Below are 62,588 nucleotides of genomic sequence, written 5' to 3' on the forward strand. Positions count from 1 at the left end.
GAGTGTGAGCAAGAAAATTCTCAATATCGATCAATAAGCGTCGTAATCCTATTAAGAATTGTTTCATAAGTATGCCAAGGATGATAACCAGTAAGCAGTAGATCATGAGTCATTAAAGAGTCAGTCTCACAAATAACTTTCTTGAAACCCAACTCCCAAGCTAGGTGTAAGCCATTGAAAATTGCCACCAGCTCTGCATGCATAAAATTGTTTTAACTTAACTAATAGTATCAATTTAAAAGATATATAATTACATTAAATATTTGAATATTTGAAAGGGAAACTTTAATATTTTATAAGTAATTCTACTTGAACATGTAACTGTCTTTAATGAAACATACTTATGGTTACTAAAAATTTCTGTAATACAGACCATGGGAGATTAATTTGGAACTCCATTATTTTCTCACCGCCCTTTGCATATAGACTAAGCCAAACTTATGACTCCAATAAGCATTCATGGGAAGAATGCACGGACTCCTTTGTACGTGAGTGTGTCGCACTTTGTTTAAAGGAGAACATTTAAGTAATATTTGATTTATAAATTAAATATTTATATTTGAAATATTAAAATATAAAGAAATGATTTGATATTAAAATCTTACGAATGCCATTTATTGACAGAAACTTATGATATTCCAATTATTTAGTTGACTAACAGTTTGTGACTAATGGTTATATATCCAATTTTACTTTGTAAAGTCACTACCTAAGTGATTATTTTATATACTTATTACATTTTGTAATGTTTTAATGTAAGAAGTGTTTGACTTCATTAAATCTTCTTCTCGCAGAGGGTTTGCAAAAGATTATTATCATATTTGTCCAAAAGTCTGTGCAAAAGATTACATTCCAACAACAGTGAACAATTTAGTATCTGGAGTCGGCCATTTGTTGTTATCATGAATCATCAATCATTTACAACAATGAAGCACCCGACATGAAATGAGCCATGATTCGGCACCAAAACATGGGGAACACGTCTAGCCAAAGGAACAACAATAAACTACTAAAGTTCCATTTGGTTCAAAAGAAAGAAAGTAAGAAAAGAGTTTTTTTTGTATTGAAGAGAAAATAGAAAGAAAGAAATTATTTTGAAGTTGTAGCTAGAGTAAATATATATATATATATATATATATATATATATATATATATATTGCCATCCATATTTTTTTTTCTCTCTATTTCTTTTCTCTTATCAAAATCCAAACACACCATAAATGACAACCCCACCACCATCACCTTGTTTTCCCCGTCAAGATTATAGAGTACACGTGTTCCCAGGTTGAAAAAATATGCAGGAGACCAAAACAAAAGGATAGAAATTCAGTTACTGCTCTGGACAGTGCCATGCAAGCGTATGGCCAATATATCAATTGGGCTATAAGCTCTTTAGTTGTCCGAAATTGTTCAGCAAGGACTCAATATGCTTCACTTCTTTTGGGATTGATGCTGTTAGGACCTGTGTTGTTTAGCAATAGCTCAATATTAGTCACTGATTCACTGTGGAAGAACAAAACTAATTAGATGTTATTCTTAGTTGCTCCTAACGTTATTTTTTAGTTAAAATTGGAGTTTTACCATGATAACCTACACCCACCTTTAGTGCATGAGTTATTGTCTTATTGAGGTAAAACTCTAAAGGAAAGGCACCACAATCACCTACGGAATAAGCACCTAAATTACTGTTCTCCAATGAAAACATAACGTGCAATATGTTTTAGCTACCGTTTTCTATATTTTAAGACAAAACTGATAACTAATGTGGTAAGGTACTATTTATGGAATAAAAATGGAAAGCTTTTATTACTATAGTATGAATTTACTCCGACCATGATTTTCAAAAAAAAAAAAATACTACTGTTTATTAGTTCCGTAACCAAAGTTCCAAGACCCTTGTAAAGTATTCGGTGCAAAACCAACCGGTCGTCGGTACCAGTATTACTGGATTCAATTTCTTTAAGTAACGATTCAACTTTTGTAGATGAAAAAAAATATGATTGAAAACAAAAACCCATAAAAAATAATCAGTTAGATTTTCCAACAGAAATTAGTTATCAACAAAATCAGTAGATACTCCGTAGAACTATGGTAATGAAAAATAAGTGTAGAAAATTAAATTCACATGTTTTTATTAAAAAATATCACCGCAAACACTCAAGAAACTGAAAGTCTGAAACTACTAGTATATCTTTTATCGCTCGATTGTTTTGCTTCTGCTGGCTGGTTTCTTTTGATACTCGTAGAAGCAATAGTTGTATTGAATATATTAACTTAAAACCAGTGCATCCAAGTTTTAAAATATGCTAAGGATTTAATTCTGATTAAATACACGATTAATGGTGGGAATTAATCTGGTACTTTTATTAGTTTCTAACGTGCCAATACCCTGATATTTATTGGTTACTGGTGAGACAATGATAGATCACACAACTAACAAAGAACACATTTAATGATACTGTACAAGAAGACTGAGTGTTACTAAGAAATTCTAGAACTTTATGGATTTCAAAGATTAATTGTGACTTGTGAGAAGAGAAGCAACAATCAATAAAATACTTAGTGACAACTCATCAAGGGTACTATTATCCCAAAAAAACCGTACCATAACAGCGTGTATCACTCAATCATGCATTGTGAGTCTGTGACATCATTAAGAGTTTGGCTTTGACAACTATTTAACAATCAAAATCTAGATTAAATGGAAAAGTATAGCTGATGGTAAAGAATCATCCTGTTTTTGCCAGCTAGCAAGTTTCATATGTGCAAGTGCTTACTTTTTTTAAAGGATAAAGTATTTTACTTGAAAGTTAGATTGCTATTTTTAGTTTTTCATGGTAATCAGCAGTCACCTCTAGCTGTTACAAATTGGCAAACTAGTTGCAACTGAAATATTTTTAAAGAAATTACCTCATAACCAGTTTCTGTGATGAGAACCTCATCCTCAATCCGTATCCCAATGCCTCGGTACCTGCAATTGAACATCTTCCAAGATTTATTATATTGCACATGAAACAGGAACATTTAATGCCAGGATTGAAGACAACATAAATGCTCACATGAAATATATGGTGGACAAAGATTGAGATTATTTAAATGATGTAATGTAAGTTATGGACAGTGAATAACTAAAAAGACGTAACAAGTAGAATACAGATGAGAAAGAAATAAAATCCATATTATGTTAGCCCAAATGTACAACTGATACCGATTAACTTAAGCAAGATTCTGAATTTGCGTATGAAAAATTTGAGCTCCAAAAATGGACACACGTCTCTTAAGGATTAAATAATTAAGAAACTATACATTTGTAGAATTTTGGGTCCCATTGGGTTTAATGGAATGATTTTAATAGGAATGCAGATGAGAATGGAATAGTCATTTCCATTAGCATGTGTATATGATTATATGACTATTCCATTCTAGTTCTATTACACTTGAGACAAATCAAATAGGAGTATAATAAAACATTTTTATGACAAGGGATGGAACCGGTGTGGTGGCAGTTGAGGGGTTGATGAAGGTAGGACCATGATGGAGCAGCACTGGTAGAACATGATTTTTATTTTTTAGCATTTTTAGAAATCTTGATGGAACAAAATACAGTTCCTATTTTGGAGGGAATGGCTATTCCCTCTTTCTGATGGTATAAGAACACCCTAGGCAATGATTAGTCTCATTCCAAATTTCCAAATAAGAGCTCAGTGAATCAAGAAGATTATGAACAAGCAGGGTAAGCGGTGCTAAGACATCCTTGGAAATTATAATCAATCAGGGAGACCCAACTCAGGCTTTAATATACTAGTATATGCAACCAGATTCTTGGAAGGAAAAATGAAAGGTAAAATTCTTGGAGCTAGTCAAAGGAAACAAAGTCCCGTGACTTTGCATTCTTTAGTAGATTTAGCTGGTAAGCCACGAAAATCGCATAAGAGGATCAAGCAATGGGAATCATCAAATTGTAATAATCAATTTGTTAAAAAACAAGCTCTTTAATTAACCTCAATAAGTACCTCTCTGGAACATTAAAAGAAGATGGGATGTACACTCCTGGTTCAATAGTTATTACCTGCACACAGCCACACAAATTAACTGTGAGTACCTATACCTTTCAAGGTAACAGTTCTGAAAACTGAAAAATGTGAGCTGGCATTGACGCACTGCAGATACGAGAAAATTTTGCAATATAAGGTAATATTTGATTAATTATTAAACTAAAATGAAAAGAAAGTGATGAAAGTACTGGACCAGTACTTCAAGGAATAAACATGCCTTTAAATCTTGAATAGGCAGTTAGGCACCAATAACAATTAACAGGCTTAGGTGCAAACTAATATTTACAAAACACTCATCGGGTACAACTGTCCAAGTACACTTGACAATTTCATTTAATTAAAAGAGATACTTTAATGTGATTTTGAAATCAACGGATATGACTGAATCTGTGAAAAGGTAGACAACAGAGTGTATTACAAAGCAGAATGTCAATGTTGAGAAGAAGAGTGTACTGTTATATAGCATGTGTAGTAATTATGGAGAAAATAATTACCTAATTACCATAACTAGTGATATCTAACAATATCCAATAATTGCAGTCAAGAGGGTCTAGCTCAGTTGGTTGAGCAAAGGTGTGTGAGTTGTTGTAAACTCCCTAACACCGTCTTTGATTCCCATGGATAAAAAACAATCCAATAATTGCCTAATTAACATGATTAAAGATATCTAACAATATCCAATAATTTCCTAATTAACATAATTAAAGATGTCTAACAATATTTATTCACATAAGGCAAGTGATTATTAAATATTACCTGTCAGTGGTAGAAATTATCTCAAATTTATAGAAAGTAGATGGGAAAAATGAAATTGTTGCTTGGTCAGGGAAACAACTTACAACACCTGGCTTCAGAGGACAGTCAAAGCTGACCGTTGAACAATCATGAATGTCCATCCCTAGATAGTGACCTGGACCAAGAAAATATGATCAGATATATGTATATGCAGTCTCTCTTGGCTATCACAATTTTTTGTTTTCAAACTTCAAACTAGCTTATGAAATCTACAAAACAAAATTATTTCTCTGATGGCCAAGTATTGCATGCTTCGTCAGCAAGCAAATTTCAGCACAAGGCTACCTATAGAAGTTGGGTTCAGCTTATGGTAAGAACTGCTTCCAACATCTCTCAAAATCCCGAGCTCTTTGAGTCCTTTCTGCAGCATTTCAACCTATGAAACCGGATCATTTCACATTACACTTTGTATAACTTCAGCTTGTTGAATAAAGAGTTTCAAAAGTGTAAAAGGAAAAAAGCAAGATGACAATCAACAAATAAAAATGGGTCTTTCGAGAATATACTTGAGCCACTAGCACACATTAATTGCTGTTACTGGTTATGAGATAGTGTTCATCATGCATAGGGCAAATCAAATATTGAAAGTACTATTTTGGTGAGAAGAAAAAATTTGAACATTAACTAAGCTAACTATCAAAGTTATAGGTTCAACTCCACTTGAAATCTTGAGACAGAATTAACAGTCAGGTAATATATACATTGTATGCAACTGAATTATAGGACAGTTTCAACAAGCCTACAACAGAAACCAGAGATAATTAAACTCCCTCTGCTCTCCTTTATGTATCTCTCCAACGGATCATAGAATAAAATAGGAAGTAATCAAATGACAGTGCTGAGAAGATATACAAATGAGTTTCACATAAAAGGGATATTAAAGGAAACCTATGCTTTACTACCCACATAGCATGAGCCAGCATCCAACTTTGAGGCAAACCAAAATCTAGTATTACTGGAATAGAAGCAATCGCAAATGTTCAATCAAAATAAATTCAAAATATGCAGATGGGCATCCTATATAATTACCAAATATATATATATATATATATAGAGAGAGAGAGAGAGAGTTAATTATTTCCTACATAATTTCATAGATCTAATCAATTACTTGTGAAAGTACTGCTTATTCCTAAGCAGATCATTCAGAATGTTTAAATATTAGAATAACTAAGGTTACTTTTTCCCTCTCAATCCCATCATGTACTGGAAAAGAAAAGAGAAACAGAGCACAAACGCAGCTTTTGATAATATTGTAATAATGACTAATAAACTGTGTCAATCACCAACTCTTCTTAAATATTAAGCTGATAGGTGAAGGCTCATAATGACATTATTATATCTACAACACAACCCCTCATGTTGAAAGGTGGACAATCACAGGCCCACCCAAATTTGTGATGATATTCAATTTTTATTTAGAATCATGAGGGCGGCAAGGATTAAACTCATGACAACTTAGTCATAGAGGCTTTAACACCACGTCAATCACCAACTCTCCTAAAAGCTTGAGATATTAGGTGGGTTTTATGAATGACAATGACCTTATTACATCAATACATCTCTGGAAAATTGAGAAGAGACAAGAAAAAAGGGATACCGAATGGTTGTGTATTTGCCGAATACTGGCACCGGGCTTACAAAGTTCCACACAATGCTTATTTGTTTCCAGTATAAGCGCATAAAGCTCCTCCTGAAATATAAAAGAAACCATGCCATTCATATAAAAAGTGGTAAGAATAAAGAGCAAAGCATTATGTAGATTAAAAAGTTAAAAAAAAACAAAGCAATATGGGGATTTAGCAGTTTTATTTTATGTTGATAGAGGTCATTTGCCTAACAGTAATTGATAGAGGTGTAACTGTAGAATTGAACAAATTCAAATATCATAACTACCAACACTTCCCATTATTTGTTGAGAAAGAGATCTCATAACCCCCTTTCCTCCAAAAAAAAAAAAGAAATAAGGAAAATAAGGAGTTGTGTTGGTTTGAGAAAATGTTTTCAGTTTTCATTTTCTGTTTTCACTTTTAATTACAACAATGTCACATTATTTTCATTATATCTTCTATTTTTAAAGGTTTGTATAGGAAGCAGTGCAAACAAATGTTCTCTATTTCCTTCACAGACCTTTGACAACAGAAAACAAATGAAAACAAAGTAGCATTTTTTCAATTAAAATTGAAACAAGAAATAAAAATAGAAAACAGTTTCTCAAAGTAAAAATGGCCCAAGATTTCACGTCATGAAGTTTAATGTTGCAAAGTCTCATCCTTGAGTAGAAAACTTAGAAAGCACTATATCATAGCCAAAATAACTCATGACAAGAAATGAAGAAACAAGAGTAAAGTTATTTTACACATCATAGAAACTTAATCCAGAAGAAGTGCTTTGTGTATGAGAGAAGTTACACGTCCACAAACAAGAATCCATAAAATTATATGCCCATCATGGAGTGAGGTTTGCAATAGAAAACTGAAACCATGCAGTTTGCTTGTTTAGATTGCTATTCATTGATCAATAAATTGGATATGCGACAGGAAAAATCAAGAAAGAAATATAGACATAAGTTTACTGCTTATGATGAAATGAAAATAAACCTTTATTAAGCTCTCTGCAATACATAGATAGAATTTCTAAAAGGACTTCAATCATGCTAACCTGGGCAGAAGAAAAGCTACCACAAGGTGGCCAGGTACGAGTAAGATCACTGACATAACCATGTAACTCACATCCAACATCCATCAAAACAAGATCACCATGTTTAATCTGCCAAACATTTGTAACCATTAGAAATATGAAATTAAAGATACTAGGAAATGGCATTTAGTAAATGAATTTACTCTCTGATCATTCCTAGAATAATGTATAACACTTCCATTAGGCCCGCCACCAACCACAGGATTGAACCTGATACAGAGAAAAAGAAAAGAAAAATCATATCATCAATTATGGAAGAAAGTGCTGCTTAAACTTGAATTTGTTTTCTATTAAAGAACTTCTCTATTTTTGTTGTGGGAGCTTCGTAAATTATCAACAACAATACACAAAGTATTCAGACATTAAAAAATTGCTTAAAAGGTCAAATTATTCAATAAAGAAATACATACCCCATCCGCTGAGCACCTCTAATTTTGCATTCATACTCAACCTTTGCCGCTAGCATACCTTCAAAAGGGAATGTCTTTGAATGCAACATTGCCAACAAAAGAGCCTGTTCAAGACCACAAAATGTTCAAATCATCAACTGGTCATCATTTTGCAACTAGGACCAACTAATGGTACAGTTACCAAATGTGCATCTAACAGCCTCATTGAGAATTTGGAATATTTAGTTACCAAATAGTTGGCCATGCAATAAAGATGAAAGTACCTGACAAGCAATTGATGCAGATTCCTTCATCAGCTTGAGCTCTGCTGGTGACTTTATCCATCGCAGTTGATGGGTATAAACAGCTAGATTCTTTACATTGTTACAGTAAGCTAGCTTTTTGAAGGCTTCCAGTTCCATATATTCAGGAGTTGCAGTCTCGACATTGTGGAACAATTTTGATGATCCCCTTATCATATCTGGAAGGATCTGAATCAGTAATTAAAAATGTTATATTAAAAATCATTATAAAGAACAGAAGTACCAAGGAGGTGAAAATAGACTTTTTAGACTGCAAAGCTTGGATAACAATGGCTTCAAGCCTCCAGAAGGCTTACCAGTGGAAATATTTCAGGTGAGGACAAAATAGTTGACTATATAATTTCTATAAAAGTAAAAGCTTTTCATAGTCAATACCAGTGATTCACCTCTTGCAATTTTTTCATTGGATATGCCCTGTCAGCCTTGAATGTATCTAATGCTGCATCAACTTCTGCTATCTGCCCTTGCCAAATCACATCCTACACAAATTTAAGGTTTTAAAATTATGTTAGCTCGAAATTGGTTACTTCTTTATCCCATAACTCAAAAAGTCAAGATAAATCACACACACAATGACCAACAGATAGTTGAATCTAACATGAAAAAAATTGAAATGTTACACAGATTTATATTGATAATCAGATCAGATATTTACTAAACAAAGAATTTTTTTATACGTATGCCATCTGATCATAGATTGTCATATATGGTAAGATTGTTGAATTTTGTAATAACTACTTCAAAAGTCATACACAGGGTGATTTCTAATTGGTTAGCCATGTAAAAATCTTTACTCTGGAAATGCATAAAAATTAAACTTGTGAACGATTTATGCTACTTAACATAATAAAAGTTGAATTTACATCATCAATGCATATTGCATAACATAATTCTATTTTCAGAAGATATTATATCAGACGCACATTAGGCTTAGCTTCTGGCATGAACATGCATAAACCACAGTCATGTCCTAAAATAGCCACACCACCAGGTTGTTGGCAGCCTGTGATATACAAGTAATCGGCATCTTGTCGAAATGTATAAGGCACAACATCTGTCATCATCTTTACTGGGGCAGCAGCAATGATTGCCAAACTCTTCTCCGGGAGAAGATCCAACAACTTTTTTCTTCTTAGGATATATTCCTCAGTAGATATACCCGGTGTGAGCTCCCCATCTTTTAGTAGCTACAATGTAACACGACCAAAAAAAAAGAAGCGAATTAATCTTAAACAAACAAGTAGTTTAGCTAAATGCTCTATACTTCTATAGCACATAGTGCCAAGCAAGGAAGCTCAAACACTTCAAAATAGTTGTCGTACCTGTGCCAAACACATAATAGACACTTCAAATACTTCTAGTTACATTTCACAATTTTTTCTACTTTTGTTTTTAAACTTTTATATAAACACAAATGGAAAACTATAATAAACCTGCGGATGAGACGCAGAGGTTGGTTGTCCAATATCAACAACCACCTTGTCAGTGCAATAGGAACGAAAACCTACAACCTGCGAGCGAAACATGCAAATGCCAAGGAGTCAGAATCACCCAAATGAATCATTTGAAAATTCCCTAGATTTAGCCAAGCAAATAAGAATATAAAAAAAAAAAAAAATGAGACCACCGATTATATAGCTTCCGCTGAGAAACCAATTCAAAGGTCGGGCGTATGAATGGTTAAAATATTTGCAGTGGAAGCGTAAATTGCAGAGTGAGAACAATTGAATTGCCCAACCGAAAAGCAAGAGATAGAAGCAATTAATAAAATGATTAACTGGATTTGAAGAAACAAAACTAAATTTGCATGATTGAATTGGAGCCACAGTGGCAGCAGAAAATCATTTAGAACATACTAAGAAGACATGTAGTTTGAGTTCCTATGAATACGAGGTGAGAGGTAGCAGAAAGCGATGAAGGAATACATACTTGTCGGTGTGAAATTATCCTGGTTAGTTTTCTTACGGCACCCTGCATCTTCGTTGGAGCTCCTTTGTGTTGTGTGTTCAACAATAACCACCAGACCAGAGGTTTAAAGGGGTTTAAGAGTGACTGAGAAGTGAGAAGCCTCACAAGTTGCAGTCACTTGATTTGTGTCTCGTACTCGTAACCGTCGTCGTTTTTGTCCAACTTATGTTCCGTCTATAAATAAATTTGTGTCTCGTACCACAGGAATGCTCTCTTTCCATTAACCTTTCATAATTTATACTGCCTTTTTAAATGCTAAAAGATATATGCGCTAGGAAATATTTAAACACAAACATTTATTTGATGTTAAAAAATATAAATAAACAATTTGCAAAGTTGCAACAAAGTATTACTTTAAATATGTTAAATATTAAAATAAAGAAAAATCGTTTCAATGTTGTTTACTAATGATAATTACTAAAGGTCAAAGCAAATACAAAATTAAACTTTAATTGATTTTCACATGCTTTTGGAGGTTAAGGTAAAATGGTATTTGAATCCTACACCTCCCAAAGGAAGTTGAATGGACAAAAATGTCACTCCCTCTTTCTTTTGTCTTCTTCCCCTAGTAATGCACATCAACCCTTCACCCTGCACTACACCACCCACCACCCACCACCCTTTGTCCTGCCTTGTGCCACCCTCTGCCTCGTCCTCCAACATCCTCTAATAATGTCATCACACGCCATCTACCATCATACCACACCACATCTAGATTAGCAAATCTAAAGCTTCTTACATCAACTATTTTGGAAAGGATTTTTTTTTATTATGAAATAGTTATTCTAGAATACATATACACTTTCGAAATAATTATTTCGAAATAAAAAAATATTTTCAAAAAAATTATTCTAAATTATTCTAGAATAATTTTGTATCACCTTATTTCAGAATAAGCATTTTGGAACACTTATGTTTATTCGGAGATGTATTCCAAAAAGAAAATTCCCCCTAAAGAACTATTTTTTTCCACACATAAAATGAGAGGTGCATGATAAAGTTGGAAGGACAAGATTCAAATTCTTAAACATCCACTTAAGAGTCATCCGTGATAATAAGACTAGGCTAGATTGTTGCTTCCTACACTCCCACTATTTCCATTTATAACCCTTACAATTTACAAGTAGACAGATACTACCAATATCTGCAGGAATTTAAAATTTTAAAATAAATTTTAAACATATAAAAAATGACATTTTAATATTGATAATGTATGAATCCTCTTCCTTTCAATCATGTAAAACATTCCCCTACTAATCAGTCTCTCAACACGACATAACATGTCCTTTTGTTAGTTTTAACGAGGCAATTGCATAACTTTAGAGCATTGTACAATTTTTTTGGTGTGGTACATAGAAGACAAGATATCAAGCAACGATGAAAATTTGAATGGTATCAAAAACTTGAGATCTTTGTTGTTTGATCTCCTACAGAAAACGCCCAAGGAAATCCTTGATCTCATCTATGTAAGGGGACCGGGTAGGAATTATATGACCACAATCATGCTCAACGATCGCAGAACAATCACTATCATATAGAGAAGCAAGTTCCTTGCTAGCTTGGTTAGCTATCTGTCTGTCTTTACCATGTTCATTACCAAAAATATGAAGAGAAGGGCACTTGATAGGGCCACACTCCATCTCCTTCATCCGGAGGGCAAAGCCAGAGCACAGGACTACAAATTTAAAGTCCATTTCACCTTTCAGCTTTTCTTGTTGTGCAGAGATCAAGGCAGTCATTGCTGCTCCCTGTGAAAATCCCAAGATTCCATCAAATGGTCCTTCTTGGGAAAACACATTCTTCAAGTGTGATACCGAAATATCATATCCATTAGTTTGCTGCTGGTATTGAAGTGGATCAAATGGACCATCTGCTACCTTCCAGTCAGCAGCACTACTTCCATCAAAGTTGGGTGCCACAAACCATGCAAACTTCTTCTTGCAATTATCCAAAGGTGGAGGAGGACTAGGTGGCGATGACGATGCACAATTCACATTGAGCTCAGGCATGGGGGTTTGGTAAATGAATGGCAATTCATGAGGTGCGTCGATAAAAACAAATTCAGTCATTTTCTTGAGTTTCTTGGCTAGTGATGCTGTTCTGCCTTTGAAACTGGATGCATTCTGTCGGAACCCATGCAAGCACAATATTCTCAGTTTTCTTGAGGTCCTTGGATCTGAACATTAACCATCGGAATGTTATAAATTGCCCTTTTGGTAAATTATAGAGGGCATTTTAAATTGCATGTGCTTCAAATTTCAGGAGACTTGAATTTTTCAGTAGTCAGTACAATGTACCAATTGTAAAATCAACCATTAGTTAACTTAAAATTTGACAAAACACATGTGAAAGCAAGGTGTATGGAGCAATATGGATCACAGACCTTACCATCTCCCCTAGGCACTTGAGGCAAACACATAGTAGTATCTGAAGAAAAATTCTGGAATTCAACACCTGGCAATGATGTTTTTGATTCACCATTTTCAATTAATTGTGTTGACCTAACGGCCTTTCCCTGTTTCTGACATAGCTCACAAACGTACTGTGTAGATTCATTCTGGTGCACCACAAAAATATCAGAAGCAAGAAAAGAGAACAAAGAACCCCAGCAAACAAATAGAAAAAAGATTGGAGTCAGGAAATTAAAGATGATGGAGAAGGGATAAATTTTCTGGAGTACCAATTCAGAGATGTAGTTAATCCAAGTTATAGGGCCCATGGCTTTAGGACAAATGTTATTCAAATGCGAGCATGCTTGAAACCCTATTTTGAGGCCTATGGACTACAGTAATAGTAGGGGGCTTACACAATCAGCTCATGAACCTCATTTGAGAAAAATCCAACTATTTTCCCAATAACAAACTTAAATTCTGGATCAGAAGCAAGTCACATTATTAGTATTACCCAGAACTGGTTACAAGTAAGTCAGCTCAAAAAAAGCAACACTCAAGTTAAGCTCAGTTAGTAAGCAAAAATAATCAGAACCAAACTCTTCTTTAGAAGTTCATGGGCACTTCACAAACTAGCATATATAACACAGTTCTTAGTTTAGTTCTCCAAAACAGCAGCATGCTTGAGACTGCTAGATCCAGTATACAATATCAGATTCAGGAGATATTAACGACTTCTTTTTCTTTCCATTTACTTTGTCTGCTTTCTAACTCCTTCAAAATGATAAACTTCAGACATGCAAACAGAAAATGTTGGCATAAAGATAATAGATAATATATACATTATCAGATCATACCTGGCAACTACCACAAACCAAAACAAGCATTCGGCAGTAAGCACACCGGCAGCGAGAAGAGTAATCATCAAATGAACATTGACAAATAAGACAGGTCCCAATAACATTAGCATCTGAACTTCCAACTGATATCCTACAGTTAGAGGGAATGAGATAAGGATTCTTTTCATCCACTGTTGCAAAACTACCTTTTCAAAATCAATGTAATACCAATATTCCAATCAAAACAAGATAGTAAGATACTCATACAAATTCTTGCCTAAAAGTGATGTGAGAATTAAGAGACATACCGGTGATCAAAAACAAAATTTTTTCCTTTGAAAAACCCACCATCTGGGAATTGCTCCAAATACCGTTGTATGCCACCAAATAACTGCAATTAATACAAAATTACAAGAAATAATGATCATCAGCTCTAAGGCTTTCTTGATCATGTTTCATAACAAATTATTATAGAAGGATACACTACCACAAGACTCCCATATCCACAGTCAATATTCCATTGCACACTGATAAAAAGGAACTTATGACTTAGGAGGCTCTTTTATAAGGTGATAAGCTGTAACAATATGAACACCTTATGAACATAATACATGATCATTGCATATTGATCCAAAATCCTTTTTGTTTCCAAAAAGGGGGTGAGTAGGGAAAAGGGAAATTCAGATTTTACCTGAAACACATTCTCAAACCCAGCACCTTTTGACCTAATATATGCCGATGCCATTTCACACCTGATTCCACCAGTACAATACCTGTAACCAACAAGTGAAATTCCACAGTGTAAGTAATTAGCAATTACAAGTTACTGAAAAGTATAGAATGATCATGACATGGAAAATGCTACCCCGAAATCACTGATCGGATATCTACCAGATCATAATTCATAATTAGAATCACCCACAAATGTCATAAAAGGAAAACTTACATGAGTATATTTTTTCCTTTCAACCGCTCCCCATTGTCATCTATCCAAGAGGACAAATCACTAAACTGCCTAACTTGTGGATCCAAAGTTTCAACATTTGGCACATCAAACTTGCCAATTCTTGTTTCATACAGATTCCTTGCATCAAGTAAAACAAGGCCTTTTTCGGGACTCTCACTGTCTACAAAACAACATGATCACACAAACGATGAATAGAATAATCAGGTTTCAATACTAACCACCAAAACATAACCGAATGTTCTAGACAGTGAAAATAAAAGTGAGAAATAAACATGTTAACAGAGTAACACAGAACTAAGATAAATAAAAAATAACAAGATATATACATGAATGGATAATAACGTTACAGCAACTACTGGTATTGTGGAGGGAAGAGAGATGCTTTCCGGCATTTGAGATATTCGGTGACTTTAACAGTGGATGGGAACTGAGAGTAACAAGTTCGTGGACGATTCGAATAGAGAGGGAAGTGAAACCACATTCCTGGGCTACTTTGTCGTTTAATGGATGATGACAAGTGGCGAGCTTGAAATCAGTGTGGTGAAACAAGGTGCTGTAGGCTTTGAGGGCTTGGATGTGATTCCCGAGAGAGGATAAGTTGCCGCCAACCTGTGTGAAGAGCAATGAGTTGGGAATGAAAGGGATAAAGGAGGAAATGAGAGGAACACTTACGGTGACATTGACGCCGTGAGAAGAAAGGCGAACACGACCGAGGAGGCTGAGGGAGGAGCAGTTGGAGTGGTAGAAGGTGAGGAGGTCGTCGAGGTTGGGAATTTCGGCGTACTTGTAATAGAGGAGCACGCCGTACTTGTCTTCGGACATAGTAGGGTTTAGGGTTTATGCACGCCGGTGCTGTCACTGCGGTTGCGCGATTCAACAGCGTGGTTTGGGTTGGGGCTGGGCTAGGTCCGGTTGCCCCGTATCCTTTTTGTTTTTTTTTTCTTTATCATTAAATTAATCACATACTCATAGGCCTATATGTTGGATATTTGATCGTTTACGTTCTTAAACATGTGATAGTTTAATCTTAAATATTAACAACAACAAAATTATTCAGTATCTGAATGGCTGGCTAAAAAGTATGGATGATTAAGTCTGTGAGATTATTTTAATTTTTATTATTAAATTAAAATATTAAATGATCAATTTATTATTAAATTATGCATTCAATAACTGAATTTTCATTTTTTCAAAAACTAAATTCTCATTAATCCATTATGTTGATATATTTAATAATTAATTTTAAATTTTTAGACTTTTGATTTTGAAGAGGAGCATATTTGGATTGAGGTATCTTCATCAAATTCGTTGTCTCCTAGTATTAGAAGATGTATAATCTTTCCTGATCTTTTCAGTTGCGTTAAATATGTTTTTAATGTCTTAAATTTGGGATATTTGTTTTTAGTGCTTCAAATTTTAAGTTGTTATTTTTAATTCTCGAAATTTGTATAATATATTTTTTTAGTTCTTTTTCACCAGTTGAGTCAAATGGGTAATAAGATATTTGTAATTTTGTGATAATTTTTTTATCGTTTGAAATTGATTTTTTTTATTGTAAAAGTTAAAATACGATTTTTGACTGTATAACACTGTTAGGATAAAGTTAATAAAAAGGCAAAAACACTAAAAGGGGACAATTTTATAAATTATTTATCAAAAAGGGACTCTTTTAAAATTATTTCTGGGGGTCTGTTTTTTTATTACAAAGCGCTCCCCAGACAAGCGCGCACGAGGGAGCAGCAGGGTAGCGCCCCTGACGCGGGCGCGTCTGGTAGCGCCCTGCCACTGGGCGTCCCTGCTCCAGGCTCGACCCCAAGCGCCTAGGGACCAGGCGCGTCCCTCCCCCACCCCCTCCAGCCCGATAAAGGGCGATCCCCCCACCCCACCCCCTCCTGGTCCCCCCCTCACCCCACTCCCTCCTTCTCCCTCAACCTCTCCTCTGTCCCCAGGCTTGTCCCCCCCCCCCCTCCCTCTCCCAACACTTCATTTTTGTTTCCCTTCTCCCAGCAAGCAAGGTATGTTATTTTTTTAATTGTTTCAAATTTATTTATTTTTTATAAATTGTTATATTTTATTATTTAGATATTTTTTTTTGCAGATAGTCATCTTGTGTACAAGAAAATTGTATTAACTCACAACTCAACAAGTTTATTTTCTTTATCTTTATATATTTTTGTTGTTAGTTTAATTTGTTTATTATTTTAGTTATTTTTTATTAATTATATAACAAATTGTTTATTTTTGTTACGGTTGTTTAATTTTTAGATATAAATTTAATTAAGATTCATAATAAATATTACTGTAATATTGTTATTAGGCGTATTTAAAAAAGAAAGGCATATTTTATATATATATATATATATATATTTCTGAAATTGGTGAAATTGAGGAAAAAAATATATATATTTTCTGAAAGTTGAGAAAAAAAATCGTCAATGTGAAGAAATTATTTTATATTATATATATATGTTTATTGAAATTACTGAGATTGACAAACAATAAATATATATATATATATATATATATATATATATATATATATATATATATATATATATATTCTGAAAATGAAGAAAAAAAATTCCTCAATGTGTAGAAATTATTTTTTATTATATATACATATATATATATATGTATATATATATATATATGTATATATATATATATGTTTTTTGAAATTGTTGAAATGGAGAAAAAAATATATATATTTTCTGAAAATTAAGTAAAAAATTTCCTCAATGTGAAGAAAATTTAAATTACGTGTTTGTTTCTAAAATTTAAATTACGTGTTCATTTCTAAAATTTAAATTACGTGTTCGTTTCTAAAATTTAAATTACGCGTACGTACTTGATTTTATTTATTATTTATGATATGTGTGACTATTAATTTTTTTTTCTTTCTATACAGGAGTTTTCATATGGCTAGTTCGTCATCTTCTCATCATTATGACGTGGCATCTGGACCATTAGAGGATGATTTATTGTGGATGCAAAAAAATCATGTATCCCAACATATTTAGAATGGTGCTAATGATAGGACATTAAAAATCCGACGAGTCACACCACTGTACAATCATAGAGAAGCACCACCCGAAGAAATTATTCCTCTATTACAAATTTTGGGTTTGTACCCGATAATGAAATTGGCGCAGTTGAAAGTGAATGGAGCATTGGTGAATGCTTTTATTGAAAGGTGGAGGCCAGAAACGCATACATTTCATTTGAAGTGTGGAGAGGCAACTATTACACTTCAAGATGTTTCTGTGCTACTTGGTATTCCTGTGGATGGAAGACCATTAATTGGAAATACAAATATTGACTGGTTTGAGTTGTTTCATGAATTATTGGGTGTCATGCCTGACGATGCTGCAATTGATGGGAACTCAATTAAATTGAGTTGGTTGTCTTCTCATTTTGCAAATATTCATGATTTTACAGGCAACCAAGAAGGCCTTGAAAGATTTGCTTGTGCTTGGATCTTACGATTCATAGGAGGGGTAATGTTTGTTGACAAAAGCAGCAAACGAGTGCATTTGAAATATTTGCAGTTTCTGAGAGACTTTAGAGAGTGCAGCAGTTATGCATGGGGAGCTGCTGTTTTGGGTAACCTTTATAGAGAGATGTGCATCGCAACCGACTATAATACTAAATCAATAGGCGGTTTCACTCTCTTGATTCAATTATGGGCATGGGAACGATGTCCAACGTTAGCCCCCTCAGTTATTCCTCCACAACAACAAAACGCGCCACTTGATTACAGGTATACTTTCCTTTACTATTTTGAATTCATTATTAATAAACATGTTTGGTTGATGTTAATCATTATTCTATGTAACATTTTATTTTGTTATTTAATTTTTTGTGAAGATGGTTGGGAGGTGAATTGCATCATATAGGCAATGACAATTTAATTGAGTTTCGTCGTAAATTAGATGTCATGAAACGCGACGAGGTAACAATTTTGATGTTTGTTTATTAAATGATGTTGTATTTCTTAATTAATTTATTAAATTTAACTTTTATATTATGGACATGTATCATACAACTTATTTGTTTTCAAAAAGTGGAATGGCACCAGCCGGATAGAGTCATGAGACAATTTGGAATGCAACAACCTATTCCGGGACCAGTAATGCAACCCAACAACATACATGACTTGACATTAAAGGGAAAGGAAGGAAAAAATTGGATGCGACTAATGCAACCCGCGCTTAATGAATGGAATAGTCGCTATGAAAGGAGAGTAGAGCAAACGCCGCCACAAACAGGGACCCTCAGTCTGAACTCTGAATATATGAGGTGGTACAGGCGTAAAACAAAAGTTTATGTCGATCCAAAACATGCAAGAAGAGGACTATTGGTATACATTGTCCATTATAATTTAGAAAAGAATGTTGCGCTTATTGAAGATTATTTTAATAACTATTCATTTATTTTCTATGCAGGGTGAAATCGCCGAAACACTACATTTTATGGTGTCGCCTATTGGGAGAAGGGTTTGTACTTTTGACGATTTACTGCCATGTATCGAGAAGATCACTCTTTTGTCTGAGGTAGAGGATAGGATACTTGAGGTACATGAAGATGCTCCCCCTTCTCAGCCACAATTTGAACATCAACAGTTTAATATACTACGGCAAAGTGTGGAGACTCGAGGCTTAGCGCGATGTCGGGAAACTGTTGATGCAGCAACATATAGTTTGCCTCCGATGCCAGAACGACAACATGGAATGTATTACACACCGCCGGCATTCACCTAAGAACCGTCTCAGATGCCGCCGATGTATTCATACCCACATAATTTTCAACCAGGGTATAGTTTTGCAGGCATATTTGGGTCCTCTCCTTCTTCAACGGGAACTCCTTCATTTACCCAAAGTGGTCAAGTATCGACCCCAAATGCCCCACTTGCTGGTCCGTGGAATGTACCTGGAGATATACCCGACATGGACGACTTATTAGGGGTCGATTTACGTCATGATTTCCCTGCCGAGGTTGACCAAGTGGATGAAAGGGCGAATCCTAGAAGAATAAATCCTGATAGGGCAGCTAGAAATTGGGACCGACCATGTGGGACTTCGTCGCGGCATCACAGACATAGTGATGATTGATAAATAATGAGTTTACATTTTTTCCGCATGGTTTAACATTTTCATGTACTTTGTATTATTTTTTTCCATGTGTTTCATATTGTCATGCACTTTGTATGATTTTTTTTCATGTTAATTTTACATTATTGTCACTTCAACGTTTCAATCTTATTGTGCAATGCTTTTAAAATAAATAAAAATAAATAACCATAATGTTAATGACACATAAACCAAAAGTGATCTCTAACGTAATTTAATGGCCAAATCAAAAAAGAATTGACCAAATCAAAAATCATTTTAAAACATTTTAGGATTTCAAAATGTATTTTAGGTGAAAATGTATTTTATTGAAAATGTACTTATATATACTTCAAAAATAGAGAATAATAAAATATAAAAAAATAACAAATAATACTAATAATAAAAATGAAAAAAAATTAAATTTTTGATAAACAAATTAAAAAATATACAATTTAGAGTGTATAAAAAATAATCTTATTGAAATTTTGGGGTGGGGGTGTGGGAATATAAAAAAATAACAAATAATACTAATAACAAAAATGAAACAAAATTTAAATTTTTGATAAACAAATTAAAAAATATACAATTTTGGGGTGGGGGGGTGTGGGAAGAAGCTGGGGGGGTGTGAGAAGAAGAGGCTGGGGGTGTGGGAAAGGGCTGGGGGTGTTTGGGGGGGGGGGGGGGGCAGGCGTCTGGCTGCCCTGCGCTAGCAGTAGCGCCTGCAGCAGGGGCGCCAGTGGAGCCTGACCCTTGGGCGCTACCAAAGGCGTCCGTGTCAGGGGCGCTACCCATTGTGCCACGTGTCAGGGGCGCCAGTGGAGCCTGACCCTTGGGCGCTACCAAAGGCGTCCGTGTCAGGGGCGCTACCCATTGTGCCACGTGTCACGTGCACAGTGGAGGTGCCTGTCTAGGGGGCGCTTTGTAATAAAAAAACAGACCCCCCGGAAATAATTTCAAAAGAGCCCATTTTTGGTAAATAATTTGTAAAACTGCCCCATTTTGGTGTTTTTGCCTAATAAAAAATTTAAAGTAATTTTTAAAGTTGTTAATGAGTTTTTAGTTATTTATTGACTTGATGATGATTTTTAATGGCAAAAAAGTATACTTTAAAATAAAAATTAAATTTTAACATTAAAAAATTGTTATAATTGTGAATTTCTTTTTTTTTAATCTCATATTGTGCAAATGGTCTAAAAAAACATGTGAATTTTAAAGAATAAAAAATAACTTTAAATTTAAAGGATTAAAAATAAAATTATTTACATTTAAATGACTAAAAATATATTTAAGCACTTTTCAGTTTAATGAATTAGCAATTATTCCCTATTAAAAAAAAGTATAGACTTTTAATTAATTCATTCCATTTTTTAAAGGAGAGTTTATTCCTACTCCTATTAAATTCATTTTAACAAATAGTTTAGTAATAGTCAAAATATAAATTCGAATATAAATATTTAAAATTATTTTAACAATATTTTATTATATTTAATATTAATTAGAAAGCTTAATTTTTTATTAAAATAATTTAAATTTGCAAATTATATTTTTTAATAGCTTAATATATTGTTGATACAATCAATAGTTTTTCTTATTCCTTATAAATGAACAAAATTAAAAACACTAAGAATTAAACAGAATCTTTCTCAAAAATATTAAGGACCGTGATCCTTTTAAAAAATATGTATATCAATGCCATTATGTTACAATTAACGATGATAACTAATTTAAAACTATTTGAAAATGATAAAAGACTAAAATATAAAGAAGAAAATTGAACAAAAAATAAAACATAAAATACTAAATATATATTTTATTTGTTAAGAGGTTCTAACTCCATTAGTTGAGAAAGATATGTATTTTAGTGTAAATTCTCTAACAATATCTTTAATTCCTATCCATAAAAAAATATTCTAACTTATAAAAAATGGAACATTTTTAAGTTGTTTTGATTTTCTATTTTCAATTCTTTGTTATTTTTTATTTTGCTTACTTGATCCCTTCTTCTTCTTCTTTTTATGTAAAAGCCATCTTCATTTTCATTGTTCCTTTTGAAAAATAGTTTTTGAGCGACTTTTTATAAAATAAAATAACTTTCAAAACTAAAAGAAAAAGCACGATCAAAGTCATCAAACACATTCATTATTTTATTATTTTTTAAATTCGAATTTAAAATTCCCCCCTCAATTTTTATTCCTATGAAACAAATAAAAGATTGATCATTATTATTCCCCAAAACAGAGTGGCGGGGATTGAAAAAATTCATTTGCTAACAAAGTCGTTTAAAAATTAAATTTTCCCTCGCAGAAAGAAAGAAAAAAAAAAGCTTTGTTTATTTTGTTTTATTCTAAGTTAATTTTGATTTGATTGGAAACTGGTGGATGTCTGTTCCAATGACACCTAGCATGTTGAACCGCGATTTATGCCGGAATTCATACACTCGCAGATCCTACTCCCACGTATGACAAAACACCTAACAATATTCTTACCGTTTCACTTGCAAATAAGTCAATTTTTCCACAACACCATGACACATTATGTCATGTAACATTTTTCCAACTATTAACTTGTTAATGATGAACAGCTGTAGCCGTAAAAATTCAAAAGTTCTTTAGCGCCGGTTGAAGTATTTCTTGTACTTTGACTTGTAACCAAGTTGTCTTGCATATTTCCACGCTTAAATGTGTGAACACTGAACAACTCATGTGAAGACAGGACTTTATAGTTAATCAATCATTTTTACCCTGTTACAATTTACTCTTTCCTTGTAAGCAGCGTACGGTAATTAATTAATTGTTATTATTATTTTATGATTTTTAATTAATAATTCTGAATCAATAAATATCCCGCTCTGGTTCCCACCTCTTTACCAGTTACTACTAGAGAAATAAGGTTTGGCTTGATTTTAGGGTATGATGGCATCTACATCCACATTTCGTTGGCCGATGTGGGAGCTCTCGACCGTGTCGTCGTGGCCAGGGACGTTGGCGTCGTACATAAGTCCTCGGTGGTCCCCACGGAGGTTACTAAGGTGGTCGGGGATGATGAGCGTGTCCATTGTCGACGAGTTGGTGTGGAGAGTCGTGACGGCGTTTGAATCTGTGGCTCTCGTTTCCATGCTCTGTTTTTTCTTCTTGTTCTGTGGCTGCACCATCTGATCTGAACCCGTTGTTGTTGCGGCAGAGACAATCCATCTGACTGCGCCTTGTCACACCCAATCTTCTTTCCCCTTTTCTCCCATTTTCAATTTTGCTATGCGTCTTAAATGTGTATGCCTTTTTTTTCTGTAATGTAAATTTTGTCTAATGCTATTAGAAAAATAGAACTAGAAAGACAGTGCCTGAACAAGGTTATAGTTTTTGCTGCTATTGTGAATTGTTCTCTCAAAATTCATATCTCTACCTTTCTGGGATTTCCAATGTTATACCGCGATGCATTTGGCGTTAGCTCTGAATTGAGCATGTTTAAGCTCTTTTATTCTGTGTGTATGTATACAAAAAGAGTAGAGAATAGAATGGGATTTGAATTTGTCACAATAATGTTATCCCCAACCTCTCTGTTTCAGTGTTGGAGCGTGCTCACCGGAGAAACCAACATTGTGTTTCGGACGGACGACGCACGTTGATTTGTAACTGATTACTACTAATGTTCAAAGAAAAAAGTAAAGAATTTGAATTCAAAAAAAAGGTGAAAAATACATGTATTTTTAAATTTTCAGTAGTTTAAAACAAAAGAAATTAGAAAAAAGTGAAATCTTTTTTATTAAATAAAAAGTAAAAGATAATAATTTATTATCTATCTATTATTATTATTATTAAATGAATGTTTTGATGGCATCTAATTTTCTAACTTTTGCTATTGAATTAAATTATCTCTCATCCCTCAAATTTTAATTTCAAATTTATTCTCTTTTCCTATCTTTGTCTTCAACCTTCCTTTTTCTCTTTTCTTTTTCTCTTTCCTTTTTCATTTTATCATCCTCTATCTCTTGTCCTTTACCTCACTGCAAGAGAAGTCATAGTCAATGAGCAACATTGATGTCTATACTATGGTTCCTGACATCGTTTACACCATCCTTAGCCCTCACATATAGTGGTTCATACCTCCCTTTTCTCTCATCAATGAGCAACACTCTTTGCTTATTTTCTTAATGTTTTATGCATTGTCATTTGTCAAACTTGGTTTCAGAAACAAGAACCATGTATTTTTGTTCCAGTAAAAAGAAACACAAAAAGGTTGAAGGAATCTTGCTTTACATGGTAAGATTAAATTAATAATGACTAATAATATAAAAATGTTAGTATATAATCAGTGAGATAAAATGTGATAAATAATGATTTGGAGAATTTGAGATTCATCAAATAACTTATGTTTGCTTATTTTCTTAATGTTATTTTATTTGGTGTTAGAGATGGTGTATAAAATTATGTTGATCGTCTTCTCTTCATATTGTATATGATGTTGGGTCTATGCCAAGGGCAGCAAGGGTAATGTTTTGTCTATTTATAGGTCTTCTTAAATTCTAAATTGAATACGAATGGTCTGAAACATATGGAACAAATTTAACTGATATCTATTGTCTCCTGTGGTAGGATTTTTTTAGGTTTAGAGGAAAAGAATATCCTTAATGACAAACATAAGATCCTTCATTTATGAGGTTGTTATCATTACACCTTTTTCTCTATTTCGTTGTCTTCTATTTATAGAAGCTAAATTGTCTCTCTCAAATGTGTTTTTTGTTTTCTTTTCAAATAATCGATTATGATAAATACTATTTTTTTATTGCAACACATTTTTATAAATATTTTCTCATTCCCTTGACAGTGTTATGATATTAATATTAGAAAAGGAAACATATTTTCTATTATTTTTAAATAAATACTTCAAGAACACGAATAAAATAAATGTGTAACAGTAATATTAAATTGTATGAAACTAAATCTTAATCCTACTCATTCAAATCTAAAATAAAATAAATATTGAATTTTATGAAATTAACCTTAATTCTAAATTATATATTTTTATACAGAAAATGACATTCCCAAAAATATATATAACACAAATTTTTGAGATAAAAATTAATTAATCCAAATATTGTAATTATCAATGAATAAAATTATTAAATTAATGGAAATAAAAATATTATGTGAATATAATTTTTTTCAAAATAAAAATATTATACAAAATACAACACATGGGGATAGTTTTATATATATATATATATATATATATATATATATATATATATATATATATTTGTTAAAATAGAAATTATACATAACACATGAGGATGAACATTTTTTTTATGAAAGTAAGTAGATTATTTTACACCTAAATACAAGCTTCCAAGCTCAAAGTTTGAAGTCATTAAACCGATATTTTGAAGATCATAATTTGCCTGAAAATTTCATAGTGTGTTTGTATTTGGTTCAAACTCATGATTATTTAATATTTATATCATCCATAGATATAAATGCAGTATACCATTGTTCTTTTGGTTTCTCTTCGGTACAGTTGGTACCTTGTGTTAATGAAGATGTTTTCTTTGCCGATTTTCAAAAAAAAAAATCTATTGTTTAATTCTTCCATGGTATACATAATCGTTAATGTCACATGTTCCATATTAGTTAAAGTTATAAAGAATGTGAGGAATTTTCTCACAACTTTACTCAAATTTGTAAAAATGGATATGATCTAAACACGCAAACACATGAATGTGGTTTTCAAGGAAGTTTTCTAAAATCTATGGTAAACATCTCAAAATTGATTCATTATATTTATAATATTTATTTCTAAAATACTAACACATTCTTGATAATAATGCAGATTTGCACACTACAACAAAATTTCAGTGCATTTTGAATCGACACTAAATATATTCTGGTAAGTGCTTATAGGAAATAATGTTTTCAGATTCAATACTCTTGCTTCCAATTTACAAATTCAATAATTATTGACAATACACTTTCTGATATAAAATTCTAAAGAAAGATATGTTGAAATTTTCTATTCCAATAATTAACGTGGGCTAATATTATAAGATAATTATATTAGTTATTTATCATTAGTGTGTTTTATTTTATGTCAATCTTGGCTCATTAGGAGATAATGAGAATCCTATTAGGTTAACACACTATAAGAAAGCTATGATCCCCAATATATCGAGCCATCACATATAGTTTTTCTTCTCCCAATCTGAAGAGTTATGAAGGTTCTATTAAGAAATAAAGAGGTTCCGATTGAGGAAGAATCTTGAAGCCACCGGTTACGCTGTTAGTCGGTTATCTATTCTGTAATAGATCCTAAGAAGAGTATATAGATCAGAAATCACCTATGGATTCAGATTCTGCTGCGTTTATTTGATCAACCATTATGGATCCAGATATTCCTAAAACTCTTCATGATAATCTAACTAATGTGTTCTTGGTATTTTATAAGGATCCCCCAAAATTCCCATAAGTGGTATAAAAGTCATCATTACTGTTAGATTATTGGAAATTAAAATTGTTAGGTTTGTCTTATATCTATGTTATTTTGTTACGTGAACCCTAATTTTATTTTGGATTTATTTTTCATCGAATTGATTAAAAATTAGTGGGACTATTCTTTTTTTTTTTCCAGTTCTTCATTACATTGATGAAAATGTGAGAAAATGTTTATTTAGTGGTTGGTACCTTTTGTAAATAGCACCTTAGTACTTTGCAGGCTAATGGAATATCTATGTTCGAAAATTCTGCCATGCGAAGTCATTGGTCACTTGAGCTATGTCGATTGCAATGTTAAGGCATGATTTTCATCACCAATTACTAATGATTTAATCCTTTAAAGAAAAATTTAATGTCATTGGGACATTGTCTTTATAAAATTGTGTTATGTAATTTAAAAAAGGATGTATGAAATTATCAGTTTGACAAATAGTATTTATGACTGGAGTTAAAAAAATTAAAGCATTTACTTTCATTCAAGAGAATAAAACCTTTTTTTATTTTCTTTATGAATTGCGTATATGATTTACATTTTTTCATATACAAATCTAGTATTATTTATGGATGTGATATTTACTTGTTGGATTTTAAGTATAGATCAATGATAGTGTTAAGTATAATTTAAGGATATTATATTTATTTGTTGTAATTAATGTTTTATATTTTTTGCTATCATGATTGGGTGTAAATTTAGAAATAACATATCCTTTCCATTTATTTGTATGTCTAGTATTTTATTTAATTAAATTAATCCACACAATATATTGCCAAAGTAATTTTTATTGTAAAAATTGATTTGATTAAAATTACATAGACATCAGTAGAAAATTATTTATGCGAATTGTGTTCAGCCCAAAGGAAAACGAAATTTAGCCAAATAATATTGTACTTGTGATGATAAATGCGTGACAATTATGAGATGTTTTCATGTAAATAATAGTGAGTCCAAAGAAAGACTATTATTCGACAAAATTTATTGTCAATATTTAATCATTGCATTGAGAGTACTAATTACAAATTAATTTTTCTACGAATTAATGTTATGCTAGGTATCTTGTGATGGGTCTGTTCTGCAAAATATTTACATGTTCTATTATATATATTTTTATATAACTAAATTATACATGAAAGTCGTGTAATTTTAAGACCTCTCATTTATTATATTAAATTGTCTTGTATTTTTTGGTTAAATTGATTGAAACAACATGTTGTCAATGTAACCTTGTTGCGTAAGTTGATTTGATTGAATTTACATGGATGTTGCATGAAATTATTCGTGTGAATTGTGCTCGGCCCAAAGGAAGACATAATTTAGCAAAATAATTACATTCTTGCGATGATAAACATGTGATGATTATAAATAGAGTGGTTTTCTATGTGAATAATGAAATGTTCAAAGACAATCATTATTTGACGGGAGTAATCATCATATAAGATTTCCATGTGAGTAGTGGAGTGCCCAAAGACAACCTTTGTTTTACAGGACTTATCACCCATGTTTAATCAATGCATTGAGAGGATCACTTGCAGTTAGTCTTTTTCAATCCTAAGATTGAGGATTAATGGTGTGCTAGGTATCTTGTTTGGGTCTTAAAATTTACCATAAAGGTTATTTGTGCATTGTATGTTTATTGTTCTCTTCTTTAATTGTTGTTGTTACTACTATGGTTTAAATTACTCATATTATTTGAATCTCAAATATGCATGTATAAAATTTAGAGTTTGAAAAGGGAGTCAGTTGAGAGTTGATGATATTGCATAACTTTTTATTTTTTTTAAACAAGAAAACAAGATAAGAAATTTCCTTGTTACTTTTGTAGGATGATGCATATAAAAAAACGGAGTTTCAATTACACTATTTAGTGTGTGAAGAAGGGTAAACTTCTCATTTTTGTTTGTTTTAAAATTAATTTAGTTTTGTACTGAAGGACGTTAGTGGGTAGATTTTGGTTCTATTACTCACAAAAGCATGTCTATACAATGCTACCTATGGAGTCATCTGCCAAGTGATAATGAAAAATTCTTCTACGTGGGCGATGACATAAAGTTGCAGTTGAAACTATGAGAACTTTTATGTTGCTTTAAAAGACTCAATTTTATTTGAATTTGGTTGAGACATATATTGAGTTATTTATTAGACCAAATTTTATTTCTGATTTGGACAAATTCAATTATTCTTGTTCAATTAGAATTAATAAAGTTAGTCTCTCGTGTGATTCAAATGTTGCAAGTTATGAGTTCTTTTATGAATATTTGAGTGTTCTTATTGCAAACAATTTTGGGTGGTACAAAACTTAAAATTAAATGAGAATTTCATTACTTTATAACATAAGCACTTAAGTCATATCTCTTAATAGAGAATTTGGATGCTTGTGTTATAGGATATTCTGGATCCTTTATATTGGTTGGACCTTATAGTCTATGTTGAGTATATAAAGGAAAAATAAACAAACCAAATGGAATTTAGGTGCTGAAAGAAATAAGGATGTCTTAGAACTAATACATGCATATATTTGTGTTCTATTCCTTATGGATTCATGGAATAAACAAATGTATTTTATTATATTCATAGATGATTCATCTTTATTTAATTATAAGTTTTGGCCTTTAGACATTTAGTCTTTCAAAGCTGAAGTTGAACTTTAACTAGGAAAGAAAATTATGGTCGTCAAATCTGACCACGGGAGATACTATGGTAAATATGACATAAGGTACAACGTTTAGAGTCCCCTATGTGTTTTTTTCAATAATTGTAAAAAATTTCTACAACATATAGTGTTAGGTAAACCTACCATGAACAAAGTTGTAGAATGATGAAACTAGACTTGTACAGATATGGTAAGAAGTTTGATTCTTCTATACCAAAGTCGCTTTGGGGAAAGACATTAAAGAATGCAATTTATATCTTTTTAGGGTACCAATTAAAGTAGTCATTAAGAACCCCTATAGGTGTTCAGCCGAAACAATGCCTTATAGGTTGCATGAAGGTAAGCTGGACTTAAAGATAATTAGTTACAATTTTTTTTGTTACATTTAAAGTTCTCATGTGTATAAGTTTTAAAATCTCACTTTAAAATCATGTTTGAGACGTGTAAGACTCCTCGAAAAAATTGAGTTTGGAGGGGAAGGAAACATAAGGAGTGTTGTCTTTAAAGAATAACTTATTATTGACAATAGAAAAGTTTATGTACTTATCATTGTACAAGAAATGGATATGATAATTAAATAATGATGTTACTCCTAACATTATTAAAAGACAAGACAACACTGAGATTCTCTCTCAAACACCATCTAAAGTTCAAACTCAATAGCCTAAAAAAGTGTCATTACCGACCAGAGAGGGTCGTGCGGCAGTTTGGGTGCACGCAGACCATTCCAGCTCCTCCTGTCGATTCATGGGTGTCGTATGATGATATACACGACAGGTGGATGCACTACTCGGATCATATCGTTTCAGCAGGTGAGGTGTGCGTTGTGCCAAGTCAGTGTGTCAGTGACTACATGGACTGGTTCTTCCGCATCTCGCATCCTTTCATGACACCAGGCCACGCATTAGATCCTCTGCCTGATGGTCATGCCCCATTTTAATAACATGCGTGTATATAGACACAAATGGAATACACAATCAATGGAAATAAATAAAATTAACATTACTAATGAAAATAAATAAAACCAACAATACTGATGAAATGGGTTCATGTACAATATTTGTATATACATGAAATATCAATATAAAATATGTAAATAAACTACGTCTGATCCGTGCGCCGCCTGCGCTTAGACCTAACATATACTAGATGGTCCTATGTCACACTCCTGGCCATCCTGAGGCATTCTTCGATCACCTCATGTGTCGATGAGCCTGACGTGACCACCCCTAGACTCAGATAGCGCTCCAACCTCTCAGCAATCTCATCACAAACTTCCTGTTAAATACAAAACAAATAGATTACACAAATTATTATGCAAATATTGATGTAAATGACGTAAATTATTAGTATTACTTACCACTGCATGTCTAGACTCCTCCACAGATGTCGACGATGCTCCTAGCTCCGACACGTGAAGGATATCCGTCTGTGGGGCCAGAGGGACGACTCGGGGGTGCGGGGCATGACCATCAGGCAGAGGATCTAATGCGTGGCCTGGTGTCATGAAAAGATGCGAGATGCGGAAGAACCAGTCCATGTAGTCACTGGCACACTGACCTGGCACAGCGCACATCTCACCTGCTGGAACGATATGATCCGAGTAGTGCATCCACCTATCGTGTATATCATCATACGACATCCATGAATCAACAGGAGGAGCAGGAATGGTCTGCATGTATCCAAACTGCCGCACGACCCTCTCTGGTCAGTAATAAACAACATGCGAAGATCCACTAGAGAAAGGAAAAATATAATTTGATATGATTATGTCATATTTCTTGAAGAACACGAATATGACATTAGGTTGACTGAGAATGTCTAATTGACCTTAGTTAAGTCATGTTGTGTTCTAACTCTCAAGTGAATTGATGTAATAAATGATGCAATAAAATCGATGGTTGAACATGACATTTAGGATATCATCAAATTACTTGAAAGTGTGAAACCCATAAGTTGTATATAAGTATCTATAGTCGAAAGGGATTCAATGGGTAATATTGAAATATATAAAGTTTGTCTTGTCACCAAAATTTTTACAAGAAGGAAGACATTGATCACAAAGAAGTTTTCTCTCTGATTTCTTAGAAAGACTTTCTTAGGATTATAATGACACTGTAGATCATTTTAATACTTGTTTTGCATAGATGGATGTAAATATTATATTTCTAAATAGAAACATTGATGAAACACTTTATATGGTGCAACCAGAAAACCTTGTTTAAGATGATTTAAAGTCTATGGTATACAAACTAAAGAAATCCATTTATGCTTTTAAACAAGTCTCTCGTCTATGGTATTACAAAATTCATCAAGATTATCTCTTATGGTGTTGAGGTAAATTTGGTTGATGATTGTGTGTGCTAAAAGTTCACTGGATTAAATTTATTCTTTTGGTATTATATGTTGATGACATCCTACTATCATACGATTTATTGTTGCAAAACAGTTATATTGGAATTTATCATGTATTCTTAAGTTTATTTTTTATTGTCATAAATTATTTTTTTTGCAAGAGTCTTAAGGTGATATATGAGTAATCTTGGTATGCAACACTAGAAAGTAGTAAAGCGCATTATGCATTGATTGAAAAGAATAAGAAACTACATGTTTTCATATCAAAAGTCTAGAAGTTTAGAGATCATTGGGTATTTTGACTTTGATTTTTTCTAAATGTCTTAATAGCAATCACTCCACATAAGGATCCACATTTAACTATGTTGGTGGAGTTAATATTTTGCTATGAGATGTCATACTAGAATTCATGATTGTTAAATTATTGTAACTGGCTTGCCTGTTGTCACCAACATTAAGTAGCCATTGGGTGTTTATTGGGGCAATATCTTAGCGGTCTTATTAAGGATTCAACAAAGTAAAAGTTTGTTAACATAAAGTGTTTGGTTGTTAAATAAGAAATCAAGAAAATATAGATTTGTATAGAATATATAGGGACTCATTCCATGCTAGCTGATTTACTTACTAAAAGTATGACAGTTAAAGTTTTTCATGAGCACACTGCTTATATGGGTGTAATTCCTGATAGTACCTTAGTTTAGTTAGAGTCTTACTTATGTTTTATATCTTATGGTTTACAAATATTTTGTTGTTTGGATTTTCTGTAAAAATAAAGTTGAAGTTTATCATTTCATTATCAGGTTGTTTGTTTGCAATATTTATGTTGTGTTTGGATAGATCTCTATAAGGAATAAAGTTTGGACCAGTTGGAAATAGGCATGACTAAGATCACATTGCATGTAATTTCCATGCTGCTTATCCATATTGACCTATGTCATTGAGTGTATTGATATGGTGGTCATTAGGATCTAGTTACATTTGTTGTAGTGACGAAAGCCACAATGATTCTATTATTGATATATGAGGTGGACCCTATTTTTAAGGTGAAAGTCTAAAGGTAAATAGCATAGAGATGCACGCTTAAGGAGTTTTTATATAATTGTTACAATATGTAGCCCAAGTGGGAGATTATTGGAATTTTCTATTCCAATAATTAATGTGGGCTAATATTATAAGATAATTATATTAGCTATTTATCATTAGTGGGTTTTATTTTATGTGATCAAATTAAGTGAGTCCGTTAGACAACCAAATAAGATGATATGGACTTAAATGAACAGATGTCAGTGTTGGTCCATTAGGTGATAATGAGAATCCTATTAGGTTAACACACTATAAGAAGGCTATGGTCTCCAATATACAGAGCCGTCACATATAGTTTCTCTTTTCTTCCCCATATGAAGAGTTATGAATGTCCTATTAAGGAAGGAATAAAGAGGTTTCAGTTGAGGAAGAATCATGAAGCCACCGGTTATGCTATTAGTCGGTTATTCGTTTCGTAACAGATCTTAAGAAGAGTACATAGATCAGAAATCACCTACGGATTCAGATTCCGCTGCGTTTATTTGATCAATTATTATAGATCTAGGTATTCCTAAAATTCTTCCTAATAATCTAACGTAATGTGTTTTTGGTGGTTATTGATATTTTATAAGGATCTCCTAAAGTTCTCACAGGATAATGTCAACTATTATATTATAAATTTTGCTAAAAAATGTTTTTAGAGATATACATTTGTGCTAACACTAATCAATCGATATTCAAATTTCTTATTACATAAAAAACTAATTTGCTTATATAATTTGTCACTAGGTATCACTTTATCACAACATATTCAACCAGGACTATACATGCAACAAATCATACATTGATAAACTTTTGTCAATTTGGGTTATAAGTTTCCTTTGAGAAGGGTTTGTAATAGTTGTATTAAGACATCCAAATATAATTATGTTGATTTGCTAATTTATTGTAATAGACATAGTTATATTTAAGATAGAAGACTTGATTAAACTCCTTTCATAATATTGCAACTCTTTTCTTGACTATGTAGTTTATTGTCAAACCTAGTTGTGTTACATACATTCATTTAAAAAGATAATCACTAGCAATATTTTACTTTTTAAAAATTCAATCAATAGTATATTTTTCTCTTAAATATATAGTTTTAATTAATTGCTCATTTCACACGTATATCATTTGTCAATTGATATAAAAAACACACAAGCAATAGTATTATATGTGTGTACGCACAAGTATCGTACTAATATCTCTAAAAAGTACGAGAGTATTATGTGTTTATTTTATTTATTATGTTTTAGGATACTACTATTTAGAATCAGACATTTGGACTTTGACTTGCGGGTCACTTCCAACCCGTACAATTTTTTTACATCAATTTTTTTAGTTCACTTAACTTATGGACTTTTTAGTGCACTCTGTTTAACCTACGGGCTTGACAACAACCTCTGTGTATAACCCACAAACTTTTTTATGCCTTAATTTAAAAATGTCATTTTAAAAAATAATGAGTAAAGATTTTAATATAAATTGTTTTATAAAAGGACGTAAGACTAATACTAAAACTACTTAATGTTATTAATTAAAACTTGACTAAGTGCTACTTTTAGTTGTTTATTCTTCAGTATCTTTTTTTATATTAAATTTTAAAAGTTATATTTTGATCATTTATATTTAGATAGAGTTTCATTTTGGTTCTTTTTTGTTCAAAAATTAAATATGTTAACATAAAAGTATGACGATTAAGATAATGACGTGACATGTTAATTGAAACAACATCATTTTAAATGATTTTATTTTGATCATTTATGTTTTCTAATGATTTCAATTGGATACTTTTGATTTTCTAAAAGGATTTATTTGGGTCTGCTAAGTTCGCAAAATGATATATTTTGGTCTTAACCGTTACATATTATGTCAGAATCTCATGAATGTTTTGATAATATTCTACTAAATCTAAGACAAAAGTTTTGTCTTAGACACTTTATAATAACTTCATGAAACACTTCTCTAAATAAATGTTCTTAAGGACTGTCAAAGCCACATACCTTACTTTGGGAAGGTAGTATCTTATATAGGATAAAGAAGAGAGTAGAGATTGAATCTGATGCAAAATAACATTAATTTATTATGTTTGTTTTTGCATTGGATGTTGTAATGTATTTATTTATTTCATTTTTTTGGCATCACTGATTGACTTATTATTCTTTCCTTTTATTTTTCTTCCCAAAATTATCCCCCAAAAAATACACTTCCCTAACCCCCTTTGTCAATCTGCGCAAGTATCTTTGATCGGAAATCATTGTAAAGAAGGCCTTCTTTACCATTGTTGGATGATCCCATTACTCGTTATACCATTGGTCTTTACGTTAACAAAGAAGAGGAGGACAATAAAAATATGTCGTGGCCTTTAGTCTTGCACACAAAGGGAATTTACAGTATACTTGTTTTGCCATTGATAGACTCAAGCCATTTAAAGGCACACTTAAGGTTGTGTAAAAGACCTGAACATGGAATTGCTCTTAGTATGAATGATGGTTTGATAGGTTTGTCTTTCCTTTTATTGGATCTTCTGTCAGTAATGGATGATGCTAAATTATTTCCAAATGATTCTAAATTCGAGAATCATACACAACAAGAAAACTATCTCTTACATGTAAGTTTGGATTGGTTGGTAGTTATTATTATTAAAGTTTAATGTTGATGTATTAAGAGATGTACTAAGAATGTAAAATACACGTTATTTAATTACAAATATGATTTTTAAAATAATTTTAGTAAAAATTAATAAATTTATCATAAATTATGGTTTATGATTGATCATAATGTAAAACTATTTTATACGAATGATGTTTAATTTTTTTTTCTCTTAGGATGAGTTTGTTTCACAGATTATTTTATTATTCTCAGGAATCCATGACCAAAAAAAGATATCCAATGTTTGTTTAAAGGTCATACAAAAATTAATCCTAGTTATATTTTATTCCCTAGAAAGGGAGTATATTTTTTGGGATAATGTTGCAATAGTAAACAGGGGAAATAATTAAGAACAACCTTATTTTTTGGGTCCTTGAAAAATAATAAAATAGGCCCTAATCATAAGTTTGGGCCGGTATTGTTAGATACAAACACGAAAAAAAAGAAAGAGTGTTGCTAGGTGCACCCAGCAAAATTCATAAATGGCAAAAATCCCCTTGGCCTATTTTTTCATTATAAAAGCTATTTTTTTTTAGAAATGCACACAGGCTCCATTTTTGTCCGCTTTTTCTCTGTTTTTGTGGTTTTCGTGCGGCATTGTGTCGGGTTCGTTGGTTCGCTGTGAAAGGTTAGGTGCGGTGAAGGTGAAGGTGCGTTGCGGTGGTCGACGACGGCAAACGAGGTACGCAGAAGGTGTTGCGTTTGTCGCGGACGTACGGATCACCTCCAGATCAAGTTGATCCATATGTCTATTATTTTTGGTATTTGCTGTTTTTGAATTTATTTTCCTTTTTTTCTTTTAAATTACTAATTTTTTTGTATGGCCATTTTTTGTTTGATTTGGTTAGATGGACGAAGATGAGTGGATGTATGAAATAATGTCTGAACAAGCGGATATGGATTATGAAAATGTAGAAGCATGTGGTGCGAATGAACCACATGTTGATTGTTCGGATGCGTTCAACACTTCTCAGGTTATAATGTTAATGTTTGTCACAAATTTAATAAAACGAATACAGGTAGAAAACTTAAATTATGTGGATTTCTTTGTAGGTGTTTGAGTGCCGAGAGGATGTTTTGCGGTGGGCTCGATCCGTGACTTATGAAAATGGATTTGTGGCAGTGACTTTAAGGTCGGACACAAACACAGGTAGTAGAGGAAGGACTACGTTTGTGTTAATTGGCTGTGAAAGGAGTGACGAGTATAGGTGTAGGAAAAAAGAATTTATTAGAAGAGACACTAGGACTAAGAAATGTGGGTGTCCCTTCAAGTTTCATTGCAAGCCAGCGATTGGAAGAGAAGGTTGGATGGTGAAGTTGATTTGTGGAGTGCATAATCATGAATTGGCCAAGTCATTAGTTGGACATCCACATGCGGGGCGATTGACTAAAGCTGAAAAAACATTTATTGCTGATATGACGAAGTCCATGGTGAAGCCAAGAAACATTTTGCTAACTCTGAAGGAACACAATGTCAATAGTTGTACGACCATTAAACAGATATACAATGCAATAAGTGCATTCCGTTCTTCCATAAGAGGAAGCGATCTTGAAATGCAACATATGATGAAGCTTCTTGAACGTGATCAGTATATTCATTGGCACAAAATAGAGGATGAAGACGTGGTTCGTGATATCTTTTGGTGTCACCCTGATTCAATGAAGTTAGTCTACACATGTAATTTGGTGTTTTTGATAGGCATCACCTACAAAACAAACCGGTATAGACTCCCACTGCTCGATTTTGTTGGGGTGACACCGACTGAGGTGAACGCGTTAATAATTCGGTATGAGCTTTACAATGCTTCCGAGGCCTTTTTTTAAAGCGTGATGCCCTCCCTGGAGTTATTGTCACTAATAGAGACCAAACATTGATGAATGCAGTGAAGGATGTATTCCCTGAATGTACAAATTTGTTGTGCAGCTTTCACATAAACAAGAATGTGAAGGCCAAATGTAAATCACTAATTGCGCAAAAAAATGCTTGGGATTATGTCATGGATTGTTGGGGATCTCTGACTGATTATCCTTCAGAACAACAGATGTCGACGATGCTCCTAGCTCCGACACGTGAGGGATATCCGTCTGTGGGGCCTGAGGGACGACTCGGGGGTGCGGGGCATGACCATCAGGCAGAGGATCTAATGTGTGGCCTGGTGTCATGAAAGGATGCGAGATGCAGAAGAACCAATCCATGTAGTCATTGGCACACTGACCTGGCACAGCGCACACCTCACCTGCTGGAACGATATGATCCGAGTAGTGCATCCACCTGTCGTGTATATCATCATACGACACCCATGAATCGACAGGAGGAGCAGGAATGGTCTGCATGGAAGTCCCGAACTGGTCGGTGCTCTCCATACGGGATCCAACAGACATTCGGAATTCGAAGTCGGTCCAGACGCTCCTTGTACGCCGGTGTACGTATGCTCTTCACGGTCTTATTCGTCACAATCCACCTACACGCACGCGAGGAATCCTCGTCGTATTCCTGATCAGTTGTGGAGTCTACGACTGATGGAAAGTGCTCGTAAATCCAGCACTATAGATGTAACATCAAAATGATAAACATTAATTATGAAAGTCTAACAAAATTTAAAGTTGAACATTGTTGAACCTCAACGAATGAAAAACATATTTGTTACCTACAGCAGTGCGATATAACCGCCAAGCTGTCGGCTGCTGCTGATAGAGGCATCGTTCAACTGATCGTACATATGCACCTGAGCAGCCACCCCCCAGGCGTACCTCCCGGTCTAACTGAGGTCACGAAGGGCCTCCAAGTACACAACATGCACATTGATTGCATTCTTGTTAGCAAACAGAGTGCAACCCAGAATGTGAAGAAGATATGTGTGAGTCGCAGCTGTCCAATGACCTGCCTGGCATCGGTGCTCATATATATCACGTACCCATTGTAGGCATACGTACGATCCATGACACTGGGCTGTCTCAGCCCTGGCAGACTCTGCAGAGACCATCAATAAGTCCACCAGCATCTGAACCGCATCGTCCACGTGCAAGGGTTGAAAGGCGTGCAAGTCGCCAACCATGGGCGAATGTAGAAGCGAGGAGATGTCATCCAGCGTGATCGTGAGCTCTCCCACCGGGAAATGGAAACTAGACGTCTCCCAGTGCCACCGCTCCACAAACGAGGACAAAAGTCCCCGATCGCCGGTGTCTACCGAACACGCGATTAGAGGACTTAGTCCTGTCCCAACAACGAGTCCCTCAATGGCAGGGACAGGCCTGCCTAAACTATGGACTTTCCTCCCGTGAGAGGATAACTTCAACTCAGGACGCTCCTAAATTGAAGTATAAAGGAACGCAAAATTCGTTAAAATCATCATTTAAAGGAAAACTAATTTCAATCATAAAGTATAATTTACAAGTAACTAAAAATAAATATTATAAATACCTCTCCCGTCCATACGCTGCAAGCAACGTGATTCGCATATTGGGTCAACACGGATGGGTCGCTTGGACCACCCGGAAATCCCTCATACTCATCCTCAGTAGCCTTCGCGCCTGTGTCTGCAGGAATGTCTGCCACAATGTCCTCTACATCAGCTGGTGCCATCGGGTCATCCGAAAATACATCAGCCTCAACATCTGGCGCAGGGATCACTGGCTCATCGTGCACCGCAGTCACAGCGACTCGCTGCCTCCGTGCAGATGCGGTAGGCCTTCGACGTTGCGGAGCATCATCGAAATCATCACGATCTCCTCAACCCACACCTCTACCAGTAACGTGACCTAAGGCACGACCTAATCCTCTGGTCCTAACCATGATCTGCAAACGAGTACCACAAAATCCATCACTCATTTCATTCTCTCAAATTTCATGCGTGAGTCTCACAAACCCACCAAAGCCAGATGACAAATGAAAATGATTAAAATCATTGAAAGCATGGTTAAGTGAGTGATTAAAATCATTGAAAGCATGGTTAGGTCACTTTAGGATTTTAGAAACTTTATCATATGTTGACTAAATCAATAAGCACACACACTTGTGTGTTTGAAATCATTGAACGAAGATGGAATATCCAACTTCATCACCCATTACATGTGGTTGTCCACTTTTCGAATGCAGAGTTCAATGACAATCCTCAGATGCAATTTGATAGTGAGGTTATAAGGGAATTATGTACATGCATCAATAAGTTGGTGGGATATCTAGGTGGAGCAGAAGATCATGTTGAAGTTGCACAATATTAAAATTGTGGATGATATGTTTGGGGAGTGATATTGCCATATTAATGAGGAAAACTGTTTCACCGAGTAACAAACAAAGCTTATACAACTTTTAAACTTTTATTTTTTTAAGTCACTTGCTTAAATATTGTTTAATACATTTTCTTTGGCTTTGTAGCTCAATTCCCAATTTGCAAAAGCTAGCTATAAATATCTAAAGCTTTATTTGTAGTGCATTCAATTGTGAACGTAAATGAAGTGTCTATAAGGAAGTAATTTGCTTTTTTTAAAGTCAATAATCAATTCCAAATCTTTCTTATAATTATTTCTTAGTTATTTATCTCAATGTTAAAGATTATATTGAGAAAAGGAATAGGTTTGAGCATAAAAGATTGCATAACTTGTTAACCAACCCTTAAGCAAACCATAAGGATGAAGTTGATGCAATTAACCTCTGTGATATTGATGAATGTAATGAATGACTAGTCAAAGAGGTGGATGGGGACGATGCTGAAGTTGGAGATGAAAGGGTTTTTGAGGGAGATAATGAAGTTTGATGCTGACTACCCTGTACAAGTTTATGTTGGCATTGAAATTCAAGGGAATTTACCTTAGTAACTCTTGAAGAACAACATGCACACAAGCACACACACTTGTGACATAATTTGTCATACTGACACACTCACATAAACTAGTATATATCAAGTCAAGGTCAGAAAGTTGATCTACTATTGAAACTACTAGCTAAGTAGGTAGATGGTTGAGTTGAATAATGCCATTGCCATTTGTGAATATTTTGGTCACGTCATGGCTTCTTGTACATGTTTCTCTGCTAAAAAGTTGCCCTACTTGACTTTAACTTTCTCTAGTTGTGATTTTTATCTTTGTAATAATGAGACTAGTTTTAGTAGCAATATATGGTTTGGAATATTTGGATAATTTCTAACAAGCACTAGGTATCTTTTGGAATTTTTTAAATGAAGAAAATTGTCAACATCTCAATATAATCATAATTCATGCTAATCAATATATACTAGTTCGATAATTCCCTGAAAGAGGATACATCTATATATAATCATAATTCATGCTAATCAATCTATACTATTTATCTATATGTCAACATCTCATTATTTACAACCAAATTGTGACTAAGGTCAAAACAAATTGTGACAACAATCTAATAAGAATGATTCAAATTATAGGCAATATTTATTCTTCTAACAAAGTAATACATAAAAGGAAACACTTGATATTCTCCAAAATGACACTATTTATCAAATATTTACCATACATTCAAAGGTCATCCTAATAACCAAAATTCCTAATTTCAAAAAGAACTCACAATGTATCAATCAAATACTTGACAATTTGTAAAATGAAGCTGTGACTATTTATGGATTAAGTGATCCGTAAGCATTTTCTGGATCAATAAACTATGTTTGAGTAGTTTACAGATCAAGTTGATTCGGAACATGCTTACGGATCAACTTGATCCGTAAACAATGTTTTATTACTTTACGGATCAAGTGATCCGTAAGCATGTTCCGGATCAACTTGATCCAGAAAACGCTTAAGGATCACCTGATCCGTAAGCTCCTCCAAGCTTCCCTACTCCGACATCAATGGCGGAAACAGAGGACAGTGGCGCTTACCTCGACGGTCGACGCTGACGACGCTCCCTCGACGATGGACGGTGGTTCGTGACTCCTCTTCACGACAACAATAAGAACAAAAATAAAACGCAAGATCCTCTTCACAGCAACAATGGTTCATGGCTGAGGAAGAAGAAGAAGGTAGCGGGAGAGAGATAGGTCCAAGAGGTCACCAACAAAATACGAAAATGGCTCTGAGGAAGAAGAAGAATCAAATGCTTTGAGGAAGAAGAAGAATCAAAGGTTGTGTGAGGAAGAAGAAGAAGAAACTACAATGGAGAGAGAGTAGCGGGAGAGAGAGACACACACATTTTTTTAAAAAATAACCCAAGGGCATTACGGGCTTTTCACTTCAAGTGCTGGGTGCACCAGCAAAAATGCTGGGTGCACCTAGCAGCACTCAAAAAGAAAAACCCGATGATGTACTCGCTAGAACGATGTCGTTTATTATGACGGCGTAGTTTTGCATAGTCGAAAGTCAAAACCCTGCACCCGAAGGCTGAAGCGAGTGGGAGAGGCAGCAAGAAGAGAAAAAGGGGAATGGCATGGTTGCAGTTGCAGAGAATCATCACCAATACCAAGGGAGGTGCTAATTTGATCTCACCGCTCCCACGATTCTTCTCGAAATGTTCCCCCTATGTTTTGAAAGTTGGAATACCAGAGTTTCTAAACGGGATTGGGAAGGGGGTTGAGTCCCACGTTCCTAAGCTTGAATCTGAAATCGGTGATTTCCAGAAACTTCTCGTCATTCGAACCCTTAAACTCAAGAAGCTCGGTATTCCTTGCAAACATGTATGTTTTTATTCTTTATTTTGTCTTTTTAGAAGCACTCATGCAATGTTTAACTTAATATATGGAATTAATTTTATTAATCTTGCCCAATATTGTCCCCGTCAATATGATTATTTGGGCTATTATCTTTTCCCTATTAGCCACAAAGAATTTGGTAATTCTTCAAAAGTATGAATGTAGAATGACATGTAGAGGAAGACGATTAGCCACTGGTGCAGGAGCATATGTGAAAAAAAAAATGCTATTTCTTGTAAGCATGATGTTTTTTTTTTTTTACCCACAAATGGTAGTTGTTAATTATTAATTTTTTGTTAGCGGAGGAGAATCGGACCCACCCATGACCTTTCCCTCCCTCCCTTCTCCTTTTACTACCAAACCAACCTTATATCTCCTTGTAGGCATGATGTGAAAATGGTGATCTGAGAAAGGTAAAGAAAAACGATGGAGAGAGAGAGATTGCTGAGCACTGGCATTTGAGAGAGTAAAACTACTTCTTTGAACTGCAAAGTCTACAGGCTCGGCTATATATATATATATATATATATATATATATACATACACACACACACACACACAGATCAATACAGTTAACTGACAGCTATTTACATGTGTGCTTAAATAACAATCAATCAATTAAGCCAACTGAATAGCTAACTAGTAAAGGAATAAACTTCTTCAAGACATTTGGGTGCCGTGTGATCAGCTTAATTAGTATTCAGTGGCACCTGATGAAGCCACTGGATTGACTTGTTAGCTGTTAGTAGTTCAACCTGTGTTGAATTGTGCACTGTTTTCTTCCTTAAGTCTGCTGGCAAAATTGTGTATAAATCATTGAGTGTATGTTTGGTAGAGTGAAAAAATAAGAGATGTAATTTTTGAATTAAAGTAGATAGTAAAAGTGTAGGTCCCATGGAATTTTACTGTTCATTTCATTCATTTTCCACCCTTTTTTGCCTTTACCAAACAACCTCTGAATCTTATGACTGGCATTGTAACTTTACATTCTGTTTGGTTGGAGGCGAATTGGGGCAATGGAATAAGGAGCTGAAAATTCCTACCCTCCAATATTGGGGGATTTCATTTTCCCTCCCCTTCCCTACTATGAATCAAGCCACACATTAAAGTGAACTTGAATGACTATGATTTATGTGAAATTTATCAAAATTGGTGGATTTGATGGTAAGATTATCAAAGGCCTTTAGAAGCTCTTTAGGACTCATAGTGTCGTTTGTGTCGCACAAAATAAATTGTTAGACATATAATAAAGCCGTTCATGAGTCTTCATTGTTTAAGCTTTTAAGAGAATTGGTATTTGACATAAATTACATATCTGAAAAATCTCTATGACTTTTGAACCTGCAGCTGTTCCTGTCCTACACTAAATTTATTCTCCTCTCAATGCCTGCCATCTTTTCTGTAAGAGAGTTGGTATTTGACATAACTCCCTTTTGCTATTTAACTGGTGCTAAGTAGAAAAGGGTGCACATTACACATTCTTAAGTTTAAGTGATTTAGTTTTCTACATCTGTATGTGACTATGTGTGGACTAAGGTGTTTGATGTACTAATGTACTTCTGCTGTCATCCTCATCCTGGCACATACCTGTGTTTGGTACATGATTATATTACTAGCATCTTAGATGCCTATAGGCATGTGATTCCCATCAATTAAAACAAGCTCAGGCTTTATGAACTTAAATTACCATTTTCTCTAAGATACACAAAATTTGGCCGCTAGACATACAATTTGTCTAGTTCACTTGCAAGCTCTTTCTAACAACTAGTTTTTGCTTTGCAGAGGAAGTTAATATTGAAATACACACACAAGTACAGGCTGGGATTATGGAGGCCACGTGCTGAGTTCATCACTGCCTGATTGGTTTCTAAGTAGTAAGTAGTCGCTGTTTGTTAGACCATATTGCAAATGTTTAGCCGCAGCAGAATGACAATGCTCTACTTGAAAAGATCAAGTCGCACTGTCTTTGGAGACCACCCATCTTTTCCATCACATTCATCTCTTGTGGACAAAGTTTGGTTTTTGCACCAGTTATGTAATGTACAATGGACTTGTCTTAATTGACAGTTTGTGTTTGTTATTTCATAATTCATATCCCGTGACATCATTGCATATTATGTAATGTATCACTTGTTTTTAGCCAAAAGAATATTTCGGGCTTAGGAGTCCGCAATGCTTTCATTTACTTCATGATAGCTGCGGTTCAATCCAAAGATGCTGTTGCAGTTTTTTTGCATCCCTTATTAGTTGTTCCATGATTGACCGGATACTCTGTTGTGCATGATAAAACTAGACATTATTTATCTTTGTGGTTGTCTTAGCTATTAGCAATTTCCTTCTTGAATAATTTTTTTGGGGGGTAATGAATTGAATTCGTCACCGATTCTTACGAGGTACTAGTGTTAAAGTCTGCCTTAATCTTAGTTGAGTCGTTCTTTATTGATGGGCCAGTTTCCTTTTAAACACAGTTTAGGCTGTAGGGTCCTTTCTTTTACGGGCCGAAAATGAAGACCTTTGCTCTTTTGTTTTCACTCTGAAGACTCATCGTTATGAGAATTTGGTTTAGAGTACTACTGGATCAGAGTTTTGTGTATGTGGATCCCTATTAATCCTAAAGTTATTTGGGAATATTTCTTCCGGCACCCCAAATAACTCAAGCTAACACCCCATTTCATATTACAGAAAGGGTACTCCTTTCCGTAATGGAAGGAGGTGCTGCTTGAGTTTTTTTGGGTGGAGGAAGCTGCGGCCTTGTTTTGAGTGATCTATTGATTAATGTTTATATTTTAGTCTCGACCAATCCACACTAACACAGCAAACTTGATTCTCACATGACAAGGTCAGCCATATACAGCCCAACTTAGTGTTGGTCAATTCATGCACTGCCATATGTTGATCCCGTGATGGTGTGTTATGAATGAAACAAGGGAAGCAGAAGTTTTTCATGTTAGTTGTAATTTTGCCACCGCATTTTTGTTATTTCCATTTTCAAAATTTAACAAATAAAATGTCCAAAACAACTTTTGAGCATTTTCAAAATTGGGCTTCAATCAGAAAACGTTTTCTTTGAAAACATTCTTTAAATTTTATACAAACATATTTTTAATCCTATTTTCTATTTTTTTTTATTGAAACTGAAAACAGAAAAATAAGAAAAGTAAGCGCCCCTAAATAAAACGGGTCAAAATGATCCTTGTCACTGTTTAGAAACAACCAACTTTATCTATCCAAGAGAATAATTTATTTCACATAAAAATAAAGTGACATTCATGATCTTCTCTCTCTTGATTTTATAGTTTTCAATATTAAGAAAAATGTATTATTAACACTTCTTATTAAAAACTATTTTTAATTTCTTTAATGAAACTTGAATCTAAAGCTTAGAATCATGTTTTTAACATAATGTGGTCAATGAGAAAATCATATTTGACTAATCCTAAACTCAAGTTGAAGCCATCTAAATGCGTATATGGTTGCACATATGCAACACATGTATCCACAAATGTCGCAATCTAAACAAAATTAAAACAAAAGTTAGTTAAAGTTGTTTTAAGTATATCATTTATCGTAGATGTGCAACCAAATAACCTATGAATGTGAATCCAAATGTACTTGCAAAGACGTTGAACAAGGCAAAGAGAGCCAAAATGGGTAGAAAGATCCCCAAGATACTTTTCCTAATTTGTATGCTGAATTTGAAGCCTTTCATTTTTCTTGAATTGGCTTCTAAAAAAGAATTGAAAATAAAAAGTCAAAAAAACAATTTTTAAATCCTAAAATTTATAAAAATATAAACTATTTCTAAAATGTAAAAATAAGACATAAAAATACAAAAAAAAATCAAACTAAACGAGTCCTAATTGGTTCTAAAAGCTAAAATGTGATTGACAAACAATTTAGGCCCTTTTGTTTAAATAAAAATAATAATTTATAGTACAACTTTTAATTTTTTAAAACTACTACCATTTTAGCCTTTGAGAAAATAATTAAGTTTATTTATATTTTAAACACGTTTTCATTTAAAAAACCCTTAATATATAATCCTTATTCAAATTTTACTTTACTCTTATAACTAGGCATTCAAACAAAAAGAATTATACCGTCTACCGACTATACAAGCTCTTTATAAATGAGTTTGGTAAGCCTAATTTTGGAAGCTTTTTGGAAATGACAAATCTAGAATGTGAGATACTCATCGTATAAGAATTGCAAATACTTATTCCACCGTCGGTTTAGATTTTTCTATGTCGTGTATGGTGGGGAATGCAGCAGCTTACTCGTTTTTTCCGGCTGCTGCACACTATTAAAGTTCTAAATAAGCTAGTAATTTATTCGTCCTTATATTTTGGTATGTTAAGATTATAATAAAGTATTTTATATTTAATAAATATTGCACATACATATTTTAATTTATTAATTTGCTTGACAAATTTGCTTTTAAAAATAACTTATTTTTATATAACGAGATAAATAAACAAATAACTAAATAAAGATATGTTAATAACCGAAGAGGAATAGAGGATACCTAGAATAGAAGGGGTATCATATCAGGAATGGTACATCTGCGAATTTTGAGCATCTTATTCGATATCACAAGCCATGATGATAATATATCTTCAACTTAATTTTTGTCATTTTTCCATATTCACATTAAAAAGAAAAAAAAATTGAAAAAAATTAAAGAGTCAAGAAATCTTATCCTAAAATTGTTGTGTCAAAAGTAATACTCATAGATCCACAGGATGGGGCCCAATGCATCAGGAGCTTTTGTCCATCATTCGGAGAGGCCACGTGTGGTAAGGGACACTTATCGCTTAGTCTCCAAAATACTAGTTGTTTGTATTTGTTCCACAAGTCCACAACCCTTCCCCTTTGTTTCTTTCCCTATTTTTATTTATTTTTTTATTTTGCCTTCTTCTCAACCACCCTCAACACCAACACTCTTCATTCATTTTTGTTTTTCACAATAACCAAGTGCTTATATTAAACAACCAAGTGCTTATATTATTGTGTAAAGATGTAAAATCATGTAGATATAAAAAAAATGAGAAAGAAAGAAAACGTGCATAAATAAAAATGATAGAAATTAGAAATGCATTAAAAGAAAAACATGATGCACTAAATGGATATTAAATAAGGTTGCGTTGTGTGAGCCACCACGGTACGTCGACACGATGTTCATTGAATGCAAAAAAATGGGTGAAGCTGGTTTGTTTGACACACATTTTGTCGCATACTGGGTTTTGGGCCCAACCCAATGTGACCACACTTTGTTTGAGGGGGTTGTCGTTGGACTCTGACAACTCAAAAGTGATTCTTATGTTGTCGTTTGCTAGTTGCACACTATTCTCTTATTCTTCCCCCTATCTAATTTAATCCTAATGAAAGGCTGGGCTTAACTGCTACTTATTGCTAAACCAAACAAACAAGTCTTATTAGGTTGCTCTTTAATCTCGAGATGTGACTTGGATTGGACTTTTTCTTTTTCTTAATTCTCATTGCAAAACTAAAGTTCGGCAATAATAAATACGAAATTAAAAGTACATAATTGAGATTTATTATAAACTTTTTTTTGCCCGTCCATTTTTCAGTTTTTTTATTTGCGGAAAATAATGTATTATGATAATAGAAAGTCTTGAGATTAACCCTCTAGATATAAAAATCATCTAAGTGAATTTTATCTCTTTCATCAAAACCTTTTTTATATGCATAATTAAAGAATTAAACTCCTCACAACTACAATGACAACATAATTAAGAAATCAAATCATTTACCAACTGCACCTTATTGGTATCCATTTTTTCAGTTACTACAACTGAACAAAGCTTTTTTATATTGCGGTTATCAACATGTAGGCACGATGATATGGATAGTTTATCTAATTAACCTCACCTCCTCCAAATAGAGATTTTCACATTTTTAATAAATCTTAATTAAAGATATATCTAAATTGAACTAGCTGACACATACATGGGTTCAATAATTAGGGCGTTCAATTGAAAGGGTGATTGCTGTTTTTTTCCTTTCTTTTTTGGCCATTTGCTTTGATTTTGATAAGACCAAAGGCAGAAAAAAGCAAAAGAATGAAAAATAAAATTAGCTAAAATAATGCCCTCTTTGGTTGGTTGGCTCTGGATTGAGGAATATGCAAGTTCTCCCTTTTGATCCAACTCTGACATGTCATTTGGCGGCACATCGGTTACAGCTGATTTTTTTTTTTATAACTATATTATTCGTATCAAATATTTTTTGTTCTTCATGATTAATTTTCATCGAATAATTTGATTCATCACTTTTAATTTAGTGAATTTTTTTCCTCTCAATTATGTTATTATCTCATCTGAATTTCTGAACAGGAAGTGGCAGTGCAGAAAAAAAAAGAGCTTTATTTTCAGCAAACCATGAGTTGTAATTTAAAAATAAAATAAAAACTATTCTAAGAAGAGACAGCATTTCCGAATTTTTTTGAGTTAAATATATAACCTGTTGTAGGAATCTAGTTAAATGAGATTACCATAGGCAACAACTAAGAGAAACTAAATATAATTTTTTTCTTGATAAGCAACTCAGTGTATAAGTTGAGTTTAGCTTATTAGAAAAAACCAATTTATACAATTTTTTTTTTTAAATTATTGTCTTATAAATACTCGTGAAGAAATATAGTTATATTTCAGTTTAAAAAGTGATAGTGTTTTGTTTTACCATTTGTCCATTATTGGTTGGTCAAAACTTGAATATTTAGTCAGACAAGAACAATATACTATATAGGTAAAAAACACAATGCCAAATATAAAATCTTTTAAATAGTGAAGAGGTTAGTCGTTACTCGATGATCCTCTTTAATCAGACAACAAAAGCAACATGGGTCAGTGCCCAAATTATGATGCTTTAGGCTCCAAGGCTCCTAAACATATATGATTACTTCACCTGTTTGGTGAACATAATGTACACTAAAAGTGCACTGCTTGAAACACAATTCAAGATTTTGGAACCATGACACCAATGATTACACTAAAGTAATATACTCTTTTTTTTTTAAAAAAAAAAAGATATAACAAAAGTTAGATTTATGAAAGAAGCCAATGATCGATATACATTTACCTTGTTGAACGGGTTAATTAACCCCAGTTTTTCAAAGGGACATAAAGTAAACTCAATTTTCAAAGTCATTGATGTAACAAGCTCAATTTTACATAGTACTACAGACTAGCTAGGTATCAAGGTATATGGTACTAGATGGGTCACATTTGAATGTTGAAAAGTGGATGCATCTCTGTTCGAAAGAACAAGTTTTCTCATCAAACAAAGTCTTTGTACCTTGTTTTTTAGGCTTATTCCATCTATGGAAATTGCTAGGACGCCTGTCATTAACAAAGAACTACAATATTGTTTTGTATAGTATAAGGTGTATCAAGACATTTCAATGTTATGCAAGCACAGAATTTCAACTTGATATATTTTGTTACTTGATAGCATGCATGGTAGTTAGTTATAATGAAAACTTTATTCTTAGTATTAAAGAAGGAAAAAAAAAATTCTTAGTACTTTCCATTGGGGTAGATTCCATAAATTAGGTGATGATGGGTTCGGGGCTTGATTAATTTGGCTATTTGCCTTCTACAATTTGAGCCAAGCGTTCAAGAGGAAAGTAAAAAAGGGAGATAAAGGTGAATGGAAAACCGAAAGGAAGGGAGAGAAAATAAAGAAAAAGAAGAAAAGAACAAAGACAAAAAAGAAAAAGAAGAGAGAGAGAGAGAGAGACGGCTTCTTAAATGGAGGCACATGGTTGCATGTGAAATGTGACGACTAATGGGAATGAAAAAGAATAAATGAAAGCCCACAAATAATGTGATTTCGTGGAAGTTAGAAGGGGTAAGCCAACAATATACACATTATATGTGGGTATGGTCCCTTTCTAATTAACCGTATATGCACATATCATGAATTTAAAAATAATATATCAACCAGCTATTTTTTTTTTATATTCTTTCCATGTGTAGTTTTAATTTTGGAAAAAGTCTAAAATATAAAAAATATCACCATTTTCAATAAATTCTAAAATTATGTATCTTAAAGACAAATAAAGTATCATAAATATATTATTATGATAAAAAAAATCTGGATTTGATTATATTGCAATAAATTACAGAAAAAACTTTTAAAATTAAGAAGTAAATTATAAAAATAAACTATGAAATATGATATATTCAAAGTTATAAATTTTGAAAATGCATATATAATTTTTTAACTTTACTAATTTAATAAATTAATATTAATTAAACTTAAAAAATATTTTAAATAACGACAAAATATGAAATGTTTGATATAAAAAGTCAAAAGAAAGTATATATATTAAAAGAAGTCATCACTTTCAATAATAAAGACTCAAATTAATACACAAGGGTTGATAAATGATTTTCTGGTGATTATCTTTTATTTCATTAAATTATTTATGTAACGTATTTTTGCAATGGGTGTGGCTACAGAGAGGGAACCCTGCCTAGTGAATAATAGTGAAAATGGGATTGCCACATGGATAGAGTCATAGAGCCGCACACGAAATGGGAAAATAATTAAATAAATATGATATCCCAATTAGTTTTTACATGTAGTGGTTATTAATACCGGTTTAAATTAAAAATAGATTAATGTTACTCACACTCGATGTCTTCCTAAGACTTTTTTTATTAGTTAGAATTTATTAAAAATTATTATTAATAATAAGTTTATTTTTTATTTAATTATTATCTTTCAGCTTATAAAATAGAATTAATAATATTTAATTAAGTGTTACATTAAAATTAGTTAAGACTATAATAATCTTAAGGAATTTAATAATTTTTTGACATATTTTGAGATTCATCAAGATGGTATATTTACATTGATGATGCACAATCATAAATTTTTTGAAGGCATATATATAGGCATGTCAGCATTTGATAATCTGGAACTTGACAGTTGTAATGTGAAGGTTCCACACGTGTCAGCCTTTAATTAGAAAAAGGTATCCCTTAAAAGTCGCTAATCCATCCACTGCTGTGGGTGGGCCCCAACCCTAGAGTCTTTATTCGACCTTTCTCAAGTCAAGTGTCTGTTCCAACAACAACAGCAACAAAATATGCATTACATTACACCACGCCTTTTCCTTCTTCTTAAAATAGCATGTGAAACTCTTCCCTATACACTCACATAGTCACATGCAATCCAATGCATAAGCCTTCGCTGCACTGCATATTGTAGGCCCTCCCACCCACATCATACATACCAAATTAACTCTCCTTCACACTGTTTCCAATTTTTTCCTTCTTCACTAACTTTTCAATTCGTGGGGTTCCTTTCTTTCTTTTTTACTAACAAATATCCAAAACTACCATAGGATCTCCTCTTCCTCAGCTTTATAATTATTCCCTCTATTTTTCTATCTAATCTAGTCTAGATATATATGACTACCAATCCGATTACTTGCACTTGAACCACATGCATTTTGAATTAGCTAGAGATAATTTTTTATACAATATTTTTAAATAACGATCGAGGTTATAGTAGTACCCTTTTTATTTATTAATCTATATCTTTTTAGTTGTACTTGCAATTTTTTTTAATGAATTTGTTGCTTTCCTCAACCAGAATCAAAGATTATGAATTAATGATGCAAGATAATGAATTAATGATCCTTATGAACCATTAACGCACGGCTTAACCAGACATGTTTAGTGGGAAGAAATGTTGTTGTTGGGGCAGGAATGGCTTTGCCAGCAGATGCCAACTAACTTAGTACTTTAAATGAGTATAGTTATTAGTTAATGACATTTAATCACTTTGATATTTTCTAACTAGTTTAAGCATGGTGCAGTCAACTACAATGATATATAACCAAAAGTGGTGAAGCAAATGACAGTGGGATAATATATATGCTAATAAAGGCTGTCATGGGCCGTGGATTAGGCGGGTCAGGTGGATATTATGCACCAAAAGGTATAAGCACTTCATCTTGTTTATTAGAGTATTTTTAACGAGAAATCTTAAATTGAGATCTTAGATCATCATTTTTATTATCTATGACCCACTGTCAAATTTTGCATAAAACAATTTAATTACCAGCAACATGTAATAGAACTGACAAGCTTTTCTCACTAAGAGGCCCCCGTTTGTCAAATTAGAGGATTTTCAGTGTATCACTGGACCTTTAGCAGCTTGTTTAAAATGCTCTAAACATATATTTATTTATAAACACTTAAAATTAAAGTAAATATTGTAAGACATAAATCTTTTGAAATACTCTCATATAATCATATAGCAGACATCATGAATTAGTTCAGAATGGAATTAATCTGGTCAGCATGTATACATGCACCACTGATTCCGCCCGCATCTTTGATGAAAGTTCAATGCTAGCCGGATGGTATTTCTAAGGACCATATTGAAGATTTCTCATACACACATGCGACATATATTACGTGAAATATTTATTTTTATAGGATATATATATATATATATATATATATATATATATATATATATATATATATATATATATATATATATATATAGCATTTTACTGTTGACCGGTAATATTAAAGTACAAAAATATTTTTCTTACACCCTTGTCTTTTTCCCCTATCATTACTTCTACTCTAAAAAAAAAGGAAGACTCAATTGAATTTCTTCCCTCCTCATCCCTTCCTTGTGTAAAGATAGTATGTAAAATAAGATATTTAAAAATAATATTATTAATTAAAGTATTTTTGAAATATGAGTTCAACTTTTTTGTAATTAAATCGAAAAAAAAAACTCAACACAACAAATTATTTATTGATTCATATAAGTAAATAATAATATCCCTGATCACATTATATCTGATTTTATTTTTAATTCATTTTATTACACCAGATACAACACAATTAGTCAGATCTAATGTGATAGATTGTACAATTTTGTTGTACATGAGCCGAGCTCAATTTGAAACTAGCTAGATTCCACGCTCTTCACAATATTGCGATTTTTTTACACTTTTTTTTTAATTTAATGATATTCTATCTGACATTCTCTCAAGGATTTTTTTTATGATTAGTTAAAATTTATTAAAAATTATCAATTTGGATAAGTTTAGATTCTCATCTAATACAATCATAGAGAAAATCATTAAATGAAAAGCTGTGATTGGAGGTGAAACTCAAAGAAAGTACATGGAAGAGCAGATGGCCCCTGATGAGGCATCTGCTCATGCTAAAATGATGGACAGTACATATATAATTGGAGGTGAACCTCTAAGGAAGTACCAGCAAGAACAACGCCTAAAGAAGAAATATTTGGAGAAGAGCAGAGAAAATAATGTTATAGAGGATCGTGCAAGGAATCTACGTCATATTGACCTTGAAGAAATTAGAAAATGTTTTCTCGGTCCTAGAATTAATTAACTGATCAATGATCCCAAGACCAGGCCCATGCATCAGGATTCACTCTCAGATGAAAAATTGCTTTCGGGCTCACCCAAGAAGGAGTGGCGGCTAATATAATGCTAGATACAACGATGAGAGGATATATATGGACCATACAGGATGAAGAATTTTCTGCACGAAACTGATTTGTACAAGCTTGTGTATCGTTTAATTACTTTCGACTTTGTTTAACTAGCTTTAATAGCAGAAGTTTGACATTTTATCAACCCTAAAGGTTATTTTCCTTTTTTTTTTAAAAATATTTTTTTACAGTTCGAATGCATTTTTTACTACGGAAGTGGCTAAAACAACATTTTTCAAAATTGAAAGATTAAAAAACAAATTTAAATTTAGATAACAAAAATAATAGTAATTTAAATTTTTAAAAAACTATATTTAAGCGTTTCTTTCAAAAAAGAGAAATTGAGGGCAATCAGTAACGAAATGAACCGCATAAAACATAAAATTCACAATTTTCTGTGAATCATTCACTAATAAATGAGGATTACTTAAATATTTTACTTCCCCGTTAAGCTGAATGCGAAGTTTGGCCTATAAACGCTGGATTATTCTATCGTTTCCCTTTATTATGACGCTTGTCATTTTTCACTTTTCAAGCATAGATGACATTTTCTATTGGTACACAGAATGTAATTGCAATTATCTAAGTTGATAACTTCTACGCAATACAAATCCCGATAAAAGTGTAGTATTAACAGTGATAAAAGGTGGAACATTCAAATGATGTTCAAAGTTCAAACTCAAACGATAAAGGGCTGAAAGTGACCATGGAGGAAGATTAAAAACCTAATTTCATTTTTTTGTTATTTGTAAAAAAAATTAAAGTACTTTTTTTTCATTTTGCAATAAATTAAACCTTGAAATAGTACGCAACTCTTGTCCTTCCTCAAAATTTTTTTACATGGAAACACTTGTTATGAATAATTGCATATACCGCTAGGAAAGAAGAGTAATAATATTGACTCATGAAAACGATTATTTAAGTTATTTTTAACCTATTAAGCATAATATCAATTTTAAGTGGTCTTTATTTTTTTTTTCAAGATAAATATGTATCACGAGTTATTTATTTATGAAGGAAGTCGTTAAGGAAAGAATCAAAGTAGGTATGCATGTTCACATTCAATTAAATATGAAAGAATAAAAGAAAGAAAGAAAAAAAGAAGATGGAGGTGGTGATAGTGGAACTCAAAGGAAGGAGGAATAAGCAAATGGCATGTACAGTGTACACGATAAAATACATGAATCTGAAAAAAAAAACGATATAATAATTAAAAATAAAAAATAAAAAACACCTGGCGCAATATAGCCTAGGCGCGCGGGTCAACTCAACGCGGAGCCGGCGAGATTTGCCGGCGCGGCGCCGGCGAGTAGTTCGGCCAGAGCCGTCATGGCTCGCACTTGCATCTCCAAGGCGGAGATATAGTCCGTGGCTTCTTCCAGAAGGTTCGGGAACGAAACCTTCCGGCAACCGGGAACCAACCGGCTGAGAACGCGCGCTTTCTTCTGAACAGCCGGTAACCGGTTCCTCCTCTCTCCGTTTCCAATCCTCGTTCTCTTCAAACCGTTGTTGGACGATGCCGCCTTCGCCTTCTTGTGCTGCATGCGGAGCTTCCTCCAGCGCTTGAGAATCGCGCGGCTCCACCTCGTTCGGCCTCTGGCGGTGGCGGCGAGGACGCGGTCGGCGGTCTCGCGGACCTGGCCGGCGGCTCTAGGCTTGGTCGCCGATGACGGAGTGCGGCGGAGAGCCTCCACGAGGCGGCGGGAGTAGATCCGCTGCTCCACGTCGGATCTCCAAGGGACGGCGGCGGCGAAATCGAGATCGCCGGCGGCGTGGTCTCCGATTTTTCTGCGCTTCTTGTGATTGGATTCTCGCAACGTGTCGGAATTACTTGAATCTACGTTCGGGTCGAAAGACGCCATAGATGATTGCAATTAAATGATTTGTTGGTTGAGATGATGAGAGAAGAAAAAGAAATTGAATGAACAATAAAAAACGCAAGAAGAAGAAGAAGAAGAAGAAGAAGAAGTTGATGGTGTTTGGAGCGAAGTGAGGGGAAGTAAATAGAAGAAAAGAAAGAGTATAAAAGGAGTTCAAGTCACGGGGAACCACCCGTCCTTTAGTTACTCATATTTATTGCCCCATCTCTTTTCTTTCTGCTCGTTTTTTCTGTTGTTTTTTTATTATTAAAATAACATTTTTTAATATTATAAATAAACATATAAATTTTTTATTTGTAAGAACAAATTACATTTTCTTTAGTTATAATAATTTTTTGGTGTTATTCAATTATAATTCGTCATTTATAATAAATTTTATTGATTTTTTATGAAATTATATTAAAAGGCATTCAATCAAACAATAATTTGTGGTTGAATTATCTTAAAAAAATATTTTACATAATTAATATATTATTATTAAACTCTAAAAAAATTACATCTCTTCCGTTGGTATCGTGGAATTAAGATAAGTTGCATTTTTATATAATTATTATTTTTGAAGGAAACATAAAGGGGATATTTGAGTACAAAATAAGTGGCGTAATTAATTTGAAGGAAGATGTGGGAAGGGAAGGAAGTTAACTTTGAGTTTAGTTTGACTAATAAACTGAAATGAAAGATTAACAAACAAGGATGTCTTTGAATATGATATTAATAAAATAGGGAGAGATAGAGACCTCACATGGCACCTCCCATGAGGAAAGTTTAGGTTTATTTGATTGAACAAGATGAGCTAGTGGACAACTTGCCTAATTAATTTTATCGTATTCTCGTGCAGCAGTTCTAACTAATTCGTTAATTGTGATTATTATTTTTTTTATTTCAATTTTCGGCCCCTCAAACCCTCTGTTTTTATTCTAAATTTCGGTTGAACAAACTTTAAAATTTATACTATAAGTCACGGGAGACACACAACTGTTTGTGATTAAATGAAGAACGAGGAGTCCACTTTCAAAGCATGTACTATCCAATTAATCACTATTATTTTGTACCTCTTACGGATAAGATCTCCCATGTTGCCTCAATCATCTTAACTTGCTAGCAAAGATAGAACCTAAGGATAGAAAGAAGAGAGAGAAAAAGGGGGGGCAAAAAATTAAAACAAAAAAATAAAAGATTAAAGCATGATTAGGTTAACCAAAGCGTATAACTTTCATTTGGTGCAACATTATATTATAGTGATCTAATTGGTATACCTATTGTTAGTGTAGTCCTCCTGGGTATGTTATTTTTTGGGTGCTACGTCACCTTGCAGCTAAAAACTTCTTTTCTTAACTCTACCTGCAAAGCAAAAAGAACATTTTCAATGTGTCTCCAACTCTCGATTACACGAAGTGCAAAATTTAAAGCCTTATGAGAAAACAAACAACTAAAAAATATTGGAATCAAAACAGTGCAGGGGCATTGCTGTCTCTAATCAACGGTCAAGATTGATGGTCAGAGTAGTCATCACCTATCACACTAAATGATAAAGCTTTCTTTCTTTCTTTCATTTTTTCTTTTTTTGGCAGGGCATGAATGACAGGCCTAATGAGTCCATGACAAATGCCTGGCATGTGATAAAAGCCATAAAATCTGTATTATGATAATGTTAAATTTCACTGTGTTTCTTACCTTTACCTGCTGCAAGGATTGTATGTATGTGTGTATGTCTTGTTCATGCTTTAATTTTTATTAATTTGTGATTGTTACAAAAATAAGTTTCCCTATCTTTTGGCCACGGGGTTTGAAAAATAGGTATAGATGAATTGATAAAGTAATGGATTTATTATTCTATGAAAAAAAAAACTTTATTCTTTAATTGGAAGGCATTGATGATGAATGAAAATGTTCTATTGGATGGAGAAATGGAGTTGGCGTCTGTTGATTGGTTCCTGAAATGGGGCCAAACTTATTTGTTTTTATTCTTGGCAATCATTAGGGGGTGATGCACCCAAATGGAAGCCAAAGATGCAGAAAAAAGGAAGACATGTGGTTGTTTTCATCGCACTTTCCATCACCTGGCCCTCTATTTTTATTTTATGCATTTCTTTTTTTATTTAATTTTATGAAAGAAACGGCTTTTGGACTCACTTCCTCATTGAGACGGTGTGGCCAGGTTTCATCCACATTGCCCACCCTCCTTTCTCTCTGTGGAGAATAATAATATTGTACTGTACATTGCCTTGCATTATTGGTATACACTCCATTTTGGCCATGACCTGATCCAATTGTTTCCATGTCTTTGAGATTTTTTTTTATCTCATAAATGTTAATTTATTAGTTTGATTAAAAATGTCAATTAGAAATATTCTTTTTCCATCCAAGACCAACCTTATATCTCTTCCTTGACTTTGGAGAAATGAATGTTATATAAACTATAGGCAACAACAAATTAAGAATAAAAAAGCTGTGGTGAGTATGGAAAAAATTGGAAACAAAATCTGTGAAAAATCTGATCAGCCTCGTATCCAAATGACAAGCCAGAGAACTTTGTCTCCTTGAAAGAGACAGGCTTTGCTGTCTTAACTCTCCTCAATATATTAAACAACAACAATGCAATTGGTCCAGTGCAATGATTTTCTCATTCAGCCAAGAAAGATACAATAGAGTATTGATTTCACTGTGTATCATAATAACTATGAACAGTTGAAAACCTTTGTGATATTGAGACTGAGAGAGACCCCTTTATCTCTAGCTTAAGAAATTTTCACCGCATCAAAGAGTAGTTAATTAGGTAGGTGACTTATGTCCAAACATGAAGCACATGGTCAAGTAGTGAAGCTCCATTTCTTATCATATTCATTGCTTTCTATCCTTGTAATGCTGTACATCCCTTTTGCATATTTAAAGTTAGCCTGGTCAGAAACCATCTTTACTCCGTGAAAACAACTGTTTTTTTTACCTTTCTTGTAAGATTTGCTCCGAATCTTGTATTTTTCTGTGGGGTTACTAGGACTTCCACTTTAAAATCTTGTTATTAATCCATGTGAGAAGATATGACTTATATGATGACGAGACTTTTATGCAGCTCCTCTTCCTGGTTCATAATCAATCAATTTGACTTGTCTAATAGACCAATAATTCCATCCATCCCTCCTGCTAATTAACCATATTCCGTGAACAAGCCAATTTGCATTTTACTTCCTCCTTTTGGACCATATTATAATAATTTTTTGATGGGAAGTTCAGCTCACAGAGCCTCTTAACACAAACATTAGTATATATAAATAAAAAAAGACGAGTTATACCAGGTGACCGCATAAGACAAAAAACATTCATTAGTGATGCTGCTATGCTTCCCAACATGGTTTTCTTACATTAAATAAACGCGTAACATATAATTCAGTTTCTTATTTTTATATGCATATACATCTTTTCACCGGCTATGATTCATGAATGGTTGACATTGAATAGGCACTAAGAGCTGACTCATCTCAACTTTGATGTAAAACTATTGTCACAATTTGAATGTGAACCAATTCTCATGATCATGGCACCAAAATTCGCGGCCTGCTGCCAATTATTCTTCAGAACACCAAAAAGAAGAGGAATCATGTCTGGATACAAATTAAAAGCATTCATCCTATGGGGATTGAATAACCAAAAGGTTTCACTCCTGAATTATTTTGACCTTTTATGTAGATTCCTTCCACAGTTACCCACTTTTAAGCAGTTAAACTCATAAGAATGGTTATATAACTACCATACCAACAAATGTATAGAGCTTAATATGGCTTGTGAGGGCAATGCGAAGTTGTGATGTAGCAATTTGTTGTTTTGTCAAGATACTATTGATAATCAACCGTTCTGTAATTAATAATATCAAAGTGGCGAAGATTTAAAAATGATGCAAATGGTCTTGGCGGTGAATTAAGGACTTATTGGTTTGACTATATATCGGTGATGGGCTCCATAACTGAGTAGATGTGGTGTGCAAATTCCAAGTATTTATCTGACATTTGAGTTTGAGCTTAATAATTGCTAAATAAACCCGCTGATAAATTTTTGTTGGACTAGACTTAATTAAGATTTGAATAATTTTCCTATTTAATTATCTTTTCTATGCCCAAAGTCCTTGACTAAACAAACCAATAACTTCTGAAAATAATTATTATATTCATTTTCTTATTTGCGTAAAAAAAAGATGTTGATGAAATAGAAAATATGCATAATGCAATTTTTAAAAAAATCTTTTGTAGAGTGTTCATTTTATAAAAATATTAATTATGTAAATGAAGTATAATTATGACATTGAATATTCATCTAAAGCTTGCGCTATTGGTTATAGGAATGTTATGAATGGGATTTAATTTGTACACATGTCTTCCATCAATACAGATGATAATTAAGCCTTAGAATAAAACCACTAACCAAATCGCTTGTACCAAACTACTAGACAATTGGTAGGGCAGGAGTTTAATTCGGGATTTGGTGCAACTAACGCGTTTCACGCTGTCTTATCTTGAATATTAATATTATAATAATCAGTGTTGTGCTGAACAAGACTGTTTCTACACACTAATTAATTTCTTTTTGCTATCTCTTTTTGTGGGGTGATATGCTTCCTCAGCATTCTAAGAACGAATAAAACACACGAATGCCCAATTATTGATCACCCTACTAGCATATCATATTAATCAAACTTAACGCAACTGTGCGGGAGTGTTTGCCTTGCTAATCAATCCATCCTTTGCTTATCCACAAAACAACCATCATAATGACGATTTTGTATAATATATGTGGTGATAAACGTATTGTTTAATGTGATGATCTCATCTTATAATTAGTAACGAGAAAGCCAAAGGAACCTGACAGAAATCCTGCAATTGTAAATTTGGACGGATTTCATCGGAAAAAAAGATCGTGATCCCTAAGGATTTGAATATTATGTAATGCAATTAATTAAAAAAAAAATGACATTAGAAAGGGGTACTATGCCTCTAGCTAGTGGTTGAAGTTCTTGGCTCAAAAAATGTGCGAGAGAGACGTCTATTTTTGTTGAGTTGGGAACTCACTGTCCGAAGGTGGCCTCACAACATTATTACCTTAATTTGGTTAATTAGTCGAGTCTATAGAGTATGGTGTTTTGGTTAGGTAGTTAATTATTTTTCTTATTTTATATAAATAATATATTAAGCTTTCACCTCACACTTTTACATATGTTACAAAAATAATAATAGGGTATCAAATGAAGACCATCGTTAGGCTTATTTTCCATTAGTGAAAACTTTGCCTACAAAAAATACTTAATTTGTATCTGTTAAAAAATAGAATCTCATTTTAATTGGTAGCTTATCATTTTCATCGTCGAGCTAATATTAAACTTTAAGTTACCCCAAAAAACTTAATTATTAGCGTAGTAATCCTTTATGTATTGAGATCAGCCAAATCTATGTTGTTTCCAATTCCTTAAGAATATTGTGATGGGTCTTGTGGATTTACTTGGGGTGGAGTACGTTATCCTTGAGTTCTTGATGAATGTTAATGAATTAACTATAAGTCAAGATTTCATGAGAGACTAGTTAACTAAGGAATCAATCATATCTCTATTTAATTAAGGGACCAACCCTGAATATCATAATAGTGTGCTAGGACTATTTCATTCTCTGAAATATAAGAGGAAAGATTAATGAGACAATATCCCAACTTCCTCATCCATTGTTGCATTGCATCTCTAAAATATTTGTGATTATTACTTGTTTTCTTATCTTTTAGTTTACATTACATTCTTAGAAAAGGAAAAAAGAAAAAAAAATTCCAATATAGCTTCATAAAATCCTAAAATTTGTGATACATCAAATTAGTCTTCACATGCAAGATCATATACTTTGCTTACCGTTTATAACTTATGCGTCTTGGATCAACATGAGCCTAACCAATTTAATGTTTCATCTCCATAAAAATACAGCCTAGTCCAATTATTTAATTTGGCCGATTTATATGTCTACTCTTGATTTCGAGAGCTTGTTTAATTTAGACGCAAAATATATGTTACATTTGCGGCTTTGAGTGGATGTAAGCATATTAAGTCAAATGTTTCTACAATGTTTGGAGAAACGTTTAACACATGTAGGATCACGTCTGACACTATAAATGCGATATGAAATTGTATTTCCATCAAAGTTATGACTTGTTGTCTAAGCAAAAAAAGCAATATTTTGTCACATTTGTGTTGAAGTAAATCTCATTTGATATTATTGACAAAAAATTTCTAACTTCAACAATATTGACATTTTTTTATTAATAAGTAAACATTTAAAAGAAACTTTTATCAATATTATTTAACACCATATATTATTTCAAAATCGCTTTTGGTGAAAATATTTTTAAATATAAATCAATTTACTCAAAGCCTCACACACTTTTGACTAAAACCAACTGTAAAAAATCAAGTTACTTTAAAATTAATTCTCAAATTGTAAATCAAACACATACTTAGTTGATAAGTAATCCAAATTGATAACTATCTTCTTTTATAAGAGGAAAGGGTCATGTTAGATTGTATGGCTATAAAATTTTGAGTATTTGTATATCTTATATAAATGATCACGATGGCCCATAACATAATGAATCCTGTGTGTTTATTTCTTTGCGAAAAGATAATCATGCTTCGAGAGGATTGTGAAAGTACAACCAACCCTTATTACAAAATTAGTAAACTTAATTTGTAAATAAGGAAACAAACTGAAATGATCTTTACTAGAAGCGGATCGTTTGATACAGATCCCAGAGTTTGGATCACGTCACTTCTAGCGGGAAAAATAAGTCGGGGTAGACATCACAAGAATTATGTTGATAAGTCCAAGATTGGTTCAACAAGGAACCCAGAGAAAAATTCTCACAAAATATTCACAAAATGCAAAAAGTCCCTTCTATTGAAAACGAGTTCAATATCTAAGGTCCAGAAGACACCCATTTTATTTAATTTAAAATTAAAACAAAAATAGAAAAAAAAATAGCATGAGCCTTTAAATTAGTTTGGACCTTCAGTAACAATCAAGATTTTTGGTAGTGTCTTTAGGCCTTCATCATTCTCCCCTTGAGCCATGTTAAGTATGACTGATATCATTTATTGGAAAATATTCTCTAACTGTTTGGTCCTATTCTTGATCATGGATCCTTCTATTTGAATAATTTTAGAATTCTCATCATAAACTCATAGCTCATTTTTTCACATGATGGATACCCAACCCAACTAGCAGATCCACATTTATATACTTCTAGAAGCTAGATCACAAGATGGGTACAGAGCTATTAACTATGGAAAACAATAGACTAGAAGAAGTACCGCAATTGAATTCAACTAGTTGAACACTAGAACAGCATAATTAATGTTTATAAGAAATTTTTTTACGTTGACTTGGTTCTTATCAATTATCATCATATTGGTTAGCCACTTCCTAGGAGACGTGCTATGCCACGGCCTCGTGTCCCCTCCCTTTTCCACCATTTGCATTTTTTAATTTTATTATCAGTGCAAGCTTAAGAGCTCTCTTTTGACCTCAGCAGGCTTAGTCAATCTTATCCTACCCACTAACCTTCATTAACAGACTAACAGAGACATGTCTTCAACATAGTTTGATGTTGTATTTGCACTTATGTTATTTTTTAAGCTCAATGAATTAGGTGTACTTGTATTGAAATTGAACTAAGACTCCTCGTTTGTTTATGTGAAAGATGTCAGGCTGGCAGGAATTGTGCATGTGGAATCAATTAGGAAGACTCACGAAGCCTTTTATGGTTACTGCTCT

At 33.2% G+C, this 62,588-nt stretch overlaps 6 protein-coding genes across 8 annotated transcripts; 2 read left to right on the forward strand and 4 right to left on the reverse strand.

Moving 5' to 3' along the window:
• Window positions 1-862: 862 nt before the first annotated feature.
• On the reverse strand, window positions 863-10,451 carry LOC100798627 (intermediate cleaving peptidase 55, mitochondrial). 2 transcript variants are annotated; one of them, XM_003535269.5, is made up of 14 exons: window positions 10,192-10,448; window positions 9,696-9,773; window positions 9,186-9,449; window positions 8,649-8,741; window positions 8,224-8,430; window positions 7,961-8,064; window positions 7,694-7,760; window positions 7,512-7,619; window positions 6,451-6,543; window positions 5,136-5,226; window positions 4,895-4,965; window positions 4,014-4,069; window positions 2,911-2,971; window positions 863-1,462 (listed from the first exon to the last, which is right to left on the reverse strand). In XM_003535269.5, exons 1-14 carry the CDS (start codon window positions 10,237-10,239, stop codon window positions 1,382-1,384), a joined length of 1,422 nt encoding a protein of 473 aa, XP_003535317.2. In that variant the 5' UTR covers window positions 10,240-10,448; the 3' UTR covers window positions 863-1,381. The 2 variants fall into 2 exon arrangements, 1 of the variants encoding a protein (XP_003535317.2); XR_001383227.3 differs by having other exon boundaries at window positions 1,382-1,462; window positions 4,900-4,965; window positions 10,192-10,451.
• Window positions 10,452-11,457: 1,006 nt separating this feature from the next.
• Window positions 11,458-15,437, reverse strand: LOC100799148 (rhodanese-like domain-containing protein 6). Of its 2 annotated transcripts, none has more exons than XM_041005728.1 (8): window positions 15,099-15,437; window positions 14,774-15,035; window positions 14,406-14,586; window positions 14,151-14,232; window positions 13,768-13,850; window positions 13,478-13,610; window positions 12,619-12,787; window positions 11,458-12,406 (listed from the first exon to the last, which is right to left on the reverse strand). In XM_041005728.1, the coding sequence occupies exons 1-8, from the start codon at window positions 15,246-15,248 to the stop codon at window positions 11,658-11,660; spliced, it is 1,809 nt and encodes a 602-aa protein (XP_040861662.1). In that variant the 5' UTR covers window positions 15,249-15,437; the 3' UTR covers window positions 11,458-11,657. The 2 variants fall into 2 exon arrangements, with proteins under 2 accessions (XP_040861662.1, XP_040861661.1); XM_041005727.1 differs by having other exon boundaries at window positions 14,753-15,035; window positions 15,099-15,436.
• Window positions 15,438-22,392: 6,955 nt separating this feature from the next.
• Window positions 22,393-22,988, forward strand: LOC121172880 (uncharacterized). The gene has a single exon (XM_041005729.1). The coding sequence runs from the start codon at window positions 22,447-22,449 to the stop codon at window positions 22,690-22,692; it is 246 nt and encodes an 81-aa protein (XP_040861663.1). The 5' UTR covers window positions 22,393-22,446; the 3' UTR covers window positions 22,693-22,988.
• A 14,510-nt stretch (window positions 22,989-37,498) lies between these two features.
• LOC102660359 (protein MAIN-LIKE 1-like) lies at window positions 37,499-38,322 on the reverse strand. The gene is made up of 2 exons (XM_006590089.1): window positions 38,161-38,322; window positions 37,499-38,047 (listed from the first exon to the last, which is right to left on the reverse strand). The coding sequence occupies exons 1-2, from the start codon at window positions 38,320-38,322 to the stop codon at window positions 37,499-37,501; spliced, it is 711 nt and encodes a 236-aa protein (XP_006590152.1).
• A 2,760-nt stretch (window positions 38,323-41,082) lies between these two features.
• Window positions 41,083-43,481, forward strand: LOC100499861 (uncharacterized). Its single transcript, NM_001250122.2, has 2 exons — window positions 41,083-41,380; window positions 43,178-43,481. The coding sequence occupies exons 1-2, from the start codon at window positions 41,129-41,131 to the stop codon at window positions 43,253-43,255; spliced, it is 330 nt and encodes a 109-aa protein (NP_001237051.1). The 5' UTR covers window positions 41,083-41,128; the 3' UTR covers window positions 43,256-43,481.
• Window positions 43,482-54,030: 10,549 nt separating this feature from the next.
• Window positions 54,031-54,993, reverse strand: LOC100783462 (transcription factor bHLH149). The gene has a single exon (XM_003535991.5). The coding sequence runs from the start codon at window positions 54,775-54,777 to the stop codon at window positions 54,178-54,180; it is 600 nt and encodes a 199-aa protein (XP_003536039.1). The 5' UTR covers window positions 54,778-54,993; the 3' UTR covers window positions 54,031-54,177.
• Window positions 54,994-62,588: the final 7,595 nt, after the last annotated feature.

Source organism: Glycine max, chromosome 10, assembly GCF_000004515.6.
Source record: "Glycine max cultivar Williams 82 chromosome 10, Glycine_max_v4.0, whole genome shotgun sequence".
Taxonomy (NCBI): domain Eukaryota; kingdom Viridiplantae; phylum Streptophyta; class Magnoliopsida; order Fabales; family Fabaceae; genus Glycine; species Glycine max.

Excerpts from the sequence above, each read along its gene's own strand:
- LOC100798627 (XM_003535269.5), bottom strand. The coding sequence starts at position 10,239 with ATGCAGGGTGCCGTAAGAAAACTAACCAGGATAATTTCACACCGACAA. Across the intron at positions 7,761-7,960 it reads AGAGGTGCTCAGCGGATGGG|GTTCAATCCTGTGGTTGGTG; the intron begins GTATGTATTTCT and ends TCTCTGTATCAG. Across the intron at positions 4,070-4,894 it reads GTCCTCTGAAGCCAGGTGTT|GTAATAACTATTGAACCAGG; the intron begins GTAAGTTGTTTC and ends GGCTGTGTGCAG.
- LOC100799148 (XM_041005727.1), bottom strand. The coding sequence starts at position 15,248 with ATGTCCGAAGACAAGTACGGCGTGCTCCTCTATTACAAGTACGCCGAA. Across the intron at positions 15,036-15,098 it reads CTCACGGCGTCAATGTCACC|GTTGGCGGCAACTTATCCTC; the intron begins GTAAGTGTTCCT and ends CTCTTCACACAG. Across the intron at positions 14,233-14,405 it reads AAAGGAAAAAATATACTCAT|GTATTGTACTGGTGGAATCA; the intron begins GTAAGTTTTCCT and ends TGTTGGTTACAG.
- LOC102660359 (XM_006590089.1), bottom strand. The coding sequence starts at position 38,322 with ATGGCACCAGCTGATGTAGAGGACATTGTGGCAGACATTCCTGCAGAC. Across the intron at positions 38,048-38,160 it reads GCAGCGTATGGACGGGAGAG|GAGCGTCCTGAGTTGAAGTT; the intron begins GTATTTATAATA and ends ACTTCAATTTAG.
- LOC100783462 (XM_003535991.5), bottom strand. The coding sequence starts at position 54,777 with ATGGCGTCTTTCGACCCGAACGTAGATTCAAGTAATTCCGACACGTTG.
- LOC121172880 (XM_041005729.1), top strand. The coding sequence starts at position 22,447 with ATGATGGCATCTACATCCACATTTCGTTGGCCGATGTGGGAGCTCTCG.
- LOC100499861 (NM_001250122.2), top strand. The coding sequence starts at position 41,129 with ATGGCATGGTTGCAGTTGCAGAGAATCATCACCAATACCAAGGGAGGT. Across the intron at positions 41,381-43,177 it reads TCGGTATTCCTTGCAAACAT|AGGAAGTTAATATTGAAATA; the intron begins GTATGTTTTTAT and ends TTTGCTTTGCAG.